At 30.1% G+C, this 65,295-nt stretch overlaps 4 protein-coding genes and 1 long non-coding RNA gene across 8 annotated transcripts; 3 read left to right on the top strand and 2 right to left on the bottom strand.

The window, feature by feature from the left end:
- The first annotated feature begins 13,419 nt into the window (after window positions 1-13,419).
- Window positions 13,420-20,468, top strand: LOC107031120 (ABC transporter B family member 1). The gene is made up of 10 exons (XM_015232348.2): window positions 13,420-13,830; window positions 13,905-13,959; window positions 14,221-14,396; window positions 14,492-14,692; window positions 14,775-15,034; window positions 15,123-15,439; window positions 15,712-15,935; window positions 17,354-17,727; window positions 17,849-18,563; window positions 18,990-20,468. The coding sequence occupies exons 1-10, from the start codon at window positions 13,444-13,446 to the stop codon at window positions 20,265-20,267; spliced, it is 3,987 nt and encodes a 1,328-aa protein (XP_015087834.1). The 5' UTR covers window positions 13,420-13,443; the 3' UTR covers window positions 20,268-20,468.
- Window positions 20,469-24,660: 4,192 nt separating this feature from the next.
- On the bottom strand, window positions 24,661-28,392 carry LOC107029135 (zinc finger protein 593). Its single transcript, XM_015230461.2, has 3 exons — window positions 28,121-28,392; window positions 27,967-28,029; window positions 24,661-25,204 (listed from the first exon to the last, which is right to left on the bottom strand). The coding sequence occupies exons 1-3, from the start codon at window positions 28,312-28,314 to the stop codon at window positions 25,099-25,101; spliced, it is 363 nt and encodes a 120-aa protein (XP_015085947.1). The 5' UTR covers window positions 28,315-28,392; the 3' UTR covers window positions 24,661-25,098.
- Window positions 28,393-32,058: 3,666 nt separating this feature from the next.
- LOC107031810 lies at window positions 32,059-46,828 on the bottom strand. Of its 4 annotated transcripts, XR_003574453.1 has the most exons (6): window positions 46,615-46,817; window positions 45,333-45,435; window positions 40,258-40,318; window positions 38,657-38,842; window positions 32,865-33,002; window positions 32,059-32,748 (listed from the first exon to the last, which is right to left on the bottom strand). It is a non-coding gene; the product is annotated as an uncharacterized LOC107031810 (long non-coding RNA). The 4 variants fall into 4 exon arrangements; XR_003574455.1 differs by lacking the exon at window positions 32,865-33,002 and having other exon boundaries at window positions 46,615-46,811; XR_003574454.1 differs by lacking the exons at window positions 32,059-32,748; window positions 32,865-33,002 and adding an exon at window positions 40,895-40,973 and having other exon boundaries at window positions 38,419-38,842; window positions 44,922-45,435; window positions 46,615-46,828.
- On the top strand, window positions 38,855-43,337 carry LOC107031809 (glucomannan 4-beta-mannosyltransferase 1-like). The gene is made up of 9 exons (XM_015233284.2): window positions 38,855-39,912; window positions 41,186-41,284; window positions 41,369-41,621; window positions 41,915-42,025; window positions 42,119-42,255; window positions 42,338-42,451; window positions 42,538-42,737; window positions 42,840-43,034; window positions 43,150-43,337. Exons 1-9 carry the CDS (start codon window positions 39,598-39,600, stop codon window positions 43,307-43,309), a joined length of 1,584 nt encoding a protein of 527 aa, XP_015088770.1. The 5' UTR covers window positions 38,855-39,597; the 3' UTR covers window positions 43,310-43,337.
- A 9,710-nt stretch (window positions 46,829-56,538) lies between the features above and the next one.
- LOC107031708 (heavy metal-associated isoprenylated plant protein 5) lies at window positions 56,539-59,042 on the top strand. Its single transcript, XM_015233162.2, has 5 exons — window positions 56,539-56,682; window positions 56,780-56,969; window positions 57,338-57,564; window positions 57,892-57,979; window positions 58,077-59,042. The coding sequence occupies exons 1-5, from the start codon at window positions 56,674-56,676 to the stop codon at window positions 58,682-58,684; spliced, it is 1,122 nt and encodes a 373-aa protein (XP_015088648.1). The 5' UTR covers window positions 56,539-56,673; the 3' UTR covers window positions 58,685-59,042.
- The last annotated feature ends 6,253 nt before the right edge of the window (window positions 59,043-65,295 follow it).

Here is a 65,295-nt window from a genome sequence, read left to right as displayed (position 1 = left end):
TATATATATATATATATATATATATATATATATATTGTTTTTAAAACATAGTCTTGATAGAACAATATGCAAAGTGGGGGGCCTAAATTAGAGTCCTACAACTTCGTCCGTACAATCAAAATTGACAAAAAAAAAAAGAAGCAAAAAAGATTATATATAATCTTCAATATTTGAAATAAAAAAAGGTTGTTACTTAAAAAACAATAAATAAAGGATTAATAATAATTAAAAATAAAAAAATAATACTATAAATTAATCAGAAGTGTTAATAGTATATTCGGTCCCTCAATTATTGACAAATTCTTATTTTTAATTCCTATGATATCTGGCTAAACATATTTAACTTACCATTAATTGAAATATACAAACAAAATTGTGTTATCCTTGTGCCGGTGAACGTTCATAATTAATAATTGTGTATTATAATAGGCTTTTGCAGTTATTTCATATTTAACAATAATATAATTTTAAAAATAATTTGATATCTATGTTAAAGGGCTAACAACGATCATTACAATTAATTAAAAGTTAAATATATATAATAAAACATTGTAAAAATCAAAATTATAATTTATCAATAATCAAGGGATTAGAAATACTATTATATCTCAAACAAACAAGGAAATAATATTGAAAGATTGTAATAAATATTTTAAAAAATGATCAACAATGAAAAGGGACAAAAAGGGCATGGGCCATATTCTTCATCTTCATGGATGATGCAAAAAGGATAAATAAAGTGGTCACAAATTAAATATATATGATTAAAAAAAGGAAAAAGCGTATATAATAACAAATTAATAATTTAAAATAAATAGAGTAGCTAAGGTTTTATTTAATTATGCTTCATAGCAAACGTTTGCGAAAAATCGCCAGACATCTCTATCCTAAATAACTCGCTCGCCGCTCTCCTCCAATCTCTCGCTCGCTTCCTCACTTTTTACACAAACACAAGTGTATAAAAATTATTTCTAATTGTATAAAGCAGAGAAAATTGTACAAACTTTATACAAACGCAAATCTCTTTTGTCTTTCTCTCTTTCTCATTTTATACAAATTCAAATTGTATATAATCGTTCTATACACTTATAATAATAGAATTCGTTTTATACACTTCGTTTTTATACAGTTCTCTGCCCAAGTGTCTTTCTCTTTCTTGTTTTATACACTTCGTTTTATACAATTTGCTTCAACTGTATATGTATAGCGAATTATACAGTTTCTATGTTTGCTATGGAGTGCAATTATGTAAACTTAGCTATAACATACAAATATAAATTTTTTATTTGCTATATGTGAAAGTTGCCTTTAAAAAAAATATAAATATAGATATGGAGTTATATGTGAAACTTTTATTTTTTTGAAAAAAAATAAAAACATTATATGATCACTAACATGCACACATGGATACCAACTCTTCCACTATGAATATTTTTATTTTTTTAAGAGATTGTAATAATTCATCACTCATCATTCATTATTACAACTCTATACACATGACAAAAACCTTTTTGGCATTTGCCTTAAAGGTCAACAATATTCATCAAACTTATAGTATGGTCCATTCATATTACTCTAATAAATATTAATTATTGGATTGGAGTATAGGGTTCCCACCCACAAAGTCCTTTTGGGATTAAGGTTGCCCTATTCTTGATTTCAAATTATTTTGTCCCCTATTTTAAGTATTTTTTAGGGTTTTTAAGTCGTGTCTCATATTTATATTAGGATTTTAATTATTTTAAAATTGTGTCTCGTGAAGCCTATTAAAGAAAGTAGTATTCTTTATTAGGATCATGAGTCGAATTTAAAATCTCTATTTAAGAATAGAGGATTCATATTCATTCAATATTTTTATTTTTAATTTTAAAAAAGTCATTTTGTTAGATGTTTTTTTTATTTTTTATAATCCATTAGATTATGTTGAAAAAATGAAAGTGGTTAGAAAGAGTTGCATTACTTGTAGAGAAGATTCCTAAGCATGTGCTCTAGTGATTAATTAATATTAATAAGATTTAATTAAGAAAAGCATGCTTAAGATTTTCTGGAAACCACCAATTAAAGAGTACAAATAACATTTATTTTAAAGGATTAGTTTCATAATGCAAATTTGCTACCGTTAAGGATGCTTAATTTATGCATAACTAAGATTCTCTGCGTCTTAATTTATGTAACATTATTTGACCAGAAACCAAACTGCACTAACTATGTACGAGTTTGATCGGATGAACTCCATATATTTTTCGTAGACCACACTTTTGTATTCGAAAAATCATTAAATATAATATTAAATTGTAAATCTAGTAATTAAAATGAATCATGAGTGCGATCACAAGTTTAAAAATTCGTAAAACTTGGACATGTTTCGTGTTTGGCTTAACACAAAATTCAAGAATGAAAGGAAAAAAAAGTTAAAAACTTATAATTTAGAATAAGTTAATTCGGATAAAATAAAAATAAAGTTTAAATTATTTTTTTAAAAAAAAAACTAAAAATAAATATTACATAAATTGAGAGCGGAAAAATTTTATATATATATATATATAGAATTTTGCAAGAACTTTTATCTGATTCTTCTTTATGGGATTCTCACTTTAACAACTCAAGAATCAACCCTAGAATCCACTAATCTAATTATCAGTACTAATTTTATAATTAATGTTATAATAATTGGTACTTTTTTATTTAATTATTAACAGTGATACTGTAATTGTTGAACTGGACTATTATCTGTTATTTTCCACTTTTTGAGTTTGAGCTAAAGATAGTGCTATTATAAAAGAAAAATTTGATATTCTATTAATATATGGAATATATTGTGGATCAAAACAAAAAAAATATATAGCATATGCTTTTATGTAAATGAGTTGTTTTTACAAATAATTGCATTAAACAATTAGTGGTGTATCCAATATATAGATGCACATTTTCCATTATTGACAAGTTGGTGGGCCTTATGGTATCAAATTTTCATATATTGTATAGTTTGTTGCAACCTTATTTTTTTTTTGAATGAAAAATAAATAAATAGAGGTTATAATTTATATAGTTAAGAAAATTATAGACTATAAGGAGCGTTTTAACTTTAAAATATGACTTTTCGACGTGAATTTCAAAACAGATATTAAATATCAAATGAGAAAAATACGAGGTATCTCATTCTAGAAGTATCTAAAAAGTTATAGTAGTAGTTATATTATATATGGTAAGATTCTAAGTTGGCCAATCTTCCTTTTAGGAAAAAAAATTATATTTATACTCTTGATTGTTCCTAATATTATTAGCCACCTTCCCATGTTCAAAAAAAGAAAACAAAGATTTTTTTTATCTCAAAAAAAAAATAATATCAAAATTAATTGTAGAAAATTGAAAGTGAAGATGTTTATTGTAATTAACTAATGAAAAATTTTAATTAGAGATCTCGCGTTATAATCTTTAGAGCTGAAAATCTCTTTAAAATGGACATATTCACATTAATAGGACTAATAATTTTTGGATATCGAATGATTGAAAATAAAATAAAAAAGATACAGTATATTCTTATGTTTTTTTTTTTTTTTTTATTCAGCATTTGATATTTATATGAAAATTTGATGAAGTTTGATTATATATTAAAAATATTTTTCCTAATGAATAAAACATTTTCAAACAAAAAAACAATCTCATATCGATCTGTCAAATTTAACACTTTAGATTAAGGATAAAAAGGGGTGATTCATGGTTAAAATTTTTTGTTATAGGAACATAAAAAAAAACTTTTTAGGTTTACTTTTGCCCTTTTTACCTTTTTTTAATTTTAATTTTTTTTTTGGGTGGGGGTGGAGGACCATTTAATTATCAATAGGGAATTAAATTAACCTATTCATGTTATTTTCCTTTTTATTCAAATCTTCATATAAAGATTTGCCACTTTCAAGTGTTCCTAGCATCAAATTACATCATGCTCACCTAAGCCATTTCTTGTTATCAAATATACCATAATAATTATTTTAAAAAAATATATTATTATATATAATATTATAAAATTAAACAACTTATTCTATACCAAAAAAGGTCTTGGTAAAAGAGACCCCTATTAAAGATTTACTACCACCTATAAATAATACATATAAAATAATTAGGATTATTGTTTAGACTCTATGAAAACCCTATTAGCTACTAGATTAGGAAATATTTATTTATTTTTTGCACTAATTTGATAGGATTAGTGCTAATTGGGGAACAAAGTAAATGACAAGATAAAGTTATTTAATTAGTAAAAATAATATCTATTATAGAATAAAATAATATAAATTAAGGGGTGCTCCCAAAATGGCAACAATTTATAGATTTGACTAATTGGTCATAGAGACAAAAAAAAGTTTATTAAGTATTTATTTAGAAGTAGTCCCCAATTGCTAGTATGTACCTTAATTGCACAACAAAATATTGTGAATCTATTTTGAAGGATGTGAAAAGCTATAATGTTTTTAAAATTAGCCTTTTACTACTAAAATTGAGTAAAATTACATGATTTTATATTTTAAAAAAATCAGTAAAATATATAATTACTTGATCGATATGTAATTAGATTTAATTGAGAAAGAGAACTAAAATACTGGATAATTAACATTGTACAATTACTAGCTGGTTTTTCAAAATTTCTTTTATTACTTGATTTATTTTAAGGGCAAAGGACAGAAATCAAGGCAAAAATATTATTTGTCCCTTATAAGTTTATAATTACAGAAATCCTTCAAATTTATACAATAATATAAGTATTGATACATTAATCCGATACACGCGATACATTAATCTTTAAGTAATATATATTACATTTTAACATGATACACTAATCTGATGAACACTTTATACATGATACACTAATTTGATGCGCGAGATACATTAATCTGATGAGCGAGATACATTAATTTAATGTGCTGATACATTAATCTTATGCGTGAAAATGAGAGTTTTGGGGAATTTATAAACTAACAGGGATAATGATAAAAATAAAACTTAAAGGTGGAATTTCAGACATTTTTCCAAGAATTATTTTTATATTTAATAACTCTTTAATTCCAAAAATTTCATATACACACGTTCAATTCAAGAGTACAAAAGATTCATTTTTTTCCTTTAAATTTCATATCTAATCAAATTAGTAAGAATTAATAGCAATTTTGGTCCCTTAATTATTGCAAATAATGATTTTTAATCCTTGAACTTTTACTTAATACATTAGACCATCAATTAATTGTTTACTAACTCATGACAAAACTTGTGAATTTAATTACTCGAATAACAATGTGCATAGAATATACCAATCTTGATCCTTTTAGCCAAAAAAAAAAAATAAAATAAAAAAAATCCTAAAATAATTATCATATTAAAAATTTATTAATAAATTGACAATTATTTTCAACTAAAAACATGAAAGAAATAATTCTTTCAAATATTACTGAATTCTCAAATAATGTATAATATTTGGTGTGATTAATTTAAACAAATGTTAAAGAAAACGTCACTTTAATTTATTGAGTGATTTATTGGTTAAATTTTTTTGTTTATTTAAAACAATTTATTGGTTAAAATTAAATTTGAAATATATATGATTTTGTAAAATCTCTCCTTTAGTGTTCAATATTCATATTAATATTAATTAACTTTGAAATGTGTATTATATGATTTTTTTTTTTGAACGACACTTTTTAATAATATTTTTTTCATTTTTACGAGCTTAAATTCAAGACCTTTTAACTGATTAAGACGGATGAAATCTCAATTGTCCATGATAACCTAGGTTGATGACATATATATCACTTAATTATTTGAATATCGATTTTCTTTGACAATAATAATTCTTCTTATTCTTTAAATTTTATCAAAATGTTATTTTCTCTAAATAATTTATTTTAAATAATAAACTGTTAAATATTCGTGTATTCCGACACTTTAATCTCTTATTAAAATTATTACATTTAAATTATATTTTAAAAAACTTATACAACATATTACACGAAACAAAGATTTTTCCTATTACGAAATGATAAAAAATGTCACAAAACGTAATTTTCACTCCGTTTCCACCCAATCAACTCATTAGAAATACCCATAGCGAAAATAAATTTTCATTAAAATATTAAAAATAATCATAAAATATTTTTTATTTTTCCTCTAATTCAAATAAAATATATGTAAAAATAGTCACCAAACATTTTTCAATGATATAATAATAATTTTTAACCAGTATCAAATATGAAAGAATAGAATACTAATAGTGAAAGAATCATGCTTAAAATAGAATCGTAAAACTAACCATTAATACGATAACCAAAGTAAATAAATATAATAATTAAATGAAAGTACATATAGTTAGATGAAATATTTTTCTTCAAATTAAGTGGTCCCTAACATATGATATGAAATTATTAAAGAGATCAATCCCTAGATAAAAACAATGCCTAGAATCATTACAACTTCTTTTTAAAAAATTTTAATTAAAACTTTAAGCTTATTTAATTATATTTTTTTTCTTAATTAGGTCTGAATTAAGCACACTTACCCACAAGCAAGACAATAGGGTGGCATAATAAGCATCACATGCATCACTTTTTCAACAAAGTCTTTGAGTGCTTCTTGTTCATATCTTCATCTTAAATTAACTCATATTTTAAAATTTAATTAAAATTTAAGTCATATATACTGATAATGAAAAAAATCATTATAACATTCGTTCAATTTAATCGACTGTATAACATGTTATTACGATATTTAGTTTGCATGTAATTATTAAATTGTATGATTTACTTTAGATTTCTGTCCTGATGTACTATGTCTTATAAAGATCAGACTATATTCGAATTTATGCCAGAAAAAAGTAACTCTGATTTAAAATGAAGGAATATTATTACCACTTTGACAAAATTATTTCTTGATTCGAACAAACTTTTTATGAATAGTTACATGTTTGTATGTTAATTTAATGAGGTAATGTAAAAATTTTGTACATAGTCAATAAGTAGAACTTAAACTCATTTAATTTATTTGACCTTTACCTTGGAATTATTGAGATGGATTTATTTAAATATTGGACATACCTTTTAATAAGGCTAACTAATTATGACGAAAGAGAGTGAATTAGGGTTGTTCCTTTTTGACTTCTTCCCCAAATTAAGCTGATTAATTAAAACAATTAAGACTATTCCAATCAGTAGAATTTTAATTGAATTTCTAAATCTATATACGCTTATTAATTTTTGATTAAAAACAGTAATAATATATTCAGTGTACTTTTAAAGCCAAATATGAAAAGGAATGAGAGGTACACAAAACTTAACCTAATTATTTATAATGATAGAGAAATTATTTATAAAATAGACTTTCGACTAAAAAATTATGGGAAAAGAGTCTGATATACCCCTCAACTTTGTCATTTGGAGCTGATATACCCCTCGTTATAAAAGTGGCTCACATATGCCCTTACCGTTATACAAACGGCTCACATATACCCCTGCCGTTACAAAATGGCTCACATATACCCTTTATTCAACGGAAGTTAAAAAATTAGTTTTAAATTTATATTTATTACTTCTAATTTTTTTTTTAAAAATTATTTAGGGGTATATATGATTCTTCTATCAAAGTTCAAGGTATATTTTAATTTTTTTCATACATAAATTATTTTTTAACTTCTTTTATTATAATTATTTGAATTTCTTATTCTTATTTTATTTTATTCTTTCATTCCTTAATTTAAAGAAAAAAAATTAAACTAATTTTTTTGTGCATTGTAATTTAATTTCGTATTCGAAGAAAAAATTTGGTCATCTACAATAAGTTTTACAAGAATGTTAAACATAAATAAATTTGATTATCAAAATAATAATGATAAATTAGTCATTGAAACAAAAAAAAAAGTCAAAAAAAAAATGTTTGACGAGGATTAAATTTACTCATATGGATTATACTTTTTAGAAAAATAAAATAAAAATTTAGATTAAAATTATATTTTTTTTCATTTCCGTTAAAGGAAAAGGATATATGTGAGCCATGTGTTTACAAATAGGGATATATATGAGCCACTTTTGTAACAAGGGCTATATCAGCTCTAAATGACAAAGTTGAGGGGTATATCAGACCCTTTTCCCATAATTTCTCATTTAAAAAAAAGAGATTATAAAGTATAAAAATTAAAAAATAGACCACCGACTAATTATGGGATTTACACCAAAAAACAACTTATTGGACTTTTTCTATTTGATTTATCTATAAAAAATATTATTATATTTCTAATTTATGTGATATTTTTTATATTTCAAAGAGAAATAATCTAATTTTAATTATGAATTTAGGTATGAATTTTAATTTTTTAAAAATATAATTTATATAATCAAAAATTGTGTAGAAATATTATAAATCATGATAATTGACAATCTAAAATATCTAAGATATATTATAAGAAGTTTACGATAAAATATAAATTTTTTAAATCTCAAAATTTGAAACGTGTCATCGGATTGAGGAAATAGCAAATCCCTATTATATATAACGGCCATATCTCTATGATTGAGCCCCCTCTTTCTGTACTAATTTATTGTTTTATTTTAGTTTTAAAGCATTTTTCGTTTTATTTTTATTTTGTGGTCTTTTTTCTTTTCTAATAATTCATTATCATTGTTTTTTTTTTCTCTTTTAGTGTTCTTTTTTATATACATAGTTTGCTTTAGTCCAAAGTTTAGTTTGAATCTAAAGTATGTTCCCAATTATATGTTGGCTACTTATGGTCGTTTGGTCTGATGTGATAATATAATATTTTTTTAAAAATATACTCGATATACAATATTTATATTAAAATCTAATAAAATTTAATTTCGTACCAAATATCTTTCAAACAATAAATAATACTCGCATCGATTGTTTAATAGTGCACTAAATTAGTGCATTAGCTATATGTCAAAAATGCTAACTTTATTTTAATCAATTTTTTTTATATTGTTCATTTAGGTTTCAAATTTATTCTAAAAGTTTGATATCACTATTTTAAGACAAAAAAAAAATTAATAATATCATGACTCAAATATTTTTTAATAAGTCCACCCAAGAAAAGGTGATTTTTTTTGAGTACTTAAATAGATCAAGGTCATTAATTGAACCCTTAAAATAAGAAAAATTAAATTTATATGTCCTTGTAAGTTCCAAAAAAGAGTGAAGTCAGTAAATACTTTCTCTGCAAATATAACTGAGTTTCCCATTTTCATTAACTTCACTTGTTATATTTAATTTATATATATATATATATATATTTTATTTTGAAAAAGAAATATATCTTCTTTCATTTTTAGCTAAAGATATTAAAGTTAAAAGAATAAACATATTTAAAAATATAAAATAACATAGGAAAATACCATTCTGGCCAAAAAGATTATTTCTATATATATATGTGGAAAAAAAATTTGGCCAGAAAATTTAGTCAGAATGATATTTTCTTTATGTTATTTCACCTTTTAAAATATTTTTATTCATTTAATTTTTAATATCATTTAACTAAAAAATGAATTTTTTTAAATTAAAATCAAGAGATAATTTATTTTTTATGTCTATTTTATTTTTAATATTAAATATTATTTATTATCTAACATATTTTTTAAAGTGTTAAATTTAATAAATATAAAAGATAATTTTTTTTATATTATTTTTTAAAAAATGTGTCAAGTTAATAATAAACCATTGTGGTTTGACCTAAAGTATATAACAATTTCAACAATGTAGTAAGTACTTGATGTTGTACTCATGTGCCAATTAAATTCCATCTACTTAATGCACATAAATCATAAAATATTGAGGTATGATAAAATTAATATTCTTAGTATATGATAAAATTCTATATTAACATAATCAGGTAAAAAATTATATTTATAAAAAATGTGATATAGATAGTTTATTATAATATAAATATTATTGCTTTTACGGTTTAAATTTGTGACCTATTATCACATAACATAGGTTTTATTGTTGCTATCTAAAGCTTCCCTTTGAAAGATTTAATTAGAAAATATTTGCTAACCTTTTTTCTTCAATTAATTTTTATATTTCTAACATGACTATAACAAAACATACGTCACACCTTATTCCTATCTTATAAAGAGATAGAATTATTATTTTCGAAAGATTTTTTATTCGATTTTCGATACGAAGAAGAAAGAGGGGCTTTTTGGTAAAACAACATAATGGTCAAAAGGAAAATTAACAGACAAAAGAAGCCTTTGTTGTGAAGGGACTTGCAGAAAGTAAAGAAAATTAAAGCCTGCAAAAATACTGAATTTATTAAAAATTTATATTCCTTTTAATATTTTTTTAATTAAAAATTTAATTTAAAAAATAATAATAAACTGACATAAGCAAAGCTACAAACCTGAGAGAATTTGCAGTACAAGTCAGATACACAGTTTACTTTACTCATGTTTTTAGCTAAAAAAAAATAAACAAAAAAAAAGCTGAGTTACTGAGTTTTTTTCTCAAAAATATTCCAAGAAGACCTTATTATTGTACTTTAAAATTTTAAATAAGTGTTTGGACATTAAAAAAAATGTAAGGAAAAGACTTAAATATGCCATTGAACTTTTAGAAAAGACTTATTTATACCATCAGTTAAAAGCTTGGCTCATTTATGTCATTATCGTTAAAGAAAAGGTTCATTCATGTCATTATTATTTAAAGGTGGTTTTGCAAAACTATTTTTGACACGTGTCCAATTATAATTCGTCCATGACATCAATTTTTTTAATAAAAAAATAATAATTCTAAAAAAAATTGAATTAATTTTTTTGATTAAATAAATTAATGACGTGGCCGAATTATAATTGGCCATGTCATCAATTTATTTAATAAAAAAATTAAAATTCTGAATAAAAATTGAATTATTGTTCTTTTTGATTTTTTTAATTAAAAAAATTGATGACGTGGTCGAATTATAATTGGTCACGTGTCAAAAATGGTTCTGCAAAAACATTGTTAAAAAACAATGACATGAATGAGCCTTTACGTTAACAAAACGATATAAATGAGTTAAACTTTTAACTGATTACATAAATAAGCCATTTTCTAAAAGTTTAATGACATATTTGAGCCTTTTCCCAAAAATGTAATATCTGAAATATCTCAGGCGTAAAAAAAGAAATTATAACTTCTAAAAATTATGGATTTAAGATGTGATGTTAGAAAATGTAAAGGTGAGTATATTTAAATTTCTCATCAATAATTATTTTCTATAATAACGCATCATCATAACCTGATTTTAAAAAATCGATTTCACATTATATATTTTTTGTAACAATATTTAGCTGTGGACAAGCGATTTCGTTATAAAGAAGTTTTGACGTATTATGTTCGGAATAATTATTTTGGTACAAAAGGTGCACTTTAACGGACAAACAATGTCGTTAGTGATTCAAAATATATGTATACAGTCAGATCTTTCTGTGACAAAGATTTTCTGTAACAATTTTTAATTTTCATCTTACGTAATATTATATACTTCTTGCAACATTATTCATAACTCATTAGACAAATCACATCGTTATAAAGAGAATTAACTGTTTAAAGAAAAATATGTTACATTAACACAAATCGAGAGTGTAATTAAATTCAATTTAGCCTGTTCTTTTTTTTTTTTTAATTAACTAATATTTCAGTACAATACTACTATTGGTTATCAAAATTCTTGAATCCAACAAATTTGCTGTCATTTTTTAAAAAAAAATTAATTTTGGCTTTCCTTAAAGTATGAAAAAAAAAAGAATAGGAATCTGCAGATTTTTTGGTGATTTTCTGACAAGTGTTAGCAAAAATATACTTAATGGTATTTTATATTAAGCCAATTAAAAGTCATTATTAACTTTTAATTTTATTTTTGAAGGTACTAAAAATGATATTAGTGGAAGTATGTGGTGTTAATCTGACAAAAAAAAAAAAGCTTAAAGATGAAGGAATTTGGACAAAAATTATAGTGGAAATTTGATTAGATCCAACTTTTTTTTCTTTTCTCTGTAACACAATCATTAGTTGTATTTAACTTTGGGGAATTTTATTCACCAACTAAGGTGGAAAAAACATTTTTTTAAATTACCAGTTAACGAAGTAGATCGAGAATTATGAAATTACACGTTTAAATCTGAATAGAAATAAAATAAAATAATAGCTTATTTTCATATATCATTTTTTTTAACAAAACATAAAAATAAACATTAATATCGTAATAAAACACTTATATAATTTTATTTTTTCAATTTGTAAAATACAAATAAAAATGAACAGAAAAAGCGATAAATTACTCTATATATAGAAACAAATAAAAATAGGCTAAAATGGTGCTTTGACCATTAATTAAGAAGAGCTCTAAATAGAAGAAGAAGAACAATTATTTTGGTTTCATAAATGTGAAAAAATTAAGTTTTATTGTATTTTTATAATATTATTTATAAAATGATAGATATTAACTACATATATATGGATTTCTAATGTGTGAAAATGATAGATTATTAATGTTCAGAAAAAAAACAAAAAAATATTAATTTAATTATAATTTTATTTTTTTTTAACCACCGCCAAATTAAAACTATATTTTTTTTTCTGGTCAAAAAAACTAATCTTCAGTTTACACACAGTATTTCTTGTCGGATGCTTAAGTTCACACACACTATCTCTTTCTATAGGTTGCTCTCATCATCTGTCAATTCTTTGTTTTTTCTTTAAAAAAAAATAATTATCTACTTATACATTTTCGAAATTTATGTGTTACGTCTGTTTATGTTAATTAAAATCAAGTTAATATAACGTGTTTTTTCAAAATTGAAATTTGAGTGTTCGCTTATATAGACAATCTTTGCTAATACAAGTAGTACTCAGTAAAAAAAAGGAATTAATCATCAAAGTTTTGACCTTTTTGAACTTTATCTCTAGTTTACTGTTTTCACGGTTCGAATCGATACTTTAATTTTTAACAGAGTAAAGTCATGTTATTTTGCAACTCTTGATCATATCTATTTTATTTTACTATTTTCTTAATCGTTAGAAACTCAAACTCTCGACTTTTGAATAAAAAACGACTGATACTTACCGTTCGAGTAACTCGATAGTATCCACCCTTCCTATTTTAATAACTAAAATAGTAAAAAAAAACAAGAAACCATCCTCTTACTCCAATGCTAAAGAAGTACAAATAGTAAAAAAAAAAGATTAATTTTTTTTTTGCCAATCAAAGTCAATGGTGAAGTAGAAAAATATGACTAGGAATAGTAAAAAAAAAATGGAGTAAGAAACAAGAAAAATTATTAAAAAAAAAAGTTGTGTATGGTGTGTATGGTGGGGTGGTTGGGGTGGGGGGGGGGGGGGTTGGGGTGGAAAAGAAAAAAAGAAGAACTACATAGTGTGGGTGTGTTTTGTAAGTTTTCATTTTGCAAAGCAATGTCACAAGATTCTGAGGAGATAAAAACCATTGAACATTGGAAATGGTCTGAAATGCAAGGTGTTGAACTTGTTGTCTCTGAAGACAAAAATTCAAACACCCCAACAACAACAAATAGTCTTCAATTTCAAGAAACAAGAATGGAGGTGAAAAAAGAAGAAGGGGGTGATGTAGAGAAGCCAACTAGTCCACCACCAGCAGTTGGTTTTGGTGAACTTTTTAGATTTGCTGATGGTTTAGATTATGCACTAATGATAATTGGTTCACTTGGTGCTTTTGTCCATGGATGTTCTTTGCCTTTGTTTCTTAGATTCTTTGCTGATCTTGTTAATTCTTTTGGCTCTTATGCTAATGATGTTGATAAGATGACTCAAGAAGTTTTAAAGGTAAAATTTTTACTAGTTGAGAGAGTAAGCTATAGTTAAATTTAAGTTCTTGATAATGTTTTGTGTTTATGCAGTATGCATTTTACTTTCTTGTGGTGGGTGCTGCAATATGGGCATCTTCATGGGCAGGTAAAGCAAAAAACTTCATAAAAATTGAATCTTTTTTGATTTCAAGAATTAATAGCTTTATAAAAATTGAATCTTTTTTTGATTTCAAGAACTGGGAAGTTCATAAAAATTGAATCTTTTTTTTTTTTTGATTTTTCAAGAATTGGGAACTTCATAAAGATTGAATCTTTTTTCATTTCAAGAATTGGGAACTTCATAAATATTGAGTCTTTTTTGATTTCAAGAATTGGTTCTTTGTTGATTTTGGTAATGGTTTGACAGAGATATCATGCTGGATGTGGACTGGTGAGAGACAAACAACAAAGATGAGGATCAAATACTTAGAGGCTGCTTTGAACCAAGATATTCAATATTTTGATACTGAAGTTAGAACTTCTGATGTTGTTTCTGCAATAAACACTGATGCTGTAGTGGTCCAAGATGCCATTAGTGAGAAGGTGAACATACTAGATGAACTTTTTTCTTCTTTTTGGGAAGAAGGGTGTGTAGTTTGAGGATCTGATAAGCTTTTTCTGTTTGTGTTTTACTGTAGTTGGGCAATTTCATTCATTATATGGCTACATTTTTGTCTGGATTTGTGGTGGGATTTACAGCAGTATGGCAACTAGCTCTAGTTACTCTTGCTGTAGTTCCACTTATTGCTGTAATTGGTGCTATCTACACTATGACATCAGCCAAATTGTCAAGTCAAAGTCAAGAAGCACTTTCAAAGGCAGGGAACATTGTTGAACAGGTAAAGAAAAAATTGTTACAAATTTTGTGAAATGAAGATGTTTTTTTGCTGCTTGATTTGCTCAAGTGTAGCTGGTTTACAGACAGTAGTTCAAATTCGGACGGTATTGGCGTTTGTTGGTGAGGCAAAAGCAATGCAAGCATACACAGCAGCACTTAGAGTTTCTCAAAAGATTGGATATAAGAGTGGATTTTCAAAAGGATTCGGACTTGGAGCTACATATTTTACTGTTTTCTGTTGTTATGCTCTTCTTTTATGGTATGGTGGGTATTTAGTTAGACATCATTTCACCAATGGAGGACTTGCCATAGCAACAATGTTTGCAGTCATGATTGGTGGATTGTAAGTACTAAGCTTTGTACGCAAAAATGTCGATTTTTTTAATTAGAAGAAGTTATAGTTGCTTAAATATTTCTCCTTCATTTGATAGGGCATTGGGACAATCTGCCCCTAGCATGACTGCATTTGCAAAGGCTAGAGTTGCAGCTGCCAAGATTTTCCGGATTATTGATCACAAGCCAAGCGTCGACAGAAACGCCAAGTCGGGGTTGGAGTTAGACACTGTTAGTGGCCAGCTAGAGCTTAAGAATGTCGAGTTCTCTTATCCTTCAAGGCCAGAAATCAAGATTCTCAACAATTTCAACCTCGTTGTTCCGGCTGGAAAGACCATTGCTTTAGTCGGAAGCAGTGGTTCGGGGAAAAGCACTGTGGTATCCCTTATCGAAAGATTTTATGATCCCACCTCAGGTACCACAACTTTGCAACAATTACTACTTCATTATTGAATTCAATATTAGCAATGTGATGGGCAACTTTAATGAAATGTCTGGCAGTTGAAAATGAATTTCATGAAGTCCATGTGTTTATGTGGAGACATGTTTAGTTATCATGCTATGTTGCTCGGACTCTTCAAAACGCAAGCCGGATACTCCAAACGTAGGCGTGACAACAATTTCGGAGAGTCCGAGCATCGTATTTAATGTATGAACATCTCAAGCTAATAGTTAATCTTTATGCAGGACAACTTATGCTTGATGGAAATGACATTAAGACACTGAAATTGAAATGGCTAAGGCAGCAAATTGGCCTTGTAAGCCAAGAACCAGCACTTTTCGCAACAAGCATCAAAGAAAACATACTATTAGGAAGGCCAGATGCAACACAAATTGAGATCGAAGAAGCTGCTAGAGTTGCCAATGCCCATTCTTTCATAATCAAACTTCCTGATGGCTTTGATACTCAGGTTAGCTAACTAAAAAAATTACAATTTGTTTGTCTGTTTTTGACTCAGTACGAAGTTCAAGAAAGCAAGTAAAACTTTTGAATCTTGTTGTCTTAAAGTAAAGATATGTGGAATGTACCAAATTATCGTTTAATCTTGTGATTTTAAATACGCCATGTGGGAAGTTAGAATTGAATAGTCGCCAAAAAAGGAAAAATACTCAACCAATTATGCTGCATTAATAGAGATTTAGCAGATGCATCATTAAATGTTAAAAATTTCTTTTACATTCCATATGGTATTTAATATGTGACCATATAATATAACTCATGCTGGTCCCACTAGTGTCTAACCTATAAAATAAATATAACTATAATCTAGTTTGGCATTAATCTTGGTCCAAGTGGGACCACTAGGGATATTACAAAGATTGATGCAAACTTATTAAGTAGTGCATTTTAAAGGATCTGTCACGACCGCAACAACATTTTTCGAGAGTCCGAGCAACAAACATGTACTATCATATATATAACAAAAGGGTTTCCTTTAGTCAAAGGCAAAGTTTCTTTTTTTAACCTAAAGGATGACTTTAGCCTAAGGCAAAGCCAATTAATTCATTGGTTGTGTTGAATGGTCAAATATCTATAGCTTTGAAGGTACATTTAACTGTAAATTATATACAAAGATGCCTCTTTTTTTCAAATCTAAATTGTTGTGTTTGGTCAACAAACAAACCTAAACATTATTATAATGAAGTCAATGATTGTAGGGGACTGGTCATTTCATTTAAGAAATAGGTAACATGGGGTTTTCAGTCAACAGTGCATGTGCAGGAACAAATTTTATTTTATCTATTCATGTGAGAACAAAAGACTTTCTTTGTAATGTTAGTAGTTGGAGGGTTGACAATAGAGAAGATAAATGCATCAGAAAAAAAAATTGAGGAAAAACATGTAGGATTATCGATACTCGGTAGGATTATAACAAGCATGATATACATACAAAGTCAAATAAATACTTACTTGGAAGTTATTGTGCTCACAAGATGTATGGAGGGGGGGGGGGGCATTTCGTTTGATCGATTAAAATATAATTGAATGGGAAGTGTAACAAAGGGACAAGTTGATGAAAGCTGGAGATAGTAACTGGACTGTGATAATTAGTTTTACTTGATTTGTCTATGAGATGTTACTTAGTAGTCAAATATCAAACTTTTATTTGTTAATCTGAGAGTAAAATGAAATTTGAGCTGTAACATGTATGACGTAAGCTATTTTTAAATTTTGATGAGTACGTTTCCTCTATCGAGCCTTGTGATGGACCGGTGTGGCATGAGTCGTAGTCATTATTTCTGTGATTAACGTTCATTGTTTTTCTTTAAAGTAAACATGTTTGAGTTAGACCTATGGAATGTGAAAATGTGTATTTGGACATTGCAGGTAGGGGAGAGAGGATTACAATTATCGGGTGGACAGAAGCAGAGGATTGCTATAGCAAGGGCCATGCTTAAAAACCCGGCCATCCTTCTTTTAGATGAGGCAACTAGTGCTTTAGATTCTGAATCGGAAAAGCTAGTGCAGGAGGCTCTAGACAGGTTCATGATTGGACGAACGACACTTGTGATTGCTCATCGTCTGTCTACTATCCGAAAGGCTGATCTGGTGGCTGTACTTCAACAAGGCAGTGTATCGGAAATTGGAAGCCACGATGAGCTTATGAGTAAAGGAGAGAATGGTATGTATGCCAAGCTCATCAAAATGCAAGAAGCGGCTCATGAAACCGCTCTTAGTAATGCCAGAAAGAGCAGTGCAAGGTATAGTTATCCAAATAATAATATTACACCTGACACTAAAAACGAGAATCATAAAACTCACAGCTGTGGCTTATACGTGAGGTGATTGTTTCTTAATGCTCTTCAACTTTTTTCTCCACAGGCCCTCGAGTGCAAGGAACTCTGTAAGCTCACCAATCATCACTAGAAACTCTTCATATGGTCGATCACCATACTCCCGCCGGTTGTCTGACTTTTCTACCTCGGACTTCAGTCTCTCTCTTGATGCTGCATATTCGAATTACCGAAATGAAAAGCTTGCATTCAAAGACCAAGCTAGTTCGTTTGGCCGGCTTGCAAAAATGAACTCTCCTGAGTGGTCTTATGCTTTAATTGGTTCGATAGGCTCTGTCATCTGTGGTTCACTTAGTGCTTTCTTTGCATACGTCTTGAGTGCTGTTCTTAGCGTGTACTACAATCCGGATCATGCTTATATGAGCAAACAAATTGCAAAATACTGTTATCTTTTGATTGGAGTTTCATCAGCTGCACTCATTTTCAACACTCTACAGCATTACTACTGGGATGTAGTGGGGGAGAATTTGACAAAACGGGTGAGAGAGAAAATGCTGGCAGCTGTGCTTAAAATGGAAATGGCGTGGTTCGATCAGGAAGAGAACGATAGTTCGAGAATTGCTGCTAGGCTCTCTCTGGATGCCAACAATGTTAGGTCAGCCATCGGGGATAGAATCTCCGTCATTATGCAGAACTCAGCTCTCATGCTAGTCGCGTGCACAGCAGGATTCGTATTGCAGTGGCGTCTGGCCCTCGTCCTCATTGGGGTCTTCCCCGTGGTCGTTGCAGCAACAGTTTTACAGGTGAGTGAGTACATGGAAACTCAAATTGAATCCCACAACATGTTAATTTATCAGTTAACAGGTTTATCAATAAAAACGATCAATCTCTAACTCATTTTACACTTCCTGTTTCTGTATACTCCTCCGTTCCAATTTACGTGACATTCTCTCCTTTTTGGTCAGACGAAGAAAAAGGATAACTCCTCCCTATATTTAGTTACAATTTGACTTTATACTTCTCATTCTACCCTTTGTGAGACGATATATATGCACACAAACATCTATGACTTATTTTAGACTACAAGTTTTAGAAGTCTTCATTTCATTTCTTCAACTCCATTCCTAGTCAAACACGTTCACATAAATTGGGACGGAGATTTTTATTAAGACACTTCCATTTTAGATTATATGTTCTTTGTGTGCTGAATTATTTGTATCTCCCAACAGAAAATGTTCATGAAGGGATTCTCAGGAGACTTAGAAGCTGCTCATGCCAAAGCCACTCAACTTGCTGGAGAAGCTGTAGCTAATGTAAGAACAGTTGCTGCCTTTAATTCGGAGACGAAAATAGTCAACCTTTTTGACGCAAGCCTCCAGACTCCGCTTAGGCGTTGCTTCTGGAAGGGACAGATAGCGGGAAGTGGTTATGGGATTGCTCAATTCTTGCTTTATGCTTCCTATGCCCTTGGCCTTTGGTATGCCTCCTGGCTTGTCAAGCACGGGATCTCTGACTTCTCGAAGACGATCCGTGTCTTCATGGTGCTCATGGTTTCTGCTAATGGTGCAGCCGAAACATTGACCTTAGCCCCCGACTTCATCAAGGGTGGCAGAGCAATGCGTTCTGTTTTCGAACTCCTTGACCGTAAAACAGAAGTTGAGCCGGATGATCCAGATGCTACCGCTGCCCCTGATCGTCTTCGTGGTGAAGTGGAATTTAAGCATGTAGACTTCTCATATCCCACTAGACCCGACGTGTCAATTTTCCGTGATTTGAATCTTCGTGCTCGAGCTGGAAAGACTCTTGCTCTTGTTGGACCAAGTGGATGTGGAAAGAGCTCAGTCATTGCACTTATAGAGAGGTTCTACGAGCCATCATCCGGACGTGTCATCATCGATGGCAAGGATATTCGCAAGTACAACCTTAAATCCTTGAGAAGACACATTGCTGTAGTGCCACAAGAACCTTGCCTCTTTGCTACCACCATCTATGAAAACATCGCGTATGGACACGAGTCAGCAACCGAAGCTGAGATAACCGAAGCAGCAACCTTGGCAAACGCCCACAAGTTCATATCTGCATTGCCTGATGGATACAAAACATTCGTCGGAGAAAGGGGAGTTCAATTGTCCGGTGGACAAAAGCAAAGAATCGCCATTGCTCGTGCTTTCCTAAGGAAAGCTGAGCTAATGCTGCTAGACGAAGCAACAAGTGCACTCGATGCAGAGTCCGAAAGATGTGTACAAGAAGCATTGGATCGCGCTTGTGCAGGTAAGACCACTATTGTTGTTGCACATAGGCTATCTACAATCAGAAATGCTCATGTTATCGCGGTCATAGACGATGGGAAAGTAGCAGAACAAGGTTCTCATTCTCATCTGCTGAAAAACTACTCAGATGGTATTTATGCGCGTATGATACAACTACAACGATTTACACATGGAGAAGCTGTGAATATGGCAACAGGATCAACGTCTTCTTCGCGTCCTAAGGAAGATCAAGATTGAGAAAAAAAACGCGAATTGAAGCTCAAAATGAAAATACCACTAGAAAAAAAAGAAGAAGAGGAGTATACCTTGTGTAACACCCTTATTATTTTTTGGACTGCTAATTTCTTGTTCACTGTTGCTAGTATAGTATAGTATAATATGTGCATTAATCCAAAATTTATATTTATCCTTCAATCTTACACTCTTTTTCTCTGAGAACACACCAAATCAACTCAACTTAGTTGTGGTAGTACAATGTTTGTATTACGGTAGACTGTTTACATCATAGGCCCTTCTTTGAATCATGATAACGCAGAATGCTTTATGCACCGCATTGCTTTTCTTTCGTTGTACAATGTAGGAAGGAAAAAAAAGGGTGAGTGGGACAATTCACTATCTTTGTGGGGATTTTTAGTACCTAATGTTCATTAGCTACTCGATAAAGTGGTCGTGAGGTTTCAGGTTTAAATTTTTCATTAGAGGAAAAAAAACACTATGTGATGATTCTTCTCATTTGTCCTAGCCTAGGTGAATAGAGTTACTTGGTATTTGTTACTGGTGAGAGGTAACGTGTATCTTGTGGAATTGGTCGAGGTGCGTAAAAACTGATCCAGATACTATCCTCATAAAAAAGGGTCAAAAGATGACCTTAGATCACAGTTTCGAGCCATTTTCCAACCGAACTAAGTTCAGTATTTAAGTAGAGAAGGATTACAAACTTATAATCTTCGAGTTTAAAAGGCTTTGGCATAAGGATATACCGAGTTATCATTAGACGAACAACTGATATTTATCCAAAAGGAAAGACGGTAGGTATAGTTAGGTCGTGATCGAAACCATCCGATATATTCATCCACAGTCATTATGCTCTCCTAAAGTGATCTCCCAAATTCATCGAGTTTTTCCAAAGAATCGAAATGACCAATTATTAATAATTGTCGGCTATCTGTAAAATACTTATTTACCTAAGGCTTTCAAACACTTGTTAATTCAAACCGACTTCAGATGAATTTTTCGATCATAAATAAATAGACACACTATACATGATTGATTTTAGTCATGTCTATGGCCACAAAGTCATAGTACATCCCCTTTATTTCAAGACAAATTCATCATAATGTTTGAAACAACATATTTAACTTTAATTTGAAGAAACAAATTTTTGGACATGTTTTAATTTTGTGTCCCACTCCTATCAATTCACCACCAAATCAACCTAACTAGGCCCTACTAATTAATTACTACTAGTACTAATTGTTACAAACGTTAATTATGACAAAACCTTAATAATCAAGATTATTAAATTTGTCTATGATCACTTTTTCATAAAAATTATTGTTTGTGTGGATTAATAAAAACATGGGACCTAAAAATGTTGGATTTGAGACAAGATTATAAGTCATAATCCATACCAAGATATGATTTTATTTTACTTTTTGCAATTTTGGACTGTTTGATTTTGATTGTGTGAGCATCTATCGTAATAGTCTTTAAGTTTCATGTTCTGATATACGTATAAAAATATTTACATTATTAGATTATTTAAGAAATAATTGTAAATAACTTTATTTGATAACATTAACTAATTAATACTTATAACATGTTAAATTACACTGATCAATATAAAAATATTCACCATTTTCAGACAATACAATTCATTTGAGCGTCTAAGATTTTCAATGGGATTCGCTTTGTTAATTATTGACAAATTTAATTTTAGTCAATTCAATTAGTTCAAAATATATATTTTTATCCCTTTACTTACAAGTATATTATTTCGAAATATGAAATAACACTACAAATTAAACATAACACATGAATAACTAAATAACGAAACATTTACTAACTCTCAAAATTTGTCAATATTCACAATCAAAATGAATATAAGACACACATTCCAAAAAAATTTAAAGTTAAATATACTTAATCAATCATCAAAAAAAAATTAAAATTACATTTACCAATAACATAAAGGACCAAAAAATGATACATCCTCCATCCCTAACCTAGTTTAAATGATAGGTAAATAACTTATTATAACAAATTAAATTATACTGTTCATATAAAATTATACTGATCATAAAAAAATTATTATATTATACTGTCTATGTATATAACCGATAAATCGAAAGTGTTAACAAAAAAAGAGAAAGCAACTTATTATAATTGATGAGATGAAATGAAACCGTTGAAATTCCTCTATTTTCGATTAAATTTTTAAAATTGATTTTTTTTTATAACAATAATAGTAATAATATGTTCAGTATTGTCTCATAAAATTGAGTCTAAACAAGATAAGAGTATAGTACGTTGACCTAACCTCTATTTTAAAGGTAGAGCGATACATGTTTTTTCGATAGACCCTCTGCTCAAAATTAAAACAATTTTGGACGAAAAAAAATAATAATTAATAGAATAACAATAGTATAATCAAACTACACAAATTAAAACATGTTATAATTGGACACGAGTCTCAACGAATAAAATAAGTTCTGTTGGGAGGCAATCCTCAAAAATGAATTATGTAATACATAAATTTAAATTTAGTCAGATTTCAATATAGATATCGAATACGGAGCGAAATGATTGTTAGAAAAAGGATTGAAAAAGAGTCTAATAGTAAAAAGAAACAAAAATCAAATAATTATGGCTTTTTTCATGATGAAGGCAACGGCATTATTTTCAAACATTGGTAAAAAAAAAAAAAACTTAGAATAAAGGGGTATTGATAAATAAATTTATAAAATAATTAAAATTTATCTTCCGTTAATAATTGAAGTTAAATAAACGAACCTTATTTAGTAACGTCGTAAGCTTTGCAACACATGAATTATTTACTAGAGAAGTAATTAGATGTAGATTGTGAGTTTTGAAACATTTCAGTAAGAAGTTATTATGAATGACAAGATTATTATCGAGAAAAATAGACTGTCTGATCTTATATATCTTGACCATAAAAAAGTTATTTCGTAGGTCGTATTAGAAAAAATAAAATTAAAATTAAAATCTCTTCGAGCTTAATATACTAGATCAAGTTATGGATACAATAGTTTTACATTATTAATTTATGTTATAATTAATATTATTTTTATACATTCTAAAAAAACGATTCGAAGTATATTCCATTATGATATTATTTGGATCCTATATATTTGTAATTGTCTGTGTGAACAAAATGCTAAAGTCAAAAACATGACAGATATGAGTTAAAATAAAATCATTCAAGTGAATAAAAAGTTGTGTTATGAAATAAAGATATATATATATATAATATAAGAAAAAAAAAAGACAGAGTTGAAGACAAATTTATTTTGAAAGTGAAAATTAATTTATTCAGAGACTTAATAATTAAAGTAAAAAAATATTTGAAAAATGAAGATTATTTAAAAGTTTCATTGTATTCGTATAACTAATAAATGTTCTCATTAAAAAATAAAAATAAAAATTGCGTCATTTTAAAATAGATAAATATATATATAAAATAAAAACCAAAAAAATGCATCATAAGAGTTTTGGACTGTGTTTTTGACTTATTCAAATGACAAATAAGAAAAAATCCATAAAATACAAACAAATTTTGCGTCAGAAAGTGTTGTAAAATGCAATTTTTAACGATTTGTTTTTTTCTTATAATTATAATTCTATTTGGCGTACACGTTTGGAATTTCGAAAGAGTATGAGTCCACCCCTCTATCTTTCTCTACGACTTAATATTTAGCTTTATTTGTAATAAAGTTAAACTCGTGATATGTGTTCCATAAATCACGTGTAACGTCCTTACTATCGAATCAAAATCCTAATTGTAAGGGCGAAGCTAGCTAGCATGAAAAATATAATTTTAACTTTAACTCAAATTCTGTATATTTCTCGAAAAATCCATCACATAGTTGGTTTCTTTTAAAAAATCTGTGTTGCATTTCTCTGTTAAATTGATTTTCACTCTGTATCCGTTACCCACATTTATCAAATTAATTCGAACATCGAGAAGTCCCATATTTAGATTCAAATTTGTAACTTTCAATTAAAAATGGAGAAATACTTGCCATTCCGTTACAGCCCTTTTTGGTACTTTTTACATTTACTATATATATACAACTAGAAGAAAACTAAGATAAATGTCTATGATAATATACACATTGCCTAATGTACCCAAATTGGTACATTTATAAATTGGTCCTAACTTAAAAATGAAATAATATTAGTAAAATATTAATTCAACTTTGTACCTTTTAAGCTTTAGGACAATATAAATGAGATTATTGTTTGTGTTAATTGACTATAATAGAATGTTTACATTAACTAATACAAAACACACACACAAAAAAGATTAACCCCATTAGCATCACTCAATTATTACTGTGATTACACAATTATTCGATATCTGCTACCTTCTACCATCACAAGTACTAGATTATTCCACAGTTAACGATAATAATTAATAGTTAAACATGTTATTTTGTTCATTACAAGGTTCATATGACTTTCAAGTTTCCACAAATTTAGATAGGAGACATCTTGTAAGATGGATCAAGCACTATTCCAGTTCAACAAAAACTGAACGAACTACTGCTCTTTCAGCGTTTAGCTATCGAACCCAAATTGAATAAAAATTGACATATAGATTCAAAGACGGCGATTCTTCAAGCAATCTGTGGTTTGATACAGTAGAAACAAATCATAGGTAGTCACTAGCTAGCATCATCTCAGCAAATCTAGGCCAAACAAGAAACACCAAGCTAATATGCTCTGCTAGGTATCTTCTAAACTTACTATACTGGGAGACAGAGAGAGACGGAGAGACGGTTCCTCTACCAGTGTCGAATGAGTTGTAAACAGGAGGAGGGAAGCTCTAACTCATTGACATTAGCTTTGGCCCATTATCTGGCATGCCCATTCCAGCAGCTAAGTCGGCATCAAGTTGGGTGTGCGGTCTAGGGCCCATCATTATTTTCACACTGCATAAACAAAAGTACAGAACTATTCAGACTACCAACTATACTCACTAAAAAGCTACGGATTCACAATTCATTAGTCAAATTTGTGTGTTTGGAGCATCATATACACTTCAAATTGGATATGCAGTTCCCAACCATCTCAGTTTACAACTTATAATGAGAGTATCACATTTTCAAGTTGTAACATCTATGTTTCTGTTACGTTAATGTTTTAAGTTGTACGTATGAAACAAAATCCCCAATTACCATGTGAGACATGTTGAATTATCCAATATAACCCTACTTGGACAATGCAAAGAAAATAGAGAAGCTGATAGACGAATAAAACACAATTTGTATGTTCAAGACTTTCACACATTATTTATAACCAATTCTCTTTTCACCATTCACTTGCAAAAAGCTAATCTATTCTTTCACCCTGTCCATGCAAGTGTGAAAGACTGCACAGGCTCTACGATGTTATATGACCTCTATTTGAATTTGTTGCCCCAATGCAGTCAAAACAACCAGGCTAGAATAAAAAGGTAACTTGCAAAGAACACTAAGCAAATACTACTGCCAAATTCACTACTAGAAGTTCTTCTATAATTTAAAAAACAGAATAATACTCCCTCCGTCCCATTTTATGTGGCACCGTTTGACTTGGCACGATGTTTAAGAAAAGAAGGACGACTTTTGAAATTGTGGTCTAAATAATTCTTAGATACTTGCGTGGTTGTAGATCATTTCATTAAGGGTAAAAGAGGAATTTTACAGTTAAATTGTTATTATAGTAAGGTGACATTCTTTTAGGGACAGACTAAAATGGGACGGAGGGAGTACTATTGTTCTTCCATCTTTGAAAGTAACACACATCTAACTCTCTAGACAATCAGCTAGTACTATTTGTTGGCAAAATGGTTTAACAGCAAATTATCAGGTATGTGTTACTGTGTAATACAAGCAGCTGAGATGGTCTTCAGTCTTCAATATACAACCCTAAAAGCACATCTCTATGGTCCTCGACTCCTAAACTTCATGGTCCTGGTAAGTTAAATCATTGACCTGTATCGGTAGGAAAATTTGATGGCAAAAATGCAAGAATCAAGATGGTCAAGGACCATGTTTCCTTTGAAATCTTTCAGCTAGTTTAGTTGTTGCTAGGCATGCTTTCCACCCAGTTTGTCAGTTCAAATGAATTTTAGAGAAGGTTGTCTCTACTCCTATTGGACTGTGTGGGACATCATAGTTTGCAATTCACTGAGTTTGTTATACTTTATAATAAGGAATGATATGATACACAGACAAAGCGCGATTATATATTCCCCTTCTCTTAAGAGGCTCTAAATTTGCAAAGGAATTGGTCGATCGAGGTAAACTTCTTATCCTCGTTCCCTTGGTCAAGATATCTGGAAATGCATCAAGGCTATGTCAGATTTCTTTCAAGAGATCTCACCAACAAAAGGGGGATGGTAGGAAAACAAGTTTTTGGTTTTCTCAAAAAAAAAAAAAAAGGAAAACAAGTTTTTGGACTGGAAAGGCATGGCTCTTTCCTAATTAATACAGCTCATTACATTCAAAACAATTGAACGTTTTTTAAAGACGGGAAATGGCTGTATTATCAACTTTCAGGAGAAACCAAAATATTGGGAAATGGATAGCAACCTAAGTTGATTGGAATCTTCGGAAGCTCTCCTCCAGCTTCTTCCATGTCTGATTGTCTCACACAGAATGTCACCCAAAGGCAATTGGATAGGTACCTATGTTGATTGGATAGCTCATTACTACGACTTGCAATGGTTTCCTTCTGGATGTAACTATCCCAGCATCACCTTTTGTTGGTGTCTTAATAAACAAAGTTACTCCTTACAGATCAAAATAAAGAGGGTCTACTTCCTATTACGATGTTTGGGCCCATCCAACTTTTTATTCTCTTTAGGATGAAGATGTCTTATACTGAAGGAATATCACTAGTCATTAATTCTTATTTGCAACGAGTGCACCTTGACTATTTCATCAAGTACCATCAACTCGCATAAATACCAGATAATCTGCCACCAAAGCCAAGGCAAATGGAATGTATCACCCAAACAATTCTTGTTTCTGCAGGAATGTAAGACATGGACTTTCATTGCTTTTACTCAACTCATTAATTGCTATGCCATACCCTTGAGACACCTACATCTAACTGAAAGTCTGAAACACCTTTTTTAGCTTCTAATCCTTCTCAAGTCAATAAGCTTGCCTTCAACTACAGTACCCTCACTAGTCTCTAGACTAAATACAATTACTTTGTCTCCTACAAATAGCTTTCTATAAACAAGTCAAAGGAAATCAATATACAAGAAAATCATCAATTCTCAGCATTTAAGCTTCATTACCTTGCAGTAATAATCAGAAGAAACTACCCTCACCTAACTTCAATCCATTTCCACAAACTCATCCCATAACAAATCAATAATTGCTTGTTTCCTCTGCTTCAATTACCATTTTATTTGTAGTTGCTACTGTTCTTTCCTACTTCATTTTTAGCAATGACTTCTTCACGAATGTATTTTATTTCAATACTTTTTATAATTCTTCACTTGAACCTGGAATCTATCCTTAAAAAAAATCCTTTCTACCTTCACAAGGCAGGGGCAAGGATATGCGTGCACTGCCCTCCCCAGATCCTACCTATGAAATTATACTGAGTATGTTGTTGTTGCGATATGAAATCAATAAAAAAAGTATCTTTTACTCCAATTATTTAACAGTTAAGCTGAAATCAATTAACATCATACCGCTTCCTGTGCTTCTTCGTCTTGAAATGCTCATCCCTCACAGTAACATTTGCAAAATATCGACTAAACACGCACACAAAAAAAAAAAGTCATTTTTTTATAAATTAAAAAAAATCAAACTTCACGAAAATTAAAGCAACGAAATTTATCTTACTCGCAGTGCATACAGTAGTATTGACCCATTCCGGGAAGATCTTCGTCGACGGGCAACTCTTTCCGTTGCTCCTCCGGCTTTAACAGCTCATCGTAAACAGCATCGTCTCCTTTGACAAGGAATTTCGCACGGCGAAACTGCTTGTGAGAGTATCTACGCTTCTTCACGCTCCTGTGAGGACACTTTCCTCCCATTTTTTCTCTCTCTGCGAATTAGGGTTTTACCGATTGGATTGGGATTTTTTTTTTGAAACCCTAGATTGTGATTTCAAAGGGGATTATTTATATATATATGCTCCTAAATAAGACGGCGTCGCTTTGGTCGTGCTCTTGTTTAGATTATTATTATTGAAGTTGAAATATTATTATTATTATTATTATTTTAATAGATATTTAGAGGTTGTTTGGTTATTGGTTAGAGTAGAGTTGAACATTAAAATTTGCATAATTTATACATTATTATTTGATTATAAAAATGATAATCCTCACATAAAATCTAGCACAACTATATATTTGCTTGCCTTTTTCTCTCTTTTTTTTTGTATAAGGTATACTATTGTTAATATAATATCTTGATTATATTTTTTTTCCGTATAATTAATTTATAAGAGTATGAGCGGAGTTAATAATTTGTTGATGATTTAAAGATAAATTATGAAGTTTAAAGTGTTCAAGTTAAACATAACTTACATGAAATACATGAAAGTGAGAATTTTGATACAATTTATATCCACACAGCGAGAAAGTTCCAAGTATTTAATGTTAGTAATTCAAGAAAATAAAGAGAATAATAGTATTATTACACGTCATATTAGAAGAAATGAATGAAGTAATGCTCGCATATCGTGGATTGTAATAAAAATATTCGCCATTACTTAAAGGTAAGTTTTGTGAAGTGATTGTTTGACCCAACTATGTTGTATGTGACATAATGTTGGTCAGTTAAACAATTCACACATCCAGAAAATAAATATAAAAAATTTAAAGATATTAAGATGGATGTGTGCATATTTTATAAATAAAAAAGAAGATGATTGTGTACGCATAATATAAGAGGTAAAAATCACAATGAAGATATTCAAGATAAGTTGAAAGTGATCTATAGACAAAATAATGAAGATGGACGGAAATAATTAGGACACAAGAAGAGAAGATGCATAGTTGCCCGGCAAGTAGGTGTGAGTGGTGAAATAAAATACAAAAAATCTCAAATAATTTTTGCAACCCCAACATTAAACCTTCAACTTGTATGAAGAGGTGTCAATACTTGTATATATATTTATTAAAAATAAAATTGATCTGTATATACAATATAATTTTTCAACGAAGGGATGTCGCTTGACACCCTTGCCCTAGCGTAGCTACACCCTTGCTATTGTGGATACGAAGAGAAATAGAGATAAACTGAAACAATATTTAAAAAAAGTAACTAGATACGACTTGATACATGCACAACTTATCAAAGAATACATGGTTCTAAAAAAAATATAAAGATTGATGATTAGAGTCGAGAACCGTTTTTCTTAACCTTATTGTTCTTATTACACTCTAATAGTCCCCTTGTTTGATTTTATTTATTATTAATTACATATTGCTTTTTTTGCTTTAGATACTACATTACTTCTTGTTGCTATATTCTCTTCTCCTTTGTTTTTACACAACTTTTTTATTATTTTATTTTATTTCCATACTTATTTGTTTATATATTTTACTTGACTTGTAGATTTATTAAAATAACATTTTTATCAATCTTTATAACATAGAAGCAAGATTATATTTATACTACATTCTTTAAACTTCAATTAAAAAATTACACTGAATATATTATTATGATATATATTTAAATTGTCTGATTGCTAGTTAAAATGATCATGGAAAAAAATTGGAAAAATGTACAAGTACTCCTTATCCTATGCCCGAAATCTCAAAGACGCACTTATACTATACTAAGGTCTTATTAACCTTTAAACTTATTTTATAAGTAGTTTTCTACCCCATTTTGACCTATGTAGCACTAACTTGAAAAAAAAAGTCAATCATCGTTGAACCCACAAGATAGTACCACGTAAACCGAAAATAGATAAATAATTATTAATAAAATAAGTTTAAAAAAATAATAAAACCTTAATATTATATAAACATATTTCTGAAATTTCAAACACATATTATTCCTACAAAATTCTTACCTTATATATTTTAAACTCAATAAATAAATATCCTGTGAATTATTTAGGATAAGAAAGAAAATTTATTGAAAATGACAACTCAGTATTAGGTTTTCCATACACTTGACAAGTGCATGGCTAAGAATAGCTCATCATCTCTTCACATACCTCTCAGTTCCAATTATCAAAACAACTTATTATTCTATTCGTTTCGAAAAAAAATAATCTAATTTGACTTGAAATAGAGTTTAAAAAAAGAAAGAATACTTTTTAATTTTGTGATTCTAAATTAAAGTTATGTCAAATGTATCAAAATGCTCTTTAATCTTGTGGTATTAAATATGCCACATGAAAAATAAAAATTAAAGTGTTGCCAAAAAAGAAAAGGAATCATTCTTTATGAAACTAACTAAAAAGAAAATACAGACATTACGAAAAGAATATTTATTTTGATCATTTTATTTTTATTATATACTTTTTGCTACGTAAATATCTGCCTAATGTGAGGTACTTTTATAAAGGCAAAAGTATTCATTACCCCCTGTACTTGAAGCTTTTTATTCAGTGTACACCTAAACTTTATTTTGTTTCAATTACCCCCTGAACTTGCTTATTCATCGAACACGTACACTTTTTCTGTCCACCTGGCATAGAAACTGAAATTAAACTCTACAAAGCGCGTGAGACAGCGATTTTTTGTCACATCATAAAGTTACAATGGTAATATACGTAAAAAATCTATTTTTCTTTAATATTTTGGCTTATTTTAAGAATTTTTCTCTCTCTATTCTCTAGCTATTCAATGCACCATTTAAGGCCAAAAAGCATGGCCTTTGCTTCTGCCCAGTTGCTGGTTCCAGCAGAAAGGCTGAGATATTGGAACAATGATCCAAATAATCTTTTATGTTTTTCATTTTATTCTTCTTTATCTCTTCTCCCTTTTCAATTTTCAAATTTTTCTCAAGGGCTTCGGGAATCCTCTTCTTGAAACACAATCCATCAAGTTCCAAATCAAAATTTTTCCTCTTATAGAAAAACTCTTTTGCATCTTCAACTCTATGAGCTGCAGCATATCTCTTAATCAAATACCATAAGTTTTTTCATTAACCAAATTTCCTCTCTTAGACATTTCATCAAGCACTTGGTTGAGTTCATCAAACGTCTCATACGACCAAGAATATCGAGAATTTCATTGAAAGATTCAGTTTTTGGTGAATACCTACATGGATTTTCACCTGCTAAGAGAGAGTTTGATTTGTGAATTGTGAAGGTTGGTATTATCTAGGTGACAATATTTATCTAGGTGGCAAAATATTTAACTAGGTGGCAAAAATATTTATCTAGGTGTCGTGCGCGTGTGGACACGATCGTAGTGAGTGGACATAAAGGTGTACGTGTTCGATGAATAAGCAAGTTCAGGGGGGTAATTGAAACAAAATAAAGTTTAGATGTACACTGAATAAAAAGCTTCAAGTACAGGGGGATAATGAATACTTTTGTCTTTTATAAACTTAAGTGATTGATAAGATTAGACCTTGGGGTAACGTTTACAAGTTTAAGATCATTGTGTCTAATAATTTCTTTTAGTTTTTTTCAAAGAGATTTTTACATAGGTTTAGAAATTGTAAAAATCAAAAATAAAAGGAGGATCATTTATTAAATATTTATCCAAATATATGTCACTTCACTAGTGTTTGATCATAGATTTTCAAATATTTTTGACAATTATTTGGATGAAGATTTGGGCAAAATCTCACAATGATACTCATAAGTCTTAAAACTATCAAAACTAACCATAAGTTTGTATTATATAAAAAGATAAAAACGTCAATATAATAAGATTCATGACTACACCACAAAGTTAGTTGAATCTTTGTTGCAACAAATAACAAGTAGTGATTGTTCAGAGAGAGTGCGACATACATTATTCTATACATCGTGAAGTAGATGAAGCACGTGGCTTTATTTCCCTGATCCGCAACAATCATATCATCACCTTCGTATTCATTGAATATTCCATCATTCCTTTGGTGTTCATGTAAAAGATTATGTGATACAATGCAAACAACTACTGTAAAGAATGTTTTTGGTGTAAAACTTCAATTTTAAAAGTTCCCAAAACACTAATTTTTTCTAGTAACTGAAAATTTGGATTATTTGCCAAATAGCAAATTATATAGACACACTATTTGCCAAAAAAAAATTCCACTTTTTATTTAGAAAATCTATGGCCAAACGGGGCCTTACCGTCAATTAAAAGGGAAAGCGTTCCATAATGGGATATTTTACCATCCTACAACTCGAAGACAAACATCTAATTATATTTTAAATGAAGAAATCATATTCATTTCACCACAAACTTTAATGGTGTAGAAGGAATTAATCGTCATCAAAACAACACCATTGATATCCTTTATCATCCCGATAGGACTAGACGGGTTTGCCTCGTTGCTGAGTCGAATACCTAAATAATCATATTATTGCAACGACAAATCAAACAAGAATCTTGATAAGGAAATCAAACCAACCATAGTAATATTTTCTTTACGATTGAAAAAATAAGTGTCAACTTATGCTTACCTCGATTAATTCGTTGAATACTACCATCTCCCATCAACACAATGCTTACACTTAGTGCAACAACTTTGAAAGGTAAAGATTGGGAAACTAATGGGAGGCCAAGATACCATTTTTGTCTGCATGAACACCTACACCTTTCTGCACGAATCATACGCGAACAAATTCGTTCACTAAGGTGCAGGTGCAAATGCAGATAAAAATGTCTCTTGTTTATCAAATATGTTATATTAGAACGAAACGTTAGTAGATATAATAACAAATGTGATAAAAATAAAATTCGAATATAATAGATCTAAACACCTAACATGAAGGAGCCTTCCTATTTTCACAACCTCTCCCCAACAACACATATAATAACTATATTGGCATTGAGTGTTAGTATTTATTATTTATAATAACTATTGATGTGGTGAATTCTTGGGATTTGATATATGGGCTCAAAAAGATGTAAGCTACACAACAAATCACACACGTGAAGAGATGAAATAAATAAAAAGAAAAACATAAGATATATAAGTTTCATTCAAGAAAGAAGCTTCTAGTTGTATATCTCACACGGACGATTTTGAATTCGAATTATGAATATGAAAAAATTATGTTAAAAAGCAATTTTCCACCTAAATGAATTTACACGATATGATTTGAATATGTAGGAATTCAATACGAATATCAGACACCGAAACAAGAGAAAAAAGTTTGAATGGTTAGTAGAAGAGTTAGACAGAAGCCACGTGCTGAATAGGCTTGGGCAGATGCTGTTTATTCTTGGTGACCAATGATAAAATGACACGTGTTCTAACCAAATGCAGCAACGCTAACTCCACCTGAAATGCCTCAGTCTGTCTAGTGGAATGGTGAGTAATGCAATTTCCAACCAAAGTATGAGTAAATGGAAATTTTAAACTCGATGAATTCAACCTAAATATTTCGTAATTTTTCATGTATATTCGTGTTTCGTATGAACACTGTTAGATTCAGTTCAACACATTGTTGCATCAATCTTCTGCCACACTTAACCATTGAGTCGAACTATAAGAATGAAGATCTTTATGACAAGGAGTAACGGTATATTTGAAACTTTTCTGTCTTAACTAAAGGTCTCAAAGTTTAAAACTTGGGATGTAAGTCTTAATGGATAATTAACCCCAAGTCGGAGGTAGAGGGAATTCAGTCTCTTTACCTCCTAAGCTATTGGTTATCGTCTAGATCTATTGAATGGTCAGCAACTTTCTCTACCAAACTCGATGAATAATGGATCTGCCTAGTTTCTCGAGTAGATTATCCAGTCCTCCCTTAAGAAAAACACATTAATGTGCTAAATTTCTCACTAAAGCATACCTATCCTCCTCTCCACAACTATTAGATGTCACATGATCCATCACTTCAAGCAATAATCACATGCACCAATTGAGAAATGCACAAATTAATCTTAATAACAACCGATCTGGGTAAAAGAAGTAACCATCAACAACCAGTGTCAATTATCAGAATTAGGATGTGTATCTGCGACATACACATAATGAGAACCAATTTGGCCACATCGCCCAACATAACATTACAGAAAAACCAGTTGGAAGTGTTTGAATAATATAGTCGATAGTAATGGAACCTAAACATTGAGAAACAAACTACACTATCAGTGTTTGACATGTTATGTACAGGACTCAATAATGTCTTCCAGGGAAAAACAGGTCTTGCTCATACGTTGGTCACCAGAAACCAACTTTTTTCTATCAGCACCAATCCAGATATGACAATAGAAGAGACTTCGTCAGCACAGGGATGGAATCTAATTTTCAGGAGATTGTTGGATAATTGAGAAGTGGAAAGGGTGATTGAACTACTAGAAAGGATAGGAAATTTTACAGGGACGACCACTACTCCCGACTCCATCAGATGGGGGCACAATGAAGATGGATATTTCTTATTGATTAGAGTATACAACAGGGGTTCATCTGAGATGACAGGAAATTTTAAAGGCCCCCTTGGAAAACTATATGGAAAAGCATGGCACCAACAAAGCTGAAATGCTTTTCAAGAATAGTAATAAAGAAAGCATGTCTTACTCATGAAACACTTCAGAGGAGGAGAATCCAGATAACATCTATATGCTCTTTATGTATGGAAAAGCATGGCACCAACAAAGGTGAAATGCTTTTCAAGAATAGTAATAAAGAAAGCATGTCTCACTCATGAAACACTTCAGAGGAGGAAAATCCAGATAACATGTAGATGCTCTTTATGTATGGAGGCAGCAGAAACTAACAGTCACTTATTCCTTCATTGTAAGGTAACATCTCCAATCTGGGCAATCTTTTTCGGTCTGGCTAGGGAGGATTGGACAATGCCAGAACATAATGCACACTTACTAAGCTGCTACATCAGAAAAGGTGGGATGTAAGAGTAAAATAAAATTGGTGGAAAACGGTACCAGCTTGCAGTTGGTGGAATATATGGAAGGAGAGAAATTAAAGGATTTTGATGGCAGATCAAATGGAATTGTATTTATCTTTAGTTTTTGGTGCAAAGAACAATGTAATAACACTTCTTTGATGGTGGCCAACATAAAGGGTGGCCAACATAAAGGGTATGCTGAGGAATACATTAATTAGAAAACTCCTAAGAAGTCCACTATCTGTACTTCGGTTGGATTGTCAACTGTACTCCTAGGAAGTCCACTATCTCTATTCCTCAGGATTCAGGGATTGTTAATTTATCTTTTAGCGCCCACATGCTTATTTATCCCTATGCATACTTGAAGAATAGAGATTGTTATTAAGGATCATAGATATGATTACAGATATCATATCCTTACAAGATCTTGAAGTCTACAACTTTGAAAAGAGATTTTTCACATAATCACATGGAAACAGTAGTGGAGATCTCAAGAATTCTTAGTTATGCTAGGCATTGTGGAGGAGATTTACAGGACAATATGAACTTATAGAATCTTAACAGCATCTGAAGTGGCTGAAGAACCTAAGGTGCTTGGTCCAAAATTCATTTTTGTTATTACTTTATTCCCCACAATTCCCAACTATCACATTCCCAATTTGAAAGGATTAAACTTGGAGTACTACAAAGAGAATATAAAAAAATAAACCCAAGACAAGATATATATAAGATTAGAAAATATAGAACAAGAGAGAAGAAAGACCAAAAGCATTTTATGCATATACTGATGTGGTATATTAAACTGAGAAAAGTCGAGCATCTAAGAATTATAAAGAAATAGATCAAGAATACTCACATAGTTGAATATAATTAGCACTATCCATCTACGTCCTCATGGGGTTAAAAAATTTTCTCAAAAGATCAGGGCAAATGTTGCATCAGGTCAAAGAATAAACAAAAGAGAATGGAAGGTGTCAATCTTATCTTATGAATTCAGCGCCCACAAATATCAACCTCCTGTTAAGAGTTAAAAATCAAGTCCTTTTGACATGGACTAAGTTTAGAGGTTGTCAATACACAAATAAAAGACTCAGAACTAGATAATATTTTTGGCGAACTCCATACTTTGATTTTCAAAATACATCAATTTTATGGAGTGCCAGACGTAAACACACCTATGCCGGTTGAGCTGAACATCCTTGTTTCATACCCAAGCGACATTTGGGTAAATACTTACGCACCCCAGGTGTTTATACAAATCAAGTACGTTAACCTTAGTAGTTAAAAATTAGAGTGAGAATGCATACAACTTAACCATGATTACGGGGTGGATGTATATATGGACACATTCAGCGATGCAAGCCCGAGGTTGGTGTGGAGTGAGGCTTAGTGCACATGTCATCCAAAAGAAAGAAAGTTTCAAGTATCTTGGGTCTATTATCCAAGGAAATAGGAAGATTGACAATGGTGTCACACATCGTTATGTGCAGAGTGAATGAAATGGAGGCTCACATCCGGAGTATTAAAAAGATGCCACCAAAACTTAAGGCAAGTTCCACAAAATGGTTAATACCAACTAAGTTGTATAAGGCGGAGTGTTGGCCAGTCAAGAGCTCTCATATTTAGAAGATCAAAGGTTGTGGAGATGAGGATGATGCAACAGATGTGTGGGCTTATTAGGAAAGATAAGACTAGAAATGAAGATATTCGGGACAAGGTAGGAGTAGCCTCGGTAGAGGAAAAAATGCAGGAATCGAGACTGAGACGATTCAAACATGTGAAGAGGAGATGCATGAATGCGCTTGTTCTGAGGCGTTAAAGTTTTTGGCTATGGATGATCACAGGAGAGGTAGAGATAGACCGAAGAAGTATCAGGAAGAGTTGATTAGACAAGACATGACACAGTTGAGCCTTACAAGGACATGACCTTAGACAGAAGGTTGTGGAGCAGTGTTATAAAGGCGTGCTTAAGCCCTGAAGAGAGGCTCTAAACCATTGATATTTCAATTTATCATAAAAACAATCAATTTCTTCGTTCATATATTTGTTATTCATGCTTACAATAGTTAGTCATGGACAAAACATATATATATATATATATATATATATATATATATATATATATATATATTTTCTCCATTTGCACCTATTCTCAATAAATCTCATGCTTTATTTGCGCTTAAAGCCCCTATGAACCTTAGAGTTTTTTTGCGCTTTTTGCTTTTGATTACACTGTTATGTTGGGCACGAACTATGGTAGAAGATTAGTAGATAGTAGACTGTTGTCTCATTTATCCTTCCATACTAGTAATCGTAGTGTTTCTCATGTAGTTTCTTGTCCTTCAATTTCTATCATTATCTATCGTCTCTTGCTAAGTTGCTCGGACTCTTCACTTTTGGTGTCACACCCGTGTCAACACGTCATGGGTGTGGGTGTAGGTGTTGGGATCTGTGTCCGATTCGGTCAACCGATTTTGCATACTTTGACCAAAATTGATGGGGAAAGTCCAAACAGTTTTAATGCTTTATGTAATCAATATAAAAGCTAAGGTGAGATTGAAGAAAATGGAATACCTTTTATATAGAATTTCTATGTCACTCATTTTCCTTTAATCACTGTCCACATTCTCCTCAAGTTCTCTACATAATATCTCATAACTTAGGTTTTATAACTCTATTTTAAAGATAATTATTTTTAGGCGAATCCACATCCTTATCCATATACCTGAGTAGATCATGAATGACCCGACCTCTAGATCCACATCCGTATCGGACACCCGCACCCGAGTCCGAGCAACTTCGGTCTCTTGTACTTTTATCATACTATTTTGTTGTAGTTTCTGTTCTTATATTTTCAGAATACTTTATCATGCTTTTAACAGGTTTTGCCATGATTTCTTCACTTTCATATTTTTTTTCTTTTTGATCTTCCTTTTCCTAAGGCGAAGATCTACCGAAAACAACCTCTTACCTCAAAGGTTAGAGTAAGGTTTACGTACACTGTACTCTTTTTAGACCTCACTTGTGGGATTACACTGGGTATGTCGTTGTACATGTCTTGCATTCATTGGTTTGCGCAAATATCCAGCGCGGGTAAGTTTTTACCATGACATTTGTCACTAAGAGATTAAAGTTGCTTATAATTTTCAACTTAACAACATTTTGGTGTAGGAAAGTTGACAAATTGAATAACCAAATCAGCCAATTTAACCAACAATTTATTGCCCTAAACAAAATCGGACATAGCATAATTTTAGAAATTTATTGCAATCAACAAGTGGCACGTATTTAAACCAAACTTCCTACTTTCTAAAGAATTACCGACAGCCATGATATAATTAGGGAAGTCACCCTTCACAAGGTAATTTATAAACATTTAAATAAAGCCAACCACTTACTAACATATCCATCGTGACTTGGGACTGCAAGTGTCCCACACAAGAATCGACAATTTAGATGACATTGTAAGAGTTGATGACGGTGGTAGCGTTGGATGTGCTCAAAACGTGTTGTGTTCTATATTCACATGATTCCAAACTATGTGTGGTGTCTTTGAGGCTAGATATATGCATCACTTCATGGTTCTACATCCAGAAAAAACAGAGTTAGGCCAGCTGTAAAGAACTTCAAAGCAAACTTTGCAATTTTCATTTATTTGATAGTATGATTTCAAAAGCAATCAGTGATGTCGGTGACAGGATAAAACGACGTAGTCCTACTAAGATAATTATTTTGTTTCTGATTCAAGTCAGAATTACCACTAATACTCTCAAAAAGAAAGCATGAAATCAGAGTAACTTAGGAGCTAAAAAAAGGATAAAGGCAATAGTGAGAGAAGATAACAAGTTATACTAAAGACTCGAGGAGTTAAGAAGCATTTTGGTGAAATTCAGGTGAAATCTCTTTCACGCTTCTATTTAGATACGTAAATAGATAATAATCATTCAAAACTTAATCTTCATTATCGAATACAAAGGTTTAACATGTATATTTATGTTTAGATCCTCCAACAGCATTGTCGGAGGGAAAAGCCAAACATCCAGCTAGCACAATGATACGTTGCAGCACCTTCATTGCATGTAGACCGTGTGTCTCTCACATGAAAGAACTTTATTTAAATGGATTACTCAATCTATGATACCACTCCAGCTCATCTCCATTTACTATCGTCACCTTCACCACAATCACACTGCATCTTTATTTAAAGCAGCAAAACCTGCATCCTAAATTTCACCGCAATTTCCCTCCATCTCTATGTACTTGCAAGGGCAAGCTCGTTCCTTTCAACCTAAAGTGCTCTGCTCCCTAACTACACTCTGAATTCAGGTCGAGACAAACCATGAGAAATCTCGTTTTCCAAGATCCTGGGATCAGAGTAAGCACCAATTCTACTCAAAGTCTAAATCATGCTTGGGAGCGAATACGAGTTCCAGTTGTAGTGCCTGCCCTACACCTTGCAATGTATATATGCATAGCCATGTCCGTCATGCTATTTCTTGAGCGTATATACATGGCAATAGTGATAGCAGGGGTCAAGTGCTTTGGAAAGAAAAGATATACCAAGTATAAGCTCGAGTCCGTAAAAGAAGACCTAGAGAAAAACAAAAACTACCCAATGGTGTTGGTCCAAATTCCTATGTTCAATGAAAAGGAGGTACATACCTTACTTGAGTACAAGTTCCAGAAACTTAAAGTTATGCATAAATAATTATTGTTTAGCTTTATGTTTCAGTTTTTCCTAGAAGAAACTATAAATATGCCTGTTTCCATCGCCCTTTCTTTTTCTGATCAGTGGTTATATTTTTTCCATCTTGAGAGTAATTTTTAGAGAATAAATCACAAACATACAATGATCCCAAAACTGAAATAAATTGAGTGAATCAGAAAAAAGAAAATACAATTTCATTTCTCACAACCACCAATAATCAAAAACCTAGAAACAACAAAGTGCATACAACCATATCCTAGTATCAATTGAAAGTTCATGGGAGGATTTTACCTTCAATGCTAGAGGAACAATATTTGTTCTTCTCACCCTTCATCTTACAACTTCCCCATACCTGGACCGATCATCCAGAAAAGAATTATAAAATAAAAATTACACCAATAATATGGGAAATTTCTTAAATGAACAAATAGATACCAAGAGATTACTCCCTTCTCATATAAATCCCGAACCATTAGTCAGAATTTACTGATTAAGCTAACAAAACTTTTGTCAAGATATATACCTAAGCTTTTCCCTGTTGAGTACTGCTACAAAACCATGATTTTAATAGCAAGAGACCAAATGATTTAAATAGATCTAAAAGGTCAATGTTAATTGGTCAACAAGGTCAAACCAAGATGTAAGTCGGGACATTGAAAGGAAGGAAGCTTATTGTCCATCTGTTTATAAATTCAAAAAGGAGCAAGATAGTTTATGGACAGTTTTCACCAGTAGAATATACTGACTAATTGCAGAAATTATAGATTTATGTTAATCATCCAATACTGTTAAAGACTTATACATAGCTTAATAAGAAGATAAACTACAATGAGCATCAAGAAACCAATGGAAATAAATTAGATATTTTCTGCAGTTAGAAAATAAGTTTAATAATATATCAATAGCATATTGACTGCAAGGTTCTTACCTCTAGCTTAGTCAAATGAGGAACAATATTTAGGAGCATATAAAATAAAGGCACAGAGTTTTGCGCCTTGCTCTGAGTCCTGATCAAAGAGGATCAAAAGTAGACAACAAGAAAACACATTTGAAATTAGTCCCAACTAGAATAGCATATGAATAGGGATATGAACTTTCTCTACACTATAAGAACCATTATCATCTTATTGTTTATTATCAGATTATCATCTTATTGTTCATTATCAGATTATCATCTTATTGTTCTTTATCAGATTATCATCTTATTTTTCTTTATCAGGTTTACAAGCTCTCAATTGGAGCTGTATGTGGCTTGTCATGGCCATCAGATAGGCTTGTAGTGCAGGTTCTTGATGACTCTACCAACGAAGTTTTACGGGTATCACTTTCAACTCAACTTTATCTGAGAGAGAAGCTTAAGAATCTTCTGAATGCCAACTAATGTTTGAGAATATAATTGCAGACATTAGTGGACTTGGAATGTCGAAAGTGGATAGAGAGAGGGATAAATGTGAAATACGAAACAAGAAACAACAGGAATGGCTACAAAGCTGGTGCTCTCAAGGAGGGTCTAAAGAAGCAGTATGTTGATGACTGTGAGTATGTTGTGATCTTTGATGCAGACTTTCAGCCTGAAGAAGACTTTCTTTGGAGGACCATACCATATCTTATCGACAACCCAGAACTGGCTCTGGTTCAAGCTAGATGGAAATTTGGTAAGGCCAAAGACTGCATTATGTCCATACACACACTGAATAATTGTTCATGACCTCAAAAACAAACAAAATTAAAGTTGTTTGGAAGAGGTAAAAATTAATGAATAGCGGATTACTATGTTTATGATAATAAACTTTGATTGTATCCGTTCCATGATAAGAGGATTCTTTTATGTTGTTTCTACTCACTCAAAGAACTTCTCATGAAATCATACATAGACAAAGGATTACCAGTTTCAGTCGTATTTCTGGTTCTCTCTTGGTTATTAATGTAAGTGAAAATCCTTCCACAGTCAATGCAGATGAATGTCTGATGACTCGACTTCAAGAGATGTCACTGGACTATCATTTCAGTGTTGAGCAAGAAGTTGGCTCATCCACATGTTCATTTTTTGGTTTCAATGGTAAACAAATAGTCAGATCTCACTCCATATACAGGCATTTAACAGCTAGACATTATTTTAAGAATGTAATTAGCTTTTTGGATTGAATTGTAGGGACTGCTGGCGTGTGGAGAATTCGAGCAGTGAATGATGCTGGCGGATGGAAAGACAGGACCACAGTAGAGGATATGGATCTTGCAGTACGGGCGAGCCTTAAGGGTTGGAAATTTTTGTTTGTGGGCGACTTAGCTGTGAGTTCATAACTTCAATCTTCTTATTTATGGCAATGACTATACGCCTCTATGTATCAGATGCCTAACATAGTTCATTTAGGTCAAGAACGAACTCCCAAGTACCTTCAAGGCTTACAGATTTCAGCAGCACCGCTGGTCATGTGGCCCAGCTAACCTCTTTCGCAAGATGATTAAAGAAATCATCCTTTGTGAGGTATCACTATTTAAAAAAGAATTTATACTATTAACAAAAGTTATTTGTCAACAAGTCACACATCACACCTTTTCTTTTAAACGCAGCGTGTATCAGTATGGAAGAAGTTTCATCTCATCTATGGTTTCTTCTTTGTGAGGAAGATTATCGCACACTGGGTTACGTTTTTCTTTTACTGTGTCGTCATTCCAGCAACTATCTTGGTGCCTGAAGTCCATCTTACAAAGCCTCTAGCTATATATCTTCCAGCAACTATTACCATTCTTAATGCCGCTTGCACACCAAGGTATGTAAACTCACGAAACTGAACTCAGAAATCGTCCTTCTGTTTTTCCATTTTTTTTTTCAAGCACAATAATTTAATACACCTTAATTGGTTTCCACACAGATCTTTCCATCTTCTTGTATTCTGGATCCTATTTGAGAATGTCATGTCTCTCCATCGATCCAAGGCAGCAATAATAGGACTCTTAGAAGCCAGCCGAGTAAATGAATGGGTTGTAACTGAGAAGCTGGGGAACACGATGAAGCAAAAGTACAGTGCCAAAGCATCAAAGAAACCAAGATCAAGGATAGGTGAAAGGTAATCATGATATCATTTGACAGTTCTCTCACTCCCTAGGAAGTTGGTTAAACATCAAAGTATTCTCTATCCTGCAAATTTCTGACTGTAACCTGCACTATGGTTTTGCAAACAGGATTCATGTCTTGGAGCTGCTAATGGGAATGTATATGCTACACTGTGCTATATACAACATGCTATTTGGAAATGACCACTTTTTCATCTACCTGTTCCTCCAAGCAGGAGCGTTCTTCATTGTTGGAATTGGCTATGTTGGAACATTCGTCCCCAATTAGAAAATACGGTGAACATAGGATGCCACTGGCATGCAGGACACAGTGAGAACCATGCCCAACTAGTATACTAGTAGTATACAAGTGCTAAATTGTTTAAAAGTTAGGCCCTACAAGAGCTTAAAGGTTTAATGTAATAATGTGTTTCATTATTTTTATATATTTCCAGAATTTACAGATGTTCATTTGGCTGCCCAAATAACTTTTGCTAGTCTTTGTCGTGTCATCAGATTTCCATTGCATAGTATGTATGTAGTAAATTGTGAAAAAGATAAGCATTAGTATTGTGTTCTAATTTTTTACTTATCACAAAAGAAATTTTATCTTCTTTTCTGCAAGAAAAAGGCAAATTCATGGAACTTAATGATTTAGCTAAGCATATTTTACTTCACGACTCAACTCCTCCTAAAGATTTTAATGAACCTATGGATCCAGAAAAAAAAAAGGGCAGCCTGGTACACAAAGCATTCCGTGTTAACAGGGTTCGGGGAATGGTCGCACCTCAAGGGGTGTAAATAGACAACCTAACCTAATCCAAGCATTAAGGGTTGCTTCCAAGCTCGAATCCGTGACCTATAGGTCACACGAAGACAACTTTACCATTGATCCTAGAACCTCAAAATTTTATAAACCTTACATGGATAAAGGCCAAAACCAGAGAATCTAAATATCTTACAAGAAAGTGGGGACTGACAGTGAAACCATAAAGTCAAATATCCCTCCAGCTTTGGACATCTTCATCTGTTAACTGCTTGTTAGACATGGGAATTCAATATTTTTAGGACTTGAAATTTTCATTAAGCATCTATTGAACAGCTAGCAAGGACGGTATATGAAGAAAAGGATGAAGATGATACAGAAGCTTATTCCTTTTTGCATCATTTGGACAGTTTGGCAACAAAGGAACAAGAGACGTTTTAAGGGAAAGAGAAGTTGATTCCTGTTATAAAATATAGTTGATTACAAAATTTGTTTCGCTGGCATAAAAATGATACTGTAATTAGCATAGATGACATCCCAGACTGGCTAGATTAAGTTTCTGGTTAGTCTTTGTACAAATCCAATATTTATGTACTTGTCTAGATCTTGGTACTGTTTTTTGACTTCTCCAAATGAAATTAAATTGTCCAATATATACATATATAAGCAGTCAGTAGAGGTGAGATTCATGACAAGCATACAACAATTAGCAGACACATCTGGCTACAATGGCAGACAACTTTCAACTGTGTATATAGGGCTCTCCCCTTAAGCGCAAAACACACGAAGAAGTTGATATGGCAAGGAATACTAAAAAAATGATTTTTTTTCATGAAGTAACTTTTTTATATTAATGCGGTGACAAATTCCTTTTTTTTATAAGGTAAGAGATGCGGTGGGAAATTCCTATAATAGAAGTAGTAAAAGAACAATGCGGTTCTCTGCAATAAAAGCAGTTGAAAAGAAGATATTTTCCCACTGTCTTGCTTTATTAATTCTTTAAGTTGTGAATGCAGGGCCTAGCACATGACCTCTAGCATAGTATTCTATAAATTAGTCACAATGTTCTTCTTGCCGAACACACTACCAATGTTAAAGATCAATGCAACTAAAGGATTGTATGAGCAATCATAACCTGGAAATCATTCTCCACTCCTCTCACAATGCCAAAACCAAGACGTTCTTTGTAGTTTGAACATATCTCTTTTCCTCTAACAAGGTAAGATCCGTGTGTCAAGCTCATAATTGCACAACAATAAAACCAACATCAAATAACTTGCCTATGCTCTTCCGAAATTCCACTGGTATATCATCAGGCCCAGACACTTTTCCCTTGCTCATCCTACGAATAGCATCCTTAACCTCCTCGACCTTTATACACCTACAATACCCAAAATAACAACAACCCTCGGTGTGCACCAAATTACCCAACCCCTATTAGATAATGCCTTAAATTTTTCAAATAAAACAATGATATCGCATGTATAGGCAAATACTACCCTAAATTAAGGCTCAGTGAGCACAATAAGCACAAAAACAGACTTACATGGACGGGGTCAATGAGTCGATCAGAAGGCCTCTTATGGCCTGGGTTGGTGCCCTCCATTCGACTTCCAAGAAGTACCCGCCTAAGGTCCCAAGTTGCCGAACTAATGCCAATAAAAATAATGTAAGATCTCGTAAAATAAGTAGAGACATATACAGATAGCAGGCAAGAACAAAAATTTGCTTCTGATTTTACAAGCAAAACATATTTCAAGTTGGTTGAGAATTATAGAGCACTTGTTTCTTACTACAAATAGGAACTGTTTCTATAGACAAGAAAAACAGCATATGTTGGAAGGGAAAGAAAAGATGGGATCTTTACACTCAAATCATGCTACACCCTTCTGCTCAATCTACAAAATGCAACATCAATTTGGCCTTGGTAAGAAAGTTTGGAAACGCCATGCCCCTTACAAAGTTCAGATCTTCACTTGGTTAGTAGGCGAAAAAATGCATGTCTCGCACAGTCAAATTTGCAAAGAAGAGGAATGCACATTTGCTGTAGATGTACACTATGCGAAGAGCAGCCAGAGGACACTAACCATCTATTTCTGCATTTAAAAATAACTGCTCAATTGTGCTACATGTTTTTTAATAGTTTTGGGCCTAAACTAGACAATGCCTACAGATGCATACAATCTACTACAAAGCTGGCACCAGAGGGGACTTAAGGGGCATACATTCGAGACTCTGGAATACAATACCAGCAACGATTTGGTGGGTTATTTAGAGAGATAGAAACTCAAGATTTTTTTCACAACAAAAATAACTTAGTCTTAAATCTCATTGTATTTCCTTGCTTTCCTTTTGGAACAACAAGGCAAATGTACATGATACTCAAATGGTGTACTTCCTGTAAGAACTTCTTTTGATGTACAGCATACTCTTGATGCTGATACTGGCATAAAAAATTTACCATACTTACAAATCCAACAACATACCCAGTGTTATCTCAAAGTGGCGTCTCGGGACGATAGTGTGTACAATAAAAAAAATCTCATATATAGCAATCAACTATCAGTGCCTTGATGGAACCTCTCATTAATACTCTTCCAATTAGTATCATACTCCTTCCTTTTTGCCAAAAAAATGTATTACACCATTCAATTTCTATACAACTTTCAGCAAAAAATTCATTAAACCACACAAAACTTCAAAGTTTGACATAATAGTTTCTCTCATTTCAACTAATTCTACCGGATACCTATCACCTCCCTTTAGCAGCAAGTACCAATAACTCTATCCATCAAAAGTTAAGTTCAAGACAAAGGAGAAGAAATTACCTGCGAAAGCAGAAAAGTATTGTTGACGGAAGGAGTGCTGGAAGTTCCGATTACCGTGCCGGAGAACAGACCCGCCGGACGCCGATCGGGTCAAAGGCTTTGAGCTAACCGAATTTGAGCCAATGCACAATAAAGTTGAAGCCCAATAAGAATGGGTCCAATGTTTAATGTGGGCTTTTAAAAAGAAGCCCAGTATCAGAATACATGGTATTTGAAGAAGGAAATTTATTTTAAGTCTAATTACAAAGTTAAAATTATATAATGAAACTTTATTTTTTTATAAATAAAATATAAGTATTTATTTCTCATAACTTATAAAATTTTGTACTACATCGAGGAGAGAAAAAATATGCAATTAGAAAGTCTAGTAAAATAATATTACTTATGACCTCCAAGAAAAAAATATTAATCATTTAATAGATTTAATTATAAAAGTGTTTTTTACTTAACTATCTTTAATATCACCCTTAAACATGTCCATCAATAAACTTCATAGACCTCTGTTGTTTTTATTAAGATCTAAAAATCTGAATTTGAGTTGTCTCAAAATTTAAACACTAAATAATATTTAAGACGTTTGTTTTTTAGTATCTGAATATACATAATTTATTCATATGTATATAATAAAAGAACAACTCAAACAAAAACTAATTAAATATCAAAAATCAATAAAATAAAATCATTATTTTGATTTCAAAACGAAATACTTATGCTTGCTAATGATGGTGGAGATAGTTTGTAGTGCAGTGATGATGGTATAGTTGTTGTTCGTGGCTAATAATGATGATAGTGATGGTTATGAAGATGGAGGTGGTTGTTTTTGTGGTGAATATCATAATGATGATGATTGATAGTGGTGTTTGTGGTTGTAATTGTGAAGTTGGTTGTTCTTATTAGCTGGTCGTGTTAATGATGGTGACTGAAGAATGTGTGGTGGTTAATAATGTGTTTGCAATAGTTTGTGGCGATGTAATTTATGATAATGAAGGTTTTTGCTAGTAGAAATTGACTACGTTGATGGTAGTGTCTGATAATAGTTGTGGAGATGACGACGGTCATGGTAGTGATCAAAGAATATATGGTGCTAGTTAGCGCGGTGCTGGTTGTGATAGTGTAAGTTGTTGCTAGTAGGAATTGATTGTAGTGATAGTAGTGGTGGTGGAGGTGGGGTGACTATAGATATAGTGTGGTGGTGACAATCGATGTAAGTATATATAATTATGAAGAAGACAAGTGTGGTAGCAGCTCGCAGCATTCGCTAGCAAAAGTGGTGATTGTGATAGTACAAGTGGTTGATGGTAGCTTGTGATAATAATAGTTGCCGTCGTAATTGTGATGGATGAGGTGGTTAGTGGAGGGTGATTGTTAATAAAGTGTTAGTGAATATTATCTACACAAGAATACATTTTAACTATATTAAAATTATGTTCTACATCTTAATGATTAAGATTTTTAAAGACCAATTAAGTTCTTCAAATCTTAAAGAAAACAAATACACTTAATCGTGTATTGTCTTAATAATTCCGTTTCAAACCTCTATTAAGTCTAAATAAATAAGGTTTTAGTCTTTAAGAACCTCAAATATTTTAAAACAAACTAAACTATGAATAGAGTCGTTTCATCCTTAATCAGAAATTTCGTGTTCAAACCTACAAATATGAAAAAAAATTCTGATAACAAGTAGTATATTCCTCTTAAATAAACTTTATGCTATGATAATGATATGTTAATTTTAATTAATCTAAACCTAATCTAAATGAGTTTATTGAAAGAATTACATTAATTATCCACAAGACTCTCATTTTTTATGTTTTGGGTGGAGGGGAAAATAATTCAGTCAAATCAAATTAATTGATAAGGGGACAATCCAAAATTGTAAATTTAGTGTCACAATACCATTCTTTTTTTTTTTTAATCTTAAAAAACAAATCTAACAGCTAATATATTTAATATGAAAAACAATCTATATATATAGGTCGGTTTCATTTGTGGGGATATATCATAATGTTTTAGGGTTTGTACAAAAATCATTAAAGTTTTCAATAAAGTTCCTTCATTTCTTTTTCTCAAAATTTTAGTGATCAAAGTTTACTCCTCTTTTTTGTGGAGATATACACTAATTATATATGGATATACACTAATTATAACATGAATTATACATATATTATATATTTGGTTAAGTTATTTTTCATTTAAGCGATTGAACGAATGACTGTAAGCTAAACTTTTTTCAATTCAATTTAGTCTCACGGTTAGAAAACATTGATATTCTGTCCTTGATCTCTAATAGAGCTCCGATTTGAGGGTAAGTTTGAATCATAAATCAGAAGTTTATGAATAAATTTATACTTTTTTTCTTGAAAATTTTGAATATCAATTTCACATAATTTGCTAACCACAAATATATATTCAATAAACAATTGTACATGAACAAATTATGATTTTTTCCCCCTTTAACATTGATAAGCTTATTGTCTATGGGGGACCTTGTTCTTCTTCTTGGCCAAGCAAAGCATTAAAAACACTTGGTTGTAATTTGTCAAACTCTAGACATAGGGACCTCTTTTTTTCTTATTTTGCCCTAGGTAATTCCTACTACTATTACTATTTCCTTTTGATTCCATGGCGAGCGGAATTAGAATTTTTAATTATCGATTTTGAACTTTGACTTATTTATATTTATTACATTCATAATATATTATTTATATTTATTCGAAAAAGCTAAAACAAATACAAAAATTAAGTTAGATTAAAGTTAATAAATTTTGTTAAATTTTTATAACTTTAAAACTGAATCCGCCACTCTATTGGGTCCCAAAAAGTTACATAAAAGTCAAGAGGTGTCATATTCCGATTTCATTTTCAATGTCCTTATAACTCCTAACACTTTCATAATGATTAATAGTTGTATATAGTTCCAAATAGATATACCCCTACACTTTTGGGGGATACTATAGTCGGCGATGTGTGGTCAGTTGATTATAATGTATAATCAAATAATTGAGGACATGGAAAAAATTTAGGGAAGCTAAGCAAGGATAACCAATCTTTTTTCAAAACTATTTTGAAAAATAAGAATGTTAGAATCAAATTTTATTCATATTAACACCAAAAGTTATAGTATATAGTTAATAACAAGGACTAAAATTTATTTTTGTAATCAAATTCAAAGTAAGCACCATAGGTCTCTTCAATCTTCATAGTTAACCTCCCTTCCACACTTGTCATACATGCAAAATGTTGTTCTTAGGAGTCGAACTTGTGTTCTTGATTTTGATATCACTAATGAAATCAAGAGCTTATCATCACAAAAGAAGCTATTCGTAATTGTGGATAGTAGTAGAGTCAAAATTTTCAATAAGGGCGTTCAAAGTTCGTAGAAATAGACACACGGATTAGTCGAAGGGGGGTTCAACATCTACTATATTTATATAAATATTATTTTAACCATGTATAAATAGTATAATTTTTCGTAAAAAAAATCGATTTTAATAGAAAAAAAGTTAATCAGTGTTGGACCCACAAGATAGTGTCACGTAGGCCAAAAAAGGGTAGAAAATTATTAATAAAATAAGTTTAGGAGGTAATAGGACCTTAGTATAGTATAATGTGTCTCTGAGATTTTTGGCATAGGTTGAGGGGGTACGTATGCATTATCCCTTTATAATATAATCAAACCATTTATTTTTTCTCGAGACATAATTCTCAGATGTGTCTAACTTTTAATATTTTTTTCTTTTTCAATGAATAGTTTATTTTTTATACAAATAATATTACCAAAAAAAACATATTGCATAATGACATTTGACAAAAGATTTTGGAAAAATAACTTAAATACACAACTATAATTTTTATATTCTCTAATTTTCCCTACTTTTTTTAAATATTACATAATTCCCTTTTTTTTTATTTTAGTGTAAGTTTTTAGATACATTACAATCTCTCTCCTATAATATACATTTACCAATTTTAATGCCTATTTTTTCTCCATTAAAACACTCAACCTCTTAAATCAGTTTTTGAATTTTAAATTTTATCCATTTAAACACTCAACCTTTTAATCAGCTTTTTGATTTTGAATTATTAAATTTAATTAAATTTAAATAAAAGACCAAACTTTGAAATTTTGAATTTCAAAATTCAAAAAATCAGGAAGCAGGATAACTTCCAGTGCCTTCTACCGTTTTGTTCTTACTAACATCAAGTTTCACTTCTTCTTTTTTCCTTAATCGTCTTCATTCATCTCAAACCAGCATATTTTTTATTTTCTTCTTTTTATTCTTAATCCATCATCGTCTATTTCTTCCTAATCTGGAATCGTATGAACCCAGCATCTTTTTATTATTAATCCATCATCAATTCGTATATTCTTCTCTTTTTTGTTTTTGTTAATTGTTCTATTAATTCATAGTAATGGATCCGTTAATTAATAGAAGGATATATGATTCCGACGATGATAATTGGAAAGAAAATAGGAAAAAGTCTTTGCATGATCCTATGAATCTTCAGAAGGATTCAAACAAAGACTCTGGCGAAACATCAAAGGTTGTCAAAATACAACAAAAAAGGAAAAAAGAAGCAGCAAACATTGTTGTTAGGCCTACATTGTCTCGGGTTAGTATTTTGGTACTTAAAAATGGTGTTGTTTAAATTAGTAAAATTGTTGTTAGGCCTACATTGTCTCGGGTTAGTATTTTGGTACTTAAAAATGGTGTTGTTTAAATTAGTAAAAATTTTAAGGAATCTAGTGTGCTTGCCGATACATTGTATAGTGTTTTAGATGGTGAATTGATACATGAATTTGTTGTGTATCATAATATTTTATATGTATCATGAAGTTTTGAAAATTGTTATAATGTATCATTCAATAAGTTTAGTAAATGCGTCATCAACTGTGCTTGATGATACATATAGAGTCAGTGTGTACAGTGTTTAGTCAATTCGCTGATACATGTAGTAGATATGTATCACGTGTTTTGCATATAGTATGAATTTCTGAAAACTGATATCATGTATCAGTAAGGTATTAGTTGTTTAGTTGATGTACTGATACATGTTTTGAAAATTGTTATAATGTATCATTCACTAAGTTTAATAAATGCGTCATCAACTGTACTTGATGATACATTATAGAATCAGTGTGTATATTGTTTAGTCGATGCTTCTGATACATGTATTAGATACGAAATTGAATCTCCAACAACGATTCCGTCGATTTTGTAACTTTCATTTTCCATTTCGTTCACCCAAATTCCGGAATGTCTCATCAAAATCGAAGTATTCATCTTGAAAAATCCACTGTAACAACAATAAAATTACTGTAGTTCGAAATTTAACAGATTGTTCAAAAAAATTGTTTTCAAAATAGATGATATAATCTTTGTTTTTCAAAATTTGAAATTAATATCCAATTAAGTGCTGATTTTATGCTGATTAATGATATGTTACCGTAAATTTAGCTGTTTTATTAACAACATTAACTGTACCGTTTTTTCCCCTTTTTTTCTCAACAGTTTAAAATTACCATGTATCATTTACCATGTATCACTAGAGTCTAAAGTATCACGGCTCAACAAATTTAAGGGATTTTTTGTAAATACTAAATTTGTCGGGACAGAATGAAATTATTGAATTACACTATGGGATTTCTTAAATTTTTACTAAGTGTCAATAGATTACGCTCAAGAGTGGAGCCATCATTAAAATTACGATTTGACAAAAGTTAATGATTTTGAATCATAATTTAACTATGCATAATTAAATTATTAAAAACATATGGAAAAATAGTGGTTCAAAATGCATCAATCAAATGATAATATTGTAAGCATAATGACCACATGATATTGAGATTAGTAGCTAATTAATTAATTAATGAACAAATTCATAGATGTTTCCAAATTTTTCAATCTACACATAAGTTTTATGTAGTTAATTCATTGAAAATTGGAAAGATTTGTACTTAATTACACTTGAAAATTGAAAACTCAAAGTATATCGTCTTCAATTCTTCACTAATTAATCTTGAGTAATTTCACATAATTTGGAAATATAAAATTGACTTTACAACCTCTTCCCAATCAATATTGCATTACCACGTTAACGGTTTAACTTCATCAGAGATAATCACTCTATTTTGCGTAAGATATACATGATATATCTTATTTTGTTTTTTATTAGCGCGTAAAATTTGATAGTTGAAATTAGACAAATAAAATTAAAAAAATATAATACAGTAGACGAGAGAAATATGAACGGAAGAGGTATATTTTTCAAAGTCAAAGTGTAAAATTTGATTTATTAATCTTGATGTTGTAAATATGGCAATAAAATTATTTTTAAAATAACTCTATTGAACTTTATCCTAGAAATAAAATAATAACAACAAGAATATATTTAAATAAAATTTCATCGANATATATATATATAAAACCTTTTCTAGAAACATTCTTTTCTTTTCAAACCCATGGATTAAATTTTACCTAAACAAATGGTGCTCGATTGACTAAAACGTTGTAATTATATTCAAAATATAATAATGATTTTTTGCACCAACTTTAATTTGTGCAACTAACATTTACCAAATATATTATAGTACAAATTAAATAGTAGTTTGTACTCTATTTTTTTTTCCTTTGATATTTGTAGTACAAAGAACTCAAGAGCAAGGAAGTTAATAATTTTTGTTCAAGTGTTTGAATCTATTAAACAAAAATTAATAATGTATTTTGAATCCAATAACTTAAATTGATAATGAAAAAACATTGAATTTAAGTTCATAAAATTTAAATCATGAATTCACCTTTCGATAAGACAGTTACATTTTCCACAGTAAATTACAATTAGGATTGTGACAAGAAATTAATAAATTCATTATAGGATTAAGCTGTGAAATTTATAAATTCTTGGTAAGACGTATATCTTCCTAGAAAATCTATGTGACACGGATTTAAATTAGTTAGCCTAGTAAGTTTTGAATGATAAAGAATTGTTTTTTTTTATGTTAATTATTAAAAGAAGAGCTAGGTTTATGAATTACATTAATGACATAATACATATATTGGACTCTAAATATGACTTCAAATTTCTACTTTGACCTCAAACTATCATAGTACACAAATTGGCACTTTAACTATCCCATCTTTCAATAAATAAACACGCGATTCCTACCTGACAAAATGCGTGAAATGCACGCATTCTGCGCGAGTGAGGGGTAATTTTCGAGGCCCACAAAGGTAAAAAATGTTGAAATGATAATTCTACTCTAAATGAATCTCTTTTATATTAATTAAAATTAATTTTAATTTTTTTTAATTTTAAAATGACATGTAAATATTTTTTTAAAAAAAAAATATGTAAAATGTTTAGTTAGTTGGCAGCCACTGATTGGCTCCACTAATACACATGAGAGCGTTTGTATTTTACGCACTTTAACTCTAAAAATCACGTGTTTATTTATTAAAAAATAAAATAATTAAAATGCTTATTTATGCATTACGAAAATTTGAGGTCAAAATCCATGGAAGTACTAATCACATTTATTGTCTTTTTGGTTGAGGTAAAAGCCAAAAAATAATAAAATGATGTTCGAGAAATTCCATAAGAATAATTAATTTAATTAAAGGCCAAACATATAAGCCATCTTCAACGTTAAAATGGACAAGCTAGCTCACTAATTACCTAAGAAGCCAAAAAAAATAATCTATAATTCCACTTGTAATTATAAAATTAATTAATTGACCTTTTCACTTTGGATCTTTCACCTTTCAACAAAAAAAGACAAATAATTATTTATGCCTAAGGTGGTAAATTAACGTACTCTATCTGTTTGTATAAGCTCGCTCATATTATCTGTCTCAAATTCGAATAAAAAAAAGATTTTTTGAAAATCAATCAAAAATAATTTCTCTATCCTACATATTATATTTTTTTGGCCCTATTTATGAAATTATACTGAACTTATTTTTATTTATTTATTTATTTTTATTAGTATCTTATGTAAAAATATTTATACCTATAAAAAATAATCCTCCATAATCTTGGTGAGAAATGCCAATAACCAAATCAAAGAAAATAATTACTTCAATACTTGTTGTACATATGTAGGTAAATAATTAATTTAATTTAATTATAAGGAGCATATAATAGCCACAAATTAAGGTGACGTAAATTAATTTGTTCTCTTTTCATTTGTTTTATTGTTGCATTGACATATAATATGTGGCCTATGAATCTTTAAATTCTTCATTCTAGTATTTAAATTTTGTTACTATTATTTTTACATTTTTTAGGAACATATGTGGATGACATCAAATTAAATAAGTTGGCCAACAATAGTTAAATAAAATTTGTGTAAAGTATTAATTAATATCATATATTTATTAATTATTTAATTTTCATGAGAAGATCATTTAGAGTGAAATAATCGTTTTGCTAAAATTAAATTTGTGTTTTTTTTTTCAAATTAGTTTTATGTAATTCTTTTTTCTTTAGGTATTTTTTTCAGAACGGGGAAAATTAATTGTTATAATGACCATATTATGGTAGCTAGGAGATTAGAGTAAACAATTATTTTTTTTCCTTTCATCAATTAATATTTGCATGTGATTAATTAATTTTCAAAAGTAAAACACCTTTTTCAAGTTGAAATAAATAAATTAATAAATAAAAATGATGGTTAAAGTTAGGTGGTAAATTATGAAAACAAGATTAAAGTAACAAAAGTACAAAACTGGCGGCAATCCTATTTCACATTCATGTATCAAAATAACATATTTAATATAATTAATTTAATTACTAAACGAATGAATGAAATATCTTGATAAATTTAAGGAAACGTATAATTAAAATATTATATTAAAAGTTGGAAATTTTTAATTAGAGCATATTTTAATTTAAATATGTAAATAAAGTATCTTGACAAATTTAAGGACTCGACTATATGTACATTCATCTCCCCTTATAACACATCGCCTTTAAAATTAAGTCTAAAATCTAAATAGGAAAAAGAAAAAGGTCAAAAATAAAAAATAACTAACCAGTAAATTCAAATTTAAAAACATATATTTAAATATCTAAACTCGACCCTTCAATCCGATCAGACACTCTAATATTTTGTTTAGATCATTATTATCTATTGTTTCATAATATACGGTATTGTATTGTATTTTATTGTGTTGTATTGTATGGTAGATACTAACCAGTAAACACTGTATTGTTTGTTGTTGTTTAATAACTTTTTAATTGTTTGGTTTGACGGTATCGCATTGTGTTGTAATTTATAAATTTACTAAAATATCCTTAATTATATTGGAGAATGAGGTTTGATTATATTTAAATAATTAAGGTAAAAAGTAAAATAGTATTTTTAAATTTAAGTAACAACATGAACACACCAAATTGACTGTTCCATAAAATAGGGGTTTTCATTGTTTCGTAACAGTGACATTTAATAATACAATACAATACATTTTAAATAACAATCAAAACAAACATTGCAGGTCTAGTAACGATACAATACAATACAATGATCGAAACATAGTGTAACTTATAAAACAATCATCTAGACATCTCTAGAATTTATATATCATACTAAAATCTAGTATCTACGAGACTACAAAAACGAATCGAAGTGTTTAATTGTGACGTGAAACCAAATTAAAATGTCTAGATGCGTACTCCTAAAACTAGTTATCCTATTATCACATTCATCCACCATTCACATCATCCATCCATATCTTCATTTTCACATCACATATACATAGATATTATATATATATACACACATTCAACCACCCCCCACCCCTCAATGACACCCCACCAACCCCCCCAAAACAACCAAAAATAAATATATAATAAAACTAAAATAAAAGAGTCCATAAGTGGGGGCTTTACTAATTTTTATTATAAGTATATGAATGTGATCTCATCAATTTATTATTTATTCAACATATTAAATTTTTTTTTCTATATATTCTCTCATTTGCCTCCATTTTATTTTCTTCAAACCAAAAAAAAATTATTTTCCTATAATTTCTCTATAATTCCTTCTCATTTAATCAAATGGGTGAGGTAAATTCATTACTTATGAAACTCAAAAATCACATAAATTCATTTTCAATTCAAATTACTCAACTTTTAATTATTATTTTTTTTCTGAAATTTGCAGAAAAAAGAAGAAACTAAAGCAGAGGTAGCAGAGAAGAAGAATGACGCCGGAGAAAAAAAGTCCGGCGGCGGTGATGCTGTCGCCGCCGGTGGGAAAAAGGATGCCGGTTCTACCGTCATAGTTTTAAAACTTGATTTGCATTGTGAAGGCTGTGCCAAAAAAGTCAAACGTTCCATTCGCCATCTCGAAGGTAATTATTATTCTTCGCTTAAATCTCTTCTGAGTCGAGCCTATCGCAGTTATACTGAAATTCTAAAAATTAAACGAAAATTGAAATATAATTTGAAATTTGAATTAAAAGAGTGAAGAATTTTAGTTTATTATTGATAAAATTTTGTTTCCTTGAGTTTACCGGCAAATAGAACTTTACGGTTTTTTCAAGGAATCATCATTGTGATTAAGATCGTCGATTCGATCGAATTCAATAATTTTTTGTATTTATTTTAACTTTATGCTAAGAAATTTATTAAATCAAACGAGCTCTTAGCTTTAGCACAAATCACTTAGTCATAATGAAGTTCAAATTCTGATTCCGTCTCTGAATTTTGATAATCAAAGGTGTGGAGGACGTGAAGACGGATTGTGACGGTGGAAAATTGACGGTGAAAGGGAACGTGGATCCGGCATGGATCCGGGAGAAAGTAGCGATGAAAACGAAGAAGACGGTGGTGCTCGTTTCTCCTCAGCCTAAAAAGGACGCCGGCGCCGGCGCCGGCGGTGGAGATAAAAAACCCGATGAGAAAAAGGCAGAAGAGAAAAAACCTGAAGATAAGAAGCCTAAAGAGGTAATTTCACTCTCCTTCAAACTATAGATTAATTAAACTAATTAGTAATTAGTTTAATTAAAGGAATAATATCACTTCACATCCCTCAACTATTAATGAATTTCAACTTTGGTCCAAGCACATTTTACTTTTAATTAATTTAAATATCGTTTATTTAGACCTTATTTTTATTTATTCTCGAAAATTCAATGAATAATAAAAGTTTAATGATTGATAATTCATTAAGTTTAAATTTGATATTTATTTTTTTGATGACTAATTAAATTTTGGTGTTATTAGTTGAATCATATTTCTGATTTTTTTTTTTAATTTTTGATATATGTTTAGCCACAAGTAAGTACAGTGGTGTTGAAGATTCGATTGCATTGTGATGGGTGTGCACACAAAATAAAGAGAATTATAAAGAAAATTGATGGTAAGATATATAATATAGTCAATTAAAATTAATAGTATTAGTATCTGCGCGATACGCGATTAATGAAATTAATAAAATTATAATCTAATTTTGACAGGGGTAGAAGAAGTCAAAGTAGATTCGGAAAAAGATTTGGTCACGGTTAAGGGTACAATGGACTTAAAGGAATTAATTCCTTATTTGAAAGATAAATTGAAAAGAAATGTAGAAATCATACCACCAAAGAAAGATAATGGAGGTGGCGAAAAGAAAGAAGGCGGTGGCGGTGGTGGCGGAGAGAAGAAAGAGAAAGAAGGTGGTGGTGGTGAGAAGAAAGAGAAAGAAGGTGGTGGTGGTGGCGGAGGTGGAGAGAAGAAAGAGAAAGAAGGGGGCGGTGATAAGAAGGTTGAGAATAATGAGAAAAAAGAGGGTGAACAAAAAGCCGAAGGAAGTAAAGGCGTGGAGACAAAGTCTGAAGCGAATAAATTAGAATATTATGGTTACAATGCACAAACACATTACTCCATGCCTATGTACAACCAAAGTTACATGAATCAAGACTATGGTTTAACAATGTACGATCTCGGTTACAACGCTCATACAGGCTACGCCATGGAGTATGGCTACCACCAACCATCATATGTACCACCTCCTCCACCAACGACATACTTGAACAACGCACAAATGTTCAGTGACGAGAATCCTAACGGTTGTTCTGTCATGTGATTCACGTGACAGATCATTCGATCATCAATGTTGAGGGAGAGAGTTCAAGTGAAAATGTAAATACATCAAATCAATAGTCTCATCAAGAAAATGTCTCAATGTCTAAAGATAACACAATGAATTGTAATTTACAAGTTCTAATGAGATTTCCCCCCTTATACTTTTGTATTAATTTGTGGGAAAAAATCACATATTATGAGACATTTAGAAAAAAATAATAATATGAAATGTATACGTAATGGTATATGAGGATATAGTTTCTTTTTAGGAATTGTCATTAGGTTTAATTAGGTTTATCTTTTGACTTGTATGTTATTAATATAATATATAGATAATAATATATTCAATTTTGTGACTACATATTTTAACTTTCTTTGTTATTTTCTTGTTCATTATTTACATTATCTCATTGTGTACATGTAAGCATTCATGTTTAATTTTTAACCTATGGTGGCTAATAAACCACTTGGCACAAGAATATCTATAGTACGATTTTAATATTGTCAATATTTGTTTTTATTCATATATAAATTATAAATTGATAGATTTTGCACATAAGAACATAATGGAAATATGGTTTTAGGTCACATCTTAGGGTAGTTGGATTAGCACCATCTACAATTAGACAAAATTAAAGGAATTGTTTACACCATGCATTAGCAAACTAACAAATTGTACACTCCAAAATATTCTCCCATGAGTGATTCAGTCGATATAAATATACGCTTAAATTATTCAAAGTTTGTATATGTATTAAGCAACTCATTATACTGTATATATTAGTTAACTTGAGGTCTTCTTTAGAAATATATAAATTCTAAATTCTAAATTTACTTCCGCCATTATATTTTTGTTACAAATCATATTTTAGAGATGGCATCCAAGAAAAAAGTTGACAACTTCTTATTTGGATTTTCAAATAAAAAATAATTAGTATCAAGCTAGGGTAAACATTTTTCAAAGTTGCAAATAAATTTATGATAGAAAATGGAATTCATGATAGCTAGTATTGAATTATGTTGTAGCCAATGGCATAGAGGCTCAAGCTTATTAAGTCTCATCAAGAATAAGTTGATGTCAAATGATCAATTATTATAAACTATTCAAAGAGTCTAAGTAACAACGATAAAATTATCTTTGTACGATATAAAATTATGAAATTTGAATTATGAAATTAAATTCAGGATCATATATTTTAAAATTTTATTGCTTTTGTTGAAGTTCCAAACTCAAGGACTTAATTGAAAACTAAAGCATCAACAATTAGTTGCACTGGTTTTTATGTCAACCAATGTCATTTTATTTTGTTTTATTTATTCTTCTTTTTCTTTTATACTATATCTTTTTCGACTCTAATATGTGATACACAGCTTTATGATTATAAATTTTATTTACATATGTATCGTTAACAAAGCCAAATAAAACTATTAACCAAGACTTAAAGGTAATAAATAGTGGATTGACAATATCTTATGATATTGCATTCAATTCATAATATATATTTATGTGACAATAATCTTATGATATTACTTATAGAATGTCAATAAAAAAATTTTTCACTTAATAAGTGAAGAGAAGAGGGAAGTAAGATTTATCGAGTTTTATAAAGTGATTTCTTCATAAGTTGCTGATAAAGGAAGCTCAAAGAGATTTTCTTCATTTCTTACTAAGCAAAGATTTTAAATTTTCGAGTAGCTCGTGCTTTTATAAATCCTGCACGCATATAATAACTGAGTCTTGTTATACAAGTTATTAGTTTCACTTATTATGAACGGTTGCATATATAATGTACATTTTAAGTAATCAACCACTATAAAAAAAATCTTTTACATTATGGTATAGATATTAGTTTATTAGTTAATTAGTTCAACTACAAAACATTTCTTAATTGTCACATGAATCATGAAGAAATCAGCTTAAAACAGTCATTTTTCCCCTTTTTAGAAATTTCAACCTTTCCATATTATATTAGAATTAGCTTAAAGGTTTAAATTAACTAAACATAAGATATTTTAAGATGTTAAACTCTAGAAGCAATGAGAAGTTGGATAAATAAGATAATTCTAGAAAATTCCAAATTGATAAAAAGTGACTTTTGGGAAGTTTGTTTAGCTAAAAAAAAATGGATTAGACAAATTAATCTCTTAATTACAACTAACTACAATTTAACTAATTAATCCATTGTTGGTTACACATACCCTTTAAACACTGCAAATAGCTTTAATATCAAGAAATTAAATATATTTATTGCATGGAAAATATCTATTTGTTTTTGCCTTTTCAAATACTATAAAGGTTAAGTATTAATTTAGCCAATACAAGGTTCAACTTCAATTAGAATAATTATATTTAGTCAAGATGGTTTTTTAAAAAAAAATAATTTTCATGGTTTGGTTGGTTATGATGTTGATCAATTTATATAAGATACTTAGTTAAATACTCAAAGTTATATTTTTTTATATATAAATTATTCAATAGATTTGACTCTTGTTAACTTCTTTAAGCCATGATAATTAAAACAAAATAATATTTAGAGGGTCAAGATTAAGGTGTTAATCTTTTGTCTATCACAAAGCCATTTATTAAGCTAGCGTTTGGCCATAGATATTCAAATATTTTTGGCAAATATTATTTGGATGAAAATTTGGGTGAAATTTTACCATGTGTTTGGCCATAGAATTTGAGAAACATATTTCATTTTTTTAAGAAATATGATTTATACCCATATGTTTTTAAAACTATCAAACTAACCATAAATTTGTATTACATAGCACAATAGAAATCTCATATAACAAGATTTATGAATTCCGCAACAAATCAACAAGAATCATTACAATAAATATTCGTATAGTGAAAAGGTCTTGGTACAAATCATGGTAATGAAAATACAACTAATATAAATTCAGGAAAAAAAAAGAGAAGAAAACAAAAGGAGATAAATATTGCAATCACTGAAGAACCTATGCTTTCTCATCTGAAAGAGTTCAACCTATTCTTTAATATAATCTTCTCACATTTTATGAACAATCTCTTATCGATGAGCTTACATTTCCGAATCAGATGATCGAGAAGCTGGAGCGATGTTGTTACCCTGAGCCAATAGTTCGTCACTTTCATCAACAACCATATCATCATTTTCATATTCATTGAATATTCCATCACTACTTTGGTGTTCACGTAAAAAATTATGCAATACAGCGCAAGCAATTACTATTTTCACTTGCATGTCACATTCATAGTTGTTCATGCCTTGTCTTAGTATTCTGAATCTACTTTTCCACGCATCAAAAGTTCTTTCAATCACATTGCGCAGAGAAGCATGTCTATAGTTAAATAGCTCTTTTCCATTCTTAGGCTCTCTTTCACTTCCTCGGTAGTCCTGCAAATGATAGCGCATTCCTTTGAATGGAGCTAAAAATCCTCTTGTGTTCCGTAGACCAGCATCAACAACGTAATATTTATCTACCAAAATAAAATAAAAGCAATTCATGTTTTATTTAGTAGCTAGTGCATTAAGACTAAATAATGTTGGCAGATGGGGAGCTAATTGAATTGGTTGGTGTCAATAAATATATTATTTTTGTAAAATAAAAAGTTAAGGGTAAAAATTGAATTTCTAAAACTTTCCAAATAATGAAATTTGGCCCAAATACTAGTTTTTTCCAGTATTTGGGAATTTGGAAAATTTGCCAAAAAAATTTGCCAAATAATAAAAAAGTGTATGGACAAACAAAATTTGCCAAGTTTTCCCCAAGTTTTACTTGCAAAATTTATGGCCAAACGGGCCCTTAAAGAGCTAACTCTTGCATTTAAATAAATATTCTATAAGAGTTAGTATAGGGGGAAATTTGTAAAATTAAGAGAGTCATTATATCAATATCATTTTTGAAAAAATATCTACTTTGATGAGTAAATTGTTAAAATGACGTTTAGATTTGTCTTCTTCGCTTCTAAAGATATTTAGAGAAAGGAGTATTGTCAATCATTGTCAGCTGACGATAAAATGCCTTGTTAATTAATGAATCTATCACTTAATTATATTTAGTTGGAAAGATAGGTGTTCGACATGCTATTATTTCCTTACGAACGTCTTTAGTAGGTCAGAGATGTTATTTCTCACCTTAAGTTTATCGTTATCCTCAAACTTCAAAAAAAAAAAATTCAACAATTGAATTTATGAAGAATGAAAAAGATTAATTAAAATGTGGTTGAAAATTCTACGCACATCATAGGTCGTAATTTTCATTGAGCAAACAGACTCTCCTCGATAAATCAATTGATATTTACTTTTCTATTTTAGTTAAATTAAGAAACCATATTCATTACGTGATTAATACGTAACTTATATATGCTATTCATCGATTCATAAGTGACTTTATTTTTATTTTGTAAAATTTACTAGTAAAAAATTCTAATAATGAGAACATGTACCTTATGCTAATATTGCCTTAGGATGTAATTCGAATCTTAGACTATAATCCAAAAATCACGATTACTTATCAAATGTCACTAATCAAGAATTCTTTTAGACTATTATTTTAATTTTTTTTTGCATAAAGAACCCATCAATGTCACAATCTTTTCCGTAAAATACGCAATAAATAAATAAATAAATAAAAATAGAGATTATGATTATTGAAGTTCGATTATATCTGAATTCATGCTAATAAATTTCACATTAAGGATAAAACGCTTTCTGAAAAAAATGATTTTGTATTCAAGAAAACTTAGATTTGAAACTTGTAATTAAAAAATAAAGAAACATCTATTTATCAATGTATCATAACTTTTATCATGAAATAATAGATCTTTGCGTTTTGCGTTAATTGTTTTAAATATTTCAAACAAATCAAATCTAAAATATAGTGTGCGTAATTAACTTCGCTAGTATTCTAAGAATAAATATTTTACATATTGATTTGATTCTTCAAAAATATCTCATATTTACGTTTCAGTTCCTTTAAAATTATTATTTTTTTAAAAATGCATTTTTCTAAAAGTTTTACATATGCACAATAACTTTTCTGAAAAAATTGTTTTTTTTTTCAGAAATAATCAATTTATTCATCATCGTAATTATTTTCTTGTGGCAAAAATAATTTTTTTCCTTAATTTTTCACTCAACATTTGATATTCATTTTAACAAAAACAAATAATAATTTCACTCCGTGATACACATATTCACGTGCCCCATGATACACACGCACGTGCGCGCGCACTTATATATGAAAAAAAATTGTATCATGGAAAAATTATGCACTTTCTAGACAAACGCAAGTCAAATTTGGACATTTTGAATACGTTAGTTTGTATCTATATATATGTATATATTTAAAGGCGATTAACATAGATTATGGTGCATTGGTGAGAGCGTTTTACTCTTAATCAGAGATTTCAGTGATATGGAGAAAATCATGTTGAGCGTCTGATCCCGAATAGGCCCTGTAAAACGCAATTTGAGAAAAAATATATAATTAAAAGGTGGAATAAAAAATTTTGATTTATGAATTTTAATTATTTTTGTTTGTTTATTGAAATCTGAATAAATTATTTAAATATATTTAAAAATATACTTGAAATAAATTCAAAATTTGAGTCAAAATTATTAAATTTAATTACGTTCATATTTATCTTGGATTTGTAATTGGTGCTATTGTAAGAGTACTATTCATACACGATAGTTAGTTTGCTTCTTTTTTTTCAGATATAAAAATCACATAGTAACGAAACACTAGTTTAATTTGAATTTTATTTTTCAATGATCATGATCTTTTAAGTTCATGAACCCTACTAAAACTTAGTTGTTGAAATAATTTTGTATGTAAATATGTGTGATACACGTAAAACATATTACGATAGATTGATAAATATATATTGAAAAAAAATTATTTTCTATTAATTTTATCACTAGTTTATATTTTTAATTTAATATTGTAACAAATTCTTAACTCTGTCACTATTTTGTGACAAATAGAAAGAATTTATTTGTGAGTTTCCGATGAATCAATATCACTATCACAAATTTTTGACTGACTCATCCTCATTCTCGTTATAATAATTCTGTTTCAGAATCATGAAAAATTATCAATTATTTTTCTCAATAATATATAACTAATTGTAACTGATCATCATTCATATTCAATGGTGGATTCAGGATCTTCAGCTCGTGGGTGCTCACTTCTCTTAATATAAAATTACTATAAAATCGCTTAGTCTAACTATATAAAACTACAATTTATTAAACATTATTGTTAAATACTCGTTATTTCTTAGAAAAAAATAAAATTACCCCGAGGGACTTTTAACTAGTTAAATTTTTCAAGAAAACAATGATTTTTCTTTCTAATTTTTTTTAAATCACAAGAAATTTATTCAAAAAATATAAGAGAAAATTTAAAACTAAAGGTAAAGTAAATAAAGTATAAATGGAAGAGAAGGAAGTTGAAATTAACAAAATTAAAAAGAAAAGTCATAAATAAAGTATAAGAAAAGTAATGAAGAATTGAATGTGGAAAAAGAAGGAAATATTTAATTTGAGTTATAAATAAATACATAATTTGAGTTATAAAAATATTTGGAGGAATTGGGTTTTGAACGTGTGTCATTCTATA

This window comes from Solanum pennellii, chromosome 9, assembly GCF_001406875.1.
Source record: "Solanum pennellii chromosome 9, SPENNV200".
NCBI lineage: Eukaryota > Viridiplantae > Streptophyta > Magnoliopsida > Solanales > Solanaceae > Solanum > Solanum pennellii.
Note: the sequence above shows the minus strand (reverse complement) of the source record. Positions and strands in the feature narration are given on the sequence as shown.

What these genes read in the sequence shown, in the direction of transcription:
- LOC107031809 (XM_015233284.2), top strand. Translation starts at nt 39,598, where the DNA reads ATGAGAAATCTCGTTTTCCAAGATCCTGGGATCAGAGTAAGCACCAAT. An exon ending in AATGCCGCTTGCACACCAAG is followed by an intron (nt 42,738 to 42,839) that starts GTATGTAAACTC and finishes GTTTCCACACAG; the next exon opens with ATCTTTCCATCTTCTTGTAT. An exon ending in AGATCAAGGATAGGTGAAAG is followed by an intron (nt 43,035 to 43,149) that starts GTAATCATGATA and finishes TTTTGCAAACAG; the next exon opens with GATTCATGTCTTGGAGCTGC.
- LOC107031708 (XM_015233162.2), top strand. An exon ending in TTCCATTCGCCATCTCGAAG is followed by an intron (nt 56,970 to 57,337) that starts GTAATTATTATT and finishes TGATAATCAAAG; the next exon opens with GTGTGGAGGACGTGAAGACG. An exon ending in AAGATAAGAAGCCTAAAGAG is followed by an intron (nt 57,565 to 57,891) that starts GTAATTTCACTC and finishes ATATATGTTTAG; the next exon opens with CCACAAGTAAGTACAGTGGT.
- LOC107031120 (XM_015232348.2), top strand. Translation starts at nt 13,444, where the DNA reads ATGTCACAAGATTCTGAGGAGATAAAAACCATTGAACATTGGAAATGG. An exon ending in ATGGGCATCTTCATGGGCAG is followed by an intron (nt 13,960 to 14,220) that starts GTAAAGCAAAAA and finishes ATGGTTTGACAG; the next exon opens with AGATATCATGCTGGATGTGG. An exon ending in ATTTTATGATCCCACCTCAG is followed by an intron (nt 15,440 to 15,711) that starts GTACCACAACTT and finishes ATCTTTATGCAG; the next exon opens with GACAACTTATGCTTGATGGA.
- LOC107029135 (XM_015230461.2), bottom strand. Translation starts at nt 28,314, where the DNA reads ATGGGAGGAAAGTGTCCTCACAGGAGCGTGAAGAAGCGTAGATACTCT. An exon ending in TACTACTGTATGCACTGCGA is followed by an intron (nt 28,030 to 28,120) that starts GTAAGATAAATT and finishes GTGCGTGTTTAG; the next exon opens with TCGATATTTTGCAAATGTTA. An exon ending in ACGAAGAAGCACAGGAAGCG is followed by an intron (nt 25,205 to 27,966) that starts GTATGATGTTAA and finishes TTGTTTATGCAG; the next exon opens with TGTGAAAATAATGATGGGCC.